This window comes from Tachysurus vachellii, chromosome 7, assembly GCF_030014155.1.
Source record: "Tachysurus vachellii isolate PV-2020 chromosome 7, HZAU_Pvac_v1, whole genome shotgun sequence".
In the NCBI taxonomy this organism is placed as follows: Eukaryota; Metazoa; Chordata; class Actinopteri; order Siluriformes; family Bagridae; genus Tachysurus; species Tachysurus vachellii.
Genome location: NC_083466.1, coordinates 4322625 through 4380107, shown reverse-complemented (window position 1 = coordinate 4380107; position 57483 = coordinate 4322625). Strand labels below are relative to the sequence as shown.

The 57483-nt window shown below is 35.8% G+C and overlaps 1 long non-coding RNA gene and 3 gene segments (V, D, J or C); 2 read left to right on the top strand and 2 right to left on the bottom strand.

Annotated features, from left to right (window-relative positions):
* The first annotated feature begins 7312 nt into the window (after positions 1-7312).
* On the top strand, positions 7313-7851 carry LOC132847872 (T cell receptor alpha variable 12-2-like). The segment is given in 2 exon segments: positions 7313-7365; positions 7508-7851. Coding segments are annotated over 2 exon segments (384 nt in total).
* A 3493-nt stretch (positions 7852-11344) lies between these two features.
* On the top strand, positions 11345-11884 carry LOC132848093 (T cell receptor alpha variable 12-3-like). The segment is given in 2 exon segments: positions 11345-11389; positions 11532-11884. Coding segments are annotated over 2 exon segments (393 nt in total).
* Positions 11885-22756: 10872 nt separating this feature from the next.
* On the bottom strand, positions 22757-31163 carry LOC132847871 (uncharacterized). Its single transcript, XR_009648669.1, has 3 exons — positions 31065-31163; positions 25207-25243; positions 22757-23251 (listed from the first exon to the last, which is right to left on the bottom strand). It is a non-coding gene; the product is annotated as an uncharacterized LOC132847871 (long non-coding RNA).
* Positions 31164-46457: 15294 nt separating this feature from the next.
* Positions 46458-54373, bottom strand: LOC132848320 (T-cell receptor alpha chain constant-like). The segment is given in 5 exon segments: positions 46458-46950; positions 48346-48467; positions 48580-48627; positions 48773-48982; positions 54352-54373. Coding segments are annotated over 4 exon segments (372 nt in total).
* Between the last annotated feature and the right edge of the window lie 3110 nt (positions 54374-57483).

Below are 57483 nucleotides of genomic sequence, written 5' to 3'. Positions count from 1 at the left end.
CTGGTGGAGCATAAGAACACTTTTTCTCTTAAACACAAAGTTTTTTTAAGATTGTATAATATGTTTATATTATTAATTTACATTTAAAAAATTTTAGATTTTTTATTTTACTTCACATTACATCAGAATTGTGAGAAAACATCCACAATAAAATATAAAGACGTATGAAACACCGTTGGCTATGGGATTTTTTAAATTAACATTTGTTCTTCTTCTTATTATTATTATATGTTGCCTACATTTACTCAAATAATAGCAATGTAAAATATAAAGGAAATCACAGTTCAAGTTAGGCATAACATAAGTGACATTAACTAAGCCTGCGCAAATTTGCGTAAATTTCCTGGACCTCACACCTACTAGCGCCTCTACAGCTCCATTGTTCTCCTGCTTTTGTTGTGCAAACACACCCATCACCTACAGCAGAGGTATTCAACTAAAATTTAAAGAGGTCCAGTAAGAGAAAATCTCTTGAAGCAAAGGTCCGGAAGATCATAATGTCTAACTAGTTAGTGTGATATATATTTATGTAGCCTAGTAGTTGTATCAACATCTGCAAGCAATCAATACCTGACTGTCAAATCAAATAAACCTTTCAAAAAAATTCAAAAACCTTTTGACAATATTTATTGTCATGTAACATAGAACTGAACATATGTATGATTGTAGATATGTATAACGTTCTCTCATTAAATAAATAAAAGTAGGGCTACATTTCAAAATAAGTTAAAATAAATAAAATGTGAAAATTGTGTATGTGTAAATAAAGTGCTTAACTTTCCTTTTTATATCTCGGTGAGAGAACTGAGCTCTAGCTTGGCTTGGGTTAGGGTTAAACCTGGGCTTGAATGGAGTCTCATAATGGCGTTTCACATTGCCACTTTTAATAAGTGCCACGGTTTCTGTACATATGAGACACACTGGTTTAGTGTGAAGTGGGAAGTGTGAACAGAAATGAGTCTGTCTATTCTGGATTAAATGCTCTATTTTCGCTGTCCACTTTTCTTTTTTTTTGGAGAGCGGCATTTGTTCTTTATTCTCCCTTTCTCCGTCTCACTCGTCTGTTTCTCTCCCTTTCTCCGTCTCACTCGTCTGTTTCTCTTCCTTTCTCCGTCTCACTCGTCTGTTTCTCTCCCTTTGTTTTCTACATGTATCGTTATCTTTCATGTGTAACTTTACTCCAATTCTCTCTCATCTGTCTTGCACTGTTGAGTCGCAGTGTTTACTTCAGGAATGCACGGACTTGAACGGCTGAGTGGTATCACGAGGGATGGCTTAACTCGCATGCAATTGGTCTGTGCGTTTCCACTATCACTACCGTAAAGATCGCAAAAGCTGCTCCGGTAAAATAGAAGTGCCCAGTCAAGTTTTAAAGCATAACCTTTTGTTTTGGCTGTATGTCCGGGTCCGGATTGGGCAGCTTCTGGGTCCAGACCCGGACAGCGGTCCGCCTGTTAGTGACCTATGACCTACAGTATGAGGCCTGGCACAATTGCATTTGTTCACTCAGAGTAGCTCAGATCCAAGGCAGGCCAAACCTCTGTGTGTGACATAGTGTTAATTTCGTCAGACGAGACGAGACGAAATATGTTCGTCAACAACCTTTTTTTTTCATGACTAAGACGAGACGATGACAAGACTGCACCACTGTCCAAAAACGCTGACTAAGACTAAATTAACATGCATTATTGTTGACATGCATTTGTTACGACCAGGTCTAGGTCAGATCGTAACATACAGGTAAAAATTAGAACTCAGCATGAAAAGAGAAAGGGAACAAAAATACACCTGGCACGACAGTTTCACTTCTTGGATTTATTCCGTCTTCTCTTAGGTGGTTACGGCTTCAGAAGTCGGAAAGGCCAAAATAATAAATAAAACTCCCTCTAACTCAACAAGTAGTACTCAGTTAACCTAATCCAAAGAAAAGAAAAGAAAATACATGTTCTTCCCTCGCTCCCTATCTCGCCAAAAAACAATAATAAACCGTATAACAAAACTGGCACCGACTTCCTACTAACCACCGAACAAGGTGTATTTACTATATCTACATATACCAATATTTACAAAAACTACATAGAAACACATACAACAGGACACACACAACGAGGCAGAAAACACAAAATGTCTAAGCCAACCCAAAATTTCGACATACAACACAGCATCCAAAACCGGCTTTTTCTCTCTCTCCGTTTCACTCTCGCTGACGTGGTTTAAATGTCCAGCTGCAATTCCCATCCAGCCAATAGCACGACGACGAGGTGGGGCATTGTGTGTCATGTGATGATCGTCCAATGACGTACAGGTGGATATATGACGTAATTGGAGGAGCTGAAAGGAAAATAGACACCGAAAAGCACCTACAGTAGCCACCAGTGACGATCACAAAATAATAAGCAACATAAAAGTGAACGTCAGGTTCAACTTCAATTATGGCCTCGTGATAACGAATCAGCCACCACATTCTCAGAACCTCTCTTATGCCGAATTTACAAGTTAAAACTTTGCAGGACTAAAGGCCAGCGCATAAGCTGTTGGTTGTTGTTTGACATACGACTTAAAAACACTAGGGGATTGTGGTCTGTAAAAACCATAACGGGATCAGGGCATGAACCAATGTAGACTTCAAAGTGTTGAAGAGCAAGCAAAAGGGCAAGGGCTTCCTTCTCGATAGTACTATAGTTTAGTTGGTAGCGGTTGAACTTGCGTGAGAAGAAACTCACAGGATGACCTATTCCATGAATGTCCTCTTGAATTAGGACAGCACCAGCACCAGTACCACTTGCATCCACTTCAAGTTTAAAAGGTTTCTTGAAATCAGGTGCTGCAAGAACAGGAGCACTACATAAAAGTAACTTTACAGATTCAAACGCAGCTTTACAGCTAGAAGACCACACAAAAGGAACTGAACCACGGAGGAGATTTGTAAGTGGCAATACAACATCGGAGAAGTTTCTACAAAAACTCCTATAATACCCTGCCATCCCCAAAAATCGCCTAAGCTCCCGTTTAGTCTTGGGGGCAGGAAAAGTGGCAACCGACTCAACCTTAGCCTCCACAGGGCGAACAACACCTTGCCCCACCTGTTTACCCAGGTAGGTCACCGTAGCTTGACCAAATTCACATTTTGCCAGGTTGAGCGTAAGGGAGGCAGCTTGAAGTTTAGCAAACACTTTGCTTAAGGTGCCAACATGGCTGCCCCATGTGTCTGAAAAAACAACCACATCATCAAGGTAGACCTCACAGTTGTCTACATTACCTAGGACCTGAGACATAAGATGCTGAAATGTAGCAGGAGCATTTTTTAGACCAAAAGCCATAACCGTATATTGGAGGAACCGATCTGGTATACTAAAAGCAGAAATCTCTTCACGTGGGGTGAATGGAACCTGCCAATATCCCTTCAGAAGATCCAACTTCGTTACAAACGTAGCACTACCTATCCGATCAACACAATCCTCCAACCTGGGTAGGGGAAAAGCATCTGCTTTAGTTAGAGCATTAACCTTTCTATAATCAGTGCAAAACCGAAAGCTTCGATCAAGTTTGGGAACTAGTATGCAGGGTGAACACCAGGGACTACAGCTAGGTACAGCAAGACCATTTTCAATCAAATAATCGGTTTCTGCTTTCATCATGGCATGCTTCATGGGATTAACCCTGTACGCATGTTAACAGGGGCATTATCACCAACATCAATGTCATGTTTAAGAACGGTAGTACGTGAAGGAATGTCAGCGAAAAGTGAGGGAAATTGTTGAATAAGACTAATCAAGTCTCTTTGGGCCAGTGGTGACAAATGAGCAAGTTTGACCTGCATATTACACAACCATTCTGAATTTTTCAAATGAGCACCTGGAAAACAAGCACTACCTAGGAAGAGCCCATCCATTTCTGGAGAATAATCAGATGGTGGCACTCCCATAGAGACAAGAGCTACTGAAATTTCTTCTGGACTTGAAGAACCAACAACAGGGGTAGATTGAGAAACGTATGGCTTAAGCATATTAACATGGCAAACACGAGACTTCCTTCTCCGATCAGGAGTCTTTACAACATAGTCGGTGTCACTCAACTTAGACTCAATAACATAGGGCCCAGAAAACCTAGCATGGAGAGCTGAGCCTGGTAAAGGCAATAAAACCAAAACCTCATCCCCTACTTGGAATGTACGCTCCACTGCTTCCTTATCAAATCGTATCTTCATACGGGACTGTGTGTAGTGTTTGGCTAATTCACAAGCTGCATGAAGACACTCACGAAGGGCACTAACATATTCCACAACGCTCTTGACTGGAGATTTCCTAGAGCTCTGAGACAAGAACTCTTCCTGTAACACCTTTAAAGGACCACGGACAGTATGACCAAAGACTAATTCAGCTGGGCTGAACCCAAGTGACTCTTGCACTGCATCACGAATTGCAAATAACAATAAGGGAATCCCTTCATCCCAGTCCTTTCCCTGACTGTAACAGTAGGTCCGAAGCATAGACTTTAAGGTCTGATGGAACCTTTCTAAGGCACCTTGGGATTTAGGATGGTATGCACTAGATACCTGGTGGTGAATTTGCAGTTGTGTCATAACCTTTCTAAAAAGCATGGACATAAAATTTGAACCTTGGTTTGACTGGATATATTTTGGTGACCCAAAGGTGGTAAAAAACTTAACAAGGCTCTTAATGATGGCTCTAGACTTTATGCTACGCAAAGGTATGGCTTCAGGGTACCTAGTAGCAACACACATCATGGTTAGCAGGTAGGTATGACCAGACTTGGTTCTAGGAAGGGGTCCCACACCGTCTATTAAAATTCTTTCAAAAGGCTCACCCATTACAGGTATAGGTTGAAGAGGTGCATAGGGAATAACCTGATTAGGTTTACCCACTACTTGACAAACATGACACGAACGGCAATAACTGATGACATCAGACTTCATAGCAAGCCAAAAGAAATGCTTTAACACACGGTTATAAGTCTTTCTCACCCCTAAGTGGCCAGAGAGATCATGGTCATGGGCGACACTTAAAACTTGGGCTCTATATGGCTTTGGAACCACCACTTGAAAGACTGACCTCCAATCATGTTCTGAGTTGGGAGGTGTCCATTTACGCATTAACACATCCTCATCCAAGAAATAAGCTGTTGAATAGTTAGCCAAGTTCCACAACCATTGCCTTTTCCACAACCACATCAATACAGTGAGAGAGTGAAGGGTCTGCTTTCTGGGCTGCCACAAGTTGTGCACGTCCAACACCGAGTTTATCACATTCCTCCTTCAGTACCGAAATTTTAACTTTAATGTCTGGGTCAGTCTCAGAACTGGGGATCAGATCACCCTCGGGGATGCTTTCACACAGAGGATTTGTACCACACAAAAATGAGTCTGAAAGATCATCAGCATCTTTCATTTTCCTGGCCTGGGCACGCGTCACCACACACGAAGTAAAAACAGAGGGAAATTCACGTGACAGCTCATCACTGTCATTCAAAGTTGGGTTGTCAGTTACCACAGGCCAACAAAAAACCTTCCCACCTGCTAAATCGTTGCCCAAAATAAACGAAACCCCCTTAACTGGCAACTGCGATCGAACTGCAACTTTAACAAATCCAGCCACGACATCGGATCGAAGATAAATATTATGCAAAGGTGCTTTCACTACTCCAAGTTCAATACCTTGAACCAGAACATCTGTAAAAAAAAAAAAACACGCTAATGCGTAACACATTATTGTATATATGCCTGTAATTGGATGAGGAAGTAAAGTGTACATGTGTAAGTAAAGCAAAGTCGATAAGAGGTTACGTGTGTCCAAGTCTTTATGTTAATAAAGACACAACAGTTCTCACATGAATGGTGTAAGGATTGAACTTGATGAAAACTTTGCTTGTCTCAATTATAACACATTAGATAACATCACCTGGATATAATGGACTCAAAGCTAGAAATGATTTTAACACTGTGTACTGCTTTAGAATCATCATTCAGAAGAATATTTGTTCCTTTAATGGATAACTTGAAATAAATGTACATGAATTAGACATTTTTTCATTAAGTAAAATCTTTTGTTTTAAAATCTATTTAAGGTGATTTAAGTATGTCATGTAGTTTTATCCTTAAAAAAAATAGAATAGCCACAAATTATAACTATATCGGTGGCAATTAGAAGAAAAATTTAAAGATAATAAAAGGTCATCTTTTTCTCCACCAGGGGGCAACATAAAGTCATAAAGTCTGACAACGACTGTGATAAATTCTCTATGTAAGTATGTCTACGGTGGCCGAGAAATGCAAAACACTAACAAATCCAAAAACAAAACAACAAATCCGAATACACATTAACAAATCCGAAAACACAACGACAATTCAGACAACCAACGGAAAAGGTAGGTATAGTTTGTGATTGGAACACGTGCCGATCATTGGACAAGACAAGTCTAACTCAAGGTATACATGAAATTCAACAGTCTGCTGCAGGGAAAAGGTGGAAAGGGTGTGTAAAAGTGTACAAAATGTATTGTCCTTCCTGTGGATTAATTCTGTTATTTTCTTATATTTAAATGGAGAACTTTACACGTTACACATAAGATTCCATACCTGTATATCTTGAATGACAGGTGTTTTGTCCGATGATCGGCAAGTTTACATTCACAAAAGATACCAAACTTTTCCGGGTTGTCTGACTTCTTGTTGTGTTTTGGGATTTGTTCATTTGTATTGGGATTTGTTAGTGTATTCGGATTTGTTAGTGTATTCGGATTTGTTAATGTGTTTTGCACTTCTCGGCCACCGTATGTGTCACTTATTTAAAAGAACCAATTTACAGATTTAAAAACAGAATTGAATACTGTTTTCTTTTTAATGTTTTTGTGCCTAGTAATAATATTTATTAAAAAATTTAAAAAAAAATTTATTTGTTTGTTTGTTTGTTTGTTTGTTTATTTAAATTATTGATGTAGATTCAAGATTATCTAAATTTCAGTGCATGAGTTTGTGAGGATGACTAATTATGCAAGACACATTCTATATATTTTGGAATGAAACTGGATTTTGGTTATATCACTTCACACGTATGTTGTATATCTATCTTTATATACAGAGTGTGATTTCCACATGAATTTGCATTTTAGAAGAGTTGTTAATGTGGCAATAAACTGTCTTATTATTTAAGACAATATATATTTGTAAGAACTTATATATATATATATATATAACAGGAGGTGTCATGAGATGCTGTGGGGTGGAGCTTCCTGAACCTTTATGATGTTCACATAATAGAGTACAGAGAGACCTTTTCATTTGGCAACACCATTCATCACCATTCATCATGTTCACTGTTATAATGATGTGCCTGTGGCTTTCACTAAGTGAGTTCATATTTAAATTCAGAAACTTGAAAGGTCATGGTAAATAGTAGTGAGTGAAAAAATAAGAATGTGAGTCTGAGTTATTTGTCTTTGTCTTAATCATGTAAAGACTAATAATATTATGTTCTCTTCTCTATGACAGGTGACTCCATGGCAGATCAAATAAAGCCACTTTCCCCTCATAAAGTTGTAGATGAAGGTGATGTTACTCTGTCCTGCAGCTACAAAGACTTCAGTGGTGTTGTACAGAATCTGTTCTGGTACAGACAATATCCTAAATCTAATCCTGAGCTTCTTCTTTACATCTATCCAAGTGGAGATAAAAGTAACCCTCTTCCACCACGTCTGGATGCTAAAGTTTATGATAAAGATAAAAAACAAGTGGATCTGATCATCTCCTCTGCTGCTGTATCAGACTCTGCTCTATACTACTGTGCTCTGGTGCCCACAGTGACAGGAAATCCAGCTGCACTGTACAAAAACTAACACACTGTTTTGTTACTATAGGAATCACCAGAGGTCTGTAAATTTCATTCCTTTAACACTGGAGAACAGGAGCCCTGTAATTTTTGCTCTCTCTCTAACTCATTACAATATGTCATATAACTGCTGCTGTTATATTAGGTGTTTATTCCTGTATTTTTGCACATGTACTGTAGAATATACAATATGTACATTGGTCAGTGCTTTTGAGTATTGTCTAGTAGTTTTTGTATTGATTTGTATTGTTTGTTTGTCTTTTCTCCTGCACTGTTTGCACCAGGTTGCACAAATGAAATTTATGTGGCTAGGACTAACTTACTTTAAGTCCTTATCTTTGTGTTGTTCTATGTAGAACCATGGTCCTGGAAAAACGTTTTCTCATTTTACTTTGTACTGGTTCAGATATATATGGTTTTCATGACAATAAAAGCTTCTCGACTGGACCCGACCTAAGCGGATTTAACCATAGTTACTAGTATTAATATTATCAATGTCTATGAATGTTATCAAAGTACTGAAACAATGTGTCTAATGTTAATGATCCTGAATATGGTTCAGTACACAACATATAGAGTGTTGTGTTTCTCTAGATGCTGTCATCTGCCCCTGTAAACAAGACACCCACCATACCCTCAGCAGGTAGTATTGGGGGTGACTTGAAGGCCAGACATTTTTTTTTCTCGATTGTGCTGTACTTAATCAGATTTTTGGGGTTTGCTAGGAGAACCTTTGCTGGGGCTTAAAACAACTCAAAAGGATGTTTGACAAACTGGTGTAACCCAAAGGATGTGGAAATAAATGTTTTTCTTCAGATATTGAAGTCAAAATCCTATGGTGGCTTGTGGGACTTTTCATGCTGCAAATATCAGGGTCATGAGCCACTTTGTTAACAGAAACATGTAGGTAATGTCTGGTTCCTTGGATAGGATAAGGAGTTACTCTCCAGTCTCTTTACCCTCTGGGGAATGATTTAATACATAACACAACAGCTCGGTAAACTGCACCATAACAGCCCTTCACTTTTGCTGTTGTCATTCTCTTGTGTGTTTGTTTGGTGTCCTTGATATACATTGCTGAATATATATGCTGTAGTGCACTGGCAAAAGAAGTTGTGGAGGAAGACTCAGGAGACAAACAAAAATAAGAAAATGAATCATAACTGTTGTTCTGTCAAGAAATCTTGCTCTGTATTTATATATGTGTCTGTGTGTACATGTGTGTGTGCTCAGTTACTCATTCTCTCTCTCTCTCTCTCTCTCTCTCTCTCAGATGGTAGATTTTAAAGCACAAAGAAACACAACTAACTGAACTTCACATAAGGCACAGATAAGAAACATCACACGTTACTTGCTGGTTCAATAACCGATGCTCGACCACAGCCACGCTGTCACTGTAATGTTCTCACTTGAATGGTGTAAGGATTGAACTTGAGATAAACTATATTTCTCTCAATTATTTTATTACTGAGACAATAATTATATCATTAGATGTAAAAGTAGTAAAATATGTTAGATTTGAAGAACTAAAGCAGTTTTGGAAGCAAAATATTATCCTGCTCCTTATTTGCTATAGATGTAATAACTTAATAGGTTTATGTTTGATTACTTTGTGTCTGGCTCTATTTCAGTGTATTACTAATTTGTTTGCATTAGTGTTAATTTCGTCAGACGAGACGAAATATGTTCGTCAACAACTTTTTTTTTTCATGACTAAGACGAGACGATGACAAGACAGCACCACTGTCCAAAAACGCTGACTAAGACTAAATTAACATGCATTATTGTTGACGAAAAAAGACGAGACGAAAATGTTTTGTATAAAATAAAAATTAAGATAAAATCTCTTTTCATTTTCGTCTGCAATTGTCTCTGCTTTTTCATCAGCTGTTACGCCTTTAAAATATTCAGAATGCGTTCGCTGTTTAGTGTGTGCGTAGAAAGAATTCGTCCACACGCCGCTCAAAAAAAAAAAAAAAAACCCTGAGCGCAAGTCCACCCCTGGTCTAGGTAGGCCTCTATTGCAGCCTCTTTTATTGCACATGACAGCTTATGTCCCGATGACCGGTCTTTGCATTACGATTAAAAGCAGTATCAATAAAGTAAAAAATGTGATGTGCAGTCAAGTTCGAGTGAAACACTTTTTTTACTGAAATGTTTATCAGTAATAATCTCAGTAATAATGTGTTATTTAAAAAAAAAAAAAAGACTACAATTTTTTGACTAAAACTAGACTAAAATTAAAAGACTTTTAGTCGACTAAAACTTGACTAAGATACCTTGAGTTTTCTTTTGACTAAAACTAGACTAAAATGACGAGACTTTTAGTCGACTAAAACTTGACTAACAAAAAAAGATATGTGAATGACTAAATATGACTAAAACTAACAAGGACATTTGGCACAAGCCTAAGACTAAGACTAAATTAAAAATAGGTGACGAAATTAACACTAGTTTGCATCCTGTTCTCCTTTACCTTATAATCCAGCACAATATTGATTTAAATCTCATCCCTAATAAAGGTTTGGCCATAAGAAGAAGAGGAGATTTCATATCCTTCTGAGAGGACTCGATTTTAAACATTCAGGTAAATTAACTGGGAATAATTGTACACAATTTTGTTTTAAAAAATTTTAGTTTCACATTTTATTTGGCAACAAACTATAAATATAATTTCATAAATAAAAATAATATTTGGAGGAAATAGTGATATACAAAGTGATAAAGTGATATTCTCTTTTTTCCACTAGGGGGCAACATAGGCATAAAGTCAGACAACCACTGTGATAATTTCTCTCTCAAATCAAATCAAATTTTATTTGTCACATACGACATACAACGAGAGTACGACATGCAGTGAAACCATGCAACCATGACCCTTATTAGGTTAGGTTAGATTATAGTTTATAGTTAGGGATTAAACAACAGAATTTTAATGTTTTTCCCCCTATGTAATCATTTTATTTAGTAACTTATTTATTTTTTTATTTATAGGTATATTCATAAAGTAGATTAAAGATTATATAAATTTCAGTCCAAAATCAAAGAGTTTGAGAGGTTGACAAATTTTGTAAGACACATTCTTTATATTTTGGAATGAAAATGTGGATTTTTTTTCCCCAAATGATTTTTTATTACTGTTATATTACTTAATCTGTATGTTTTTTTCTATATGTATATTCAGATGATGATTTCCACATGAATTTTTGATTTCCACATGAAGTCCATTTCAATTAAAAAAGTGAAGCAGGTACAAAATTATTTATGACACAATCTCTGTATATATTCAAGAAACGAAATGGTGATTTTGTAATGATTTAAAAGAAAATTTATATCACTTGTTTTGTAGGTGACTAGGTGAACTGCAGCAAGTCAAGAAACTGTCAGAAGAACAGGAGGTGTCATGTGATGCTGTGGGGTGGCGCTTCATGAACCTTTATGATGTTCACATAATAGAGTACAGAGAGACCTTTTCATTTGGCAACACCATTCATCACCATTCATCATGTTCACTGTTATACTGATGTTCCTGTGGCTTTCACTAAGTGAGTTCACATTTAAATTCAGAAACATTAGTGGTAATGGTAAATAGTAATGAGTGAAAATATCAGAATGTGAGTCTGAGTTCTTTAACTTTGTCTTGATCATGTAAAGTCTAATTATATTATATTCTCTTCTCTTTGACAGGTGACTCCATGGCAGATCCAATAAAGCCACTTTTTACTCATAAAGAGCTACATGAAGGCGATGATGTTACTCTGTACTGCAGCTACAGTGGTGCAGTAAGAAACTTGTTCTGGTACAGACAATATCCAAAATCTAACCCTGAGTTCCTTCTTTACATCTTTCCAAGTGGAGGTAAAAGTAACCCTCTTCCACCACGTCTGGATGCTAAAGTTGATGATAAAGATAAAAAACAAGTGGATCTGATCATCTCCTCTGCTGCTGTATCAGACTCTGCTCTATACTACTGTGCTCTGCAGTCCACAGTGACAGGAAATCCAGCTGCACTGTACAAAAACACATTTCTGTTATACTGAAGGTAAATTCATTCATTATCCCAGAAGATCAGCAACAGTTCTAATAAAACTGCCACAAAACAAACTCATGTACTGATTATTGTATAATATAAAATTTGTTGTCAACAATAAATTGATCAAAATGATCAGAGAAAACTGTTAAATTAAATGGTTTCAATGGACACTTAATATATACAGAATATACAACACATTATCAGGTTATGGTAGACTTTTAAAGCACAAAGAAACACAAATAACTGAACTTGGAAGTAGTAAAATATGTCAGATTTAAGTTGAAGTTTTGGAAGCAAAATATCATCCTGCTCCTTATATTCTATAGATGTAATATATTATAATAGGTTTTTGCTTGATTGCTTTGTGTGTGGTTCCATTTCAGCCTATTGGTATTTTGTTTGCTTCCTGTTCTCCTTTACCTTGATTAATTCATTAGCTAGTACATTATTATTACATATTGCATCACTAATAAAGGTTTGGCCATCAGAAAGAGAGGAGATTTTACCTCCTGAGAGGAGTTGAATTAAACATTCAGGGAAATTAACTGGAAATAACTGTACATGAATTATTTTTTCATCAGGTAAAATCTTCAGATTCACGTATTTAAGGTGATTTAAGTACAACATGTAGTTTTATCCTTAAAGGTGGAGTGCACTATGTTTGAAAGCCAATGCTGACATTTGAAATCACCTAAACAAACACGCCCCAACCCAATTGGGTGTCACCCCTGTTTTAATGGCTCCGCCCCACACATACATACGTAACCCAGGCAACTATTATGGCGGAACCTGCTGGGGCAGCTGGCCGAGGGGATATTCATTCATTCATTCTCTACCGCTTATCCGAACTACCTCGGGTCACGGGGAGTCTGTGCCTATCTCAGGCATCATCGGGCATCAAGGCAGGATACACCCTGGACGGAGTGCCAACCCATCGCAGGGCACACACATACTCTCATTCACTCACGCAATCACACACTATGGACAATTTTCCAGAGATGCCAATCAACCTACCATGCATGTCTTTGTCCCAAGGGAGGAAACCGGAGTACCCAGAGGGAACCCCCGAGGCACGGGGAGAACATGCAAACTCCACACACACAAGGCGGAGGCGGGAATCGAACCCCCAACCCTGGAGGTGTGAGGCGAATGTGCTAACCACTAAGCCACCGTGCCTGCCGAGGGGATATTTTTATCAATAAATGAACTCAGTGAGTAATACTATGGTAATACAGGTCAAATGTGTATTTGTAGTACTGTGTGTTGTACCGTGAAAGTTTTAGAACCCAAGACAAAGGTAACGGCAGGTATCCGCCATGTCAGTGTTTCAATCGATTTCGGCTAACATCAGACATGCGCACTGAACACTCTCTCCGCCGCATATTGACAAGACACGCCCCTTTCTGCTCATGATATGATATGATGTGATATGATATGATATAATACTTTATTGTCAGAACATGTCTGAAATTTTTCTTGCATCACAGTATATTTTCTATGTTTGCAGCAATCATCTCTTACACAACATCACTTAATTCACAAACTCACTCTTACTACATCCCACTACACAACACAGTATATTTACAATACTCTTGATTTACGATTAAGTGTCTTATTTAGCTCAAGGATCTATCAATTTCAATTTGTTGAATCTTGGGATTCTGTACCTCCGAGTTGATGGTAATAGTTCAAACTCATTATGCAGAACATGATTGGGATCAGATATTATATTATTAGCCAGTCTTAACAAATTATTATAAGAAGTTGAGTCATATAGCTTCTCTAGAGGCATGCCAACAATCTTTGAGCAGATTTTTAATTGACTAAACAATTAATTAGTGGTAATATTTTGGTTTTGGTTTGGTTTTTATACCAAATAGAGTTGCAATATTGCAGTACACTCATTATTGCAGACGTAAAGAACAAAAGAAGAATCTTTTTGCTTACGCCGAAAGACCTAAGACGACAAAGAAAATACATTCTCTGCTTTGTTCTTTTGCAGAGAACATCGATGTGATTTTTCCATGTTAACATGTCATCAATCGTTACACCTAAATACTTATATATTTTAACTTGTCTGATTTTACTATTATGAATAAAAACAGGCATTATATGAGTATCATATGTAGACCCAAATATAATCTCTTCTGTTTTACTTATGTTAATGACTAGAGTTGGGTATCAAAAGAAATCTTCCGGTTCCGATTCCAGTTCCAGTTCTGCCTTACGATTCCCGGTTCTGATTCCGATTCCATAATAAAAGAAATGTGAAAAATAAAAATTTTTCTTTTTAAGAAAAATAACTGAAACAATTCCATTTGTGTTTATTAATCACTCTTTAAATATTTTAAACAGAGCATTTCAATTCATATCAATTTAAATTTAAATAAATCCAACATCAAATTTAACATCCAGAATTACAACTTAGCAAAACAGTTAGCAAAACATTTTTCTGAAGAAAAATGAACGTCTGCTTTCTCTGGGAGAAGACGAGACCTTTCCTGGCTTATTGTATCTTCAGCTGTGGAGAAAACCCTCTCAGAGGGGGTAGATTTGCTTCATTGTTGTAGCTTTGGAAATGAATCCACACTCATGTTAAAAAACAGAACCTTTTCTGAATAAGAACCGGTTCTCGGTTCCCAACCCTATTAATGACAAGATCATTATTCTCACACCATTCAAGCAAATTAGTCATACCCTGTTGATGAAATCCAGGACTGTCCTGATCATTCAACACAGATATTAACACAGTGTCATCAGAATACTTTAAAATATACTGATTTAACTTGTCAGTTCGACAGTTATCTGTATACAAGGTGAAAAGTATGGCAGAGCTGACGCGACCTAGGAGTACTCCGACATTTGTTGTGATAGCAGATGACGGAGACACAGCGTATGGACACCGCCCGTGGAAGAAGCCCGCGACCATAAAAACGTGAACGTCATGTCAACTCATTGTTGGGTTGTTGGTTGGCGAGTTGTTGGAAAGTTGTTGGAAAGTTGTTGGATAATTATATGCTGTGAGATTTGCTGTTGCGATCTATGTTTTTTTGTGTACAATACTGTTCTACGTATGGGGCTGGAAGAGGTAAGAAGGAGCGCGCTCATACATTGTACACCACGTAGTATACTTCCATGTCTAGAGACCTCAGGTAAGGGGCGGTGTCTCCCCCTGTATTCTAGTTAGTGAGGGAAGTATAGCGTAGTTAGGATTTTGGTTTCACTTTTGTTTGTAGATGAGCGTGACTAATATAAAACAGTGTTAGGTAAGCGGGTTTTGACTTTCTGTTTGTTTCTTTTCTTTGGCGCCGCTGATTTTCCAGTCCCGGCTGTTGCAGCAGTACAAACCATTTGTATATAATTGTGTATATATTATTGTAAATATAATTACCACTTTGTACAGTAAAGACAAACTCACCACAAGCACTGTGTCCGCATACGTCATTACTGTGGTCGGCAATTCATAGTAATTATCACTCTGTACCAGTTAGTCTTGTCCGTCCATTCACATCCACATTGGTCATCACTAGTGACTCTGAGAACTCCCTAGACATAACTCGGGGTCGTAACATTTTGACACCAATATGTCAACCTTTATGGTATTGAACGCAGAGGAGAAATCTAAAAACAGCATTCTTATAGTTGTATTGGATTGATCTAAATGTTTAGAGACGATATGCACCAAAGAAGCAACTGCATCTTCAGTACTGCAACCTTTCTTATAGGCAAACTGCCAAGGATCAAGTTTATCTTTTACCATCTGAACTAAGTGCAGAAATATCAATCTTTTAAGACATTTCACAATTACTGAAGTAAGGACTATTGGTATAATATTTTTGTATTCTCTTGGACATGGAATTTTAGGTAATGGTTTTATATATGCGGTCTTCCATAACACAGGCACAGTATGTGTGTCAACTGAAGCTTGATATACTGAGTGCCACACCGGAGCCAGTTCATATGCAAAATTCTTTGAAAGACCTGCACTACATCCATCTGGACCGATTTTTTCGTGTTTATAGACTGAAACATTTCCTAACACCCTCAACCTCTATAGCAATTCTATTCAATGATAATGGAACCATAGGATCTGTTATTTCATTGTATTTAACATGTTTATCTGTTGATTCAAATCTTGTAAAAAAAAAAAAAAAAAAAGGTGTTTAATTCATTCCCAAAGCAAAATTCATTATCAATTCCAATCGGTTTATCAGGAGGTGCAAATCCAGTCATTGTTTTCATGATGCCCCAAACCTTTTTAGTATTATTGGACTTAAAGGCTTCCTCTAGGCACTTCTTGTGAACTTCTTTTGTTTCCTTTAATCTGATTCTTAACTCTCTTTCTGTTTGTTTAAGTGCCCTAATATCTTTATTCCTAAATGCTACTTTTCTCAGATTTATAACTTCTTTAATATCTTTGGTCACATATGGTTTGTTATTTGGATTAACTTTAATCTCCTTTGTAGGTATGACCAACTCTACACAGAAATTGATATTGTCAATTTAACATTGTAGTTCTTTCATCAAGTGAACCTTCCTGAAAAATGTCCTAATTTGTCTAGTCAAAACAGGCTTTCAGTTGTTGTATTCTTTCGTTTGACCACATTCTTTCGTTTGACCACAATGAATTTCTTGTCTGGTTTGCTTTTTTTAAGTTAGTCCTATACACAGGAATCAAATGTACTACATTATGGTCGGAATATGGTTTCGAATTGGAGGCATACTCTTTGACACATAAGAGTCCTTGACATTCACATAACACTTATCAAGAATAATATTATTTCTTGTTTGAGTCTTTACAAACTGATCGAATCCTGGCAACAAAGTCTCCAGTTTGCACTGGTTTAAATCACCCAGCACAATCACGGGAGCATCTGAGTGGTTGAGCTGTAGTTCATGAACATAGTTCGAAATCAGGCTGGCTGCCTGAGATCGTTTACCACTGGGCGGAACATAGACTACAAACAGCAAAATGCAACCGAATTCTCTAGGCAGATAAAATGGTCTTAAAGTCATGCCAAGAATTTACACATTGGGATCGCACATCTCGTATCTTACTAAATAAGCTTGACACCATCCATCCATCCATCCATCTTCTACCGCTTATCCGGGGCCGGGTCGCGGGGGCAGCAGTCTGAGCAGGGACACCCAGACTTCCCTCTCCCCAGACACTTCCCCCAGCTCCTCCGGGGGAATACCGAGGCGTTCCCAGGCCAGCCGAGAGACATAGTCCCTCCAGCGTGTCCTAGGTCTTCCCCGGGGCCTCCTCCTGGTTGGACATGCCCGGAACACCTCCCCAGGGAGGCGTCCAGGAGGCATCCGGAACAGATGCCCGAGCCACCTCAGCTGACTCCTCTCGATGTGGAGGAGCAGCGGCTCTACTCTGAGCTCCTCCCGAGTGACCGAGCTCCTCACCCTATCTCTAAGGGAGCGCCCAGCCACCCTGCGGAGGAAACTCATTTCGGCCGCCTGTATCCGGGATCTTGTCCTTTCGGTCATGACCCAAAGCTCATGACCATAGGTAAGGGTAGGAACGTAGATCGACTGGTAAATAGAGAGCTTCGCCTTGCGGCTCAGCTCTTTCTTCACCACAACAGATCGGTATATCGACCGCATCACTGCAGAAGATACACCGATCCGCCTGTCGATCTCCCGCTCCATCCTTCCCTCACTCGTGAACAAGACCCCAAGATACTTAAACTCCTCCACTTGAGGCAGGAGCTTTCCACCAACCCGAAGGGGACAAGCCACCCTTTTCCGGCTGAGAACCATGGCCTCGGACTTGGAGGTGCTGATTCTCATCCCTGCCGCTTCACACTCGGCTGCAAACCGTCCCAGTGCACGCTGAAGGTCCTGATTTGAAGAAGCCAACAGGACAACATCATCTGCAAAAAGCAGAGACGAAATCCCGTGGTCCCCAAACCGGACTCCCTCCGGCCCCTGACTGCGCCTAGAAATCCTGTCCATATAAATAATGAACAGGACCGGTGACAAAGGGCAGCCCTGCCGGAGTCCAACATGCACCGGGAACAAGTCTGACTTACTGCCGGCAATGCGAACCAAACTCCTGCTCCGGTCATATAGGGACCGAACAGCCCTTAGCAGAGGGCCCCGGACCCCATACTCCCAGAGCACCCCCCACAGATCACCATGAGGGACACAGTCGAATGCCTTCTCCAGATCCACAAAGCACATGTGGACTGGTTGGGCAAACTCCCATGAACCCTCCAGCAACCTGGTGAGGGTATAGAGATGGTCCAGTGTTCCACGACCGGGACGAAACCCACATTGTTCCTCCTGAATCCGAGGTTCGACTATCGGCCGAATTCTCCTCTCCAGTACCCTGGCATAGACTTTTCCGGGGAGGCTGAGGAGTGTGATCCCCCTGTAGTTGGAACACACCCTCCGGTCCCCCTTCTTAAACAGAGGGACCACCACCCCAGTCTGCCAGTCCAGAGGCACTGTCCCCAGCCGCCACGCGATGTTGCAGAGGCGTGTCAACCAAGACAGCCCCACAACATCCAGAGACTTGAGGTACTCAGGGCGGATCTCATCCACCCCCGGTGCCTTGCCACTGAGGAGCTTCTCAACCACCTCAGTGACCTCAGCTTGGGGGATCGATGAGTCCTCAACTGAGCCCTCTGCCTCTGCTTCCTCAGTGGAAGACATGTCGGTGGGGTTGAGGAGATCCTCGAAGTACTCCTTCCACCGTCCGAGAATGTCCCCAGTCGAAGTCAGCAGATTCCCACTCTCACTGTAAACAGTGTGAGCAGGGCACTGCTTCCCCTTCCTCTGAGGCGCCGGACGGTTTGCCAGAATTTCTTCGAGGCCAACCTATAGTCCTTCTCCATGGCCTCACCGAACTCTTCCCAGACCCGAGTTTTTGCCTCTGCAACCACCCGGGCTGAAGCTCGCTTGGCCCTCCGGTACCTATCAGCTGCCTCCGGAGTCCCCCGAGCCAACCAGGCTCGATAGGACTCCTTCTTCAGCTTGACGGCATCCCTTACTTCCGGTGTCCACCACCGGGTTCGGGGATTGCCGCCACGACAGGCACCAGAGACCTTACAGCCACAGCTCCGCGCGGCCGCGTCGACAATGGAGGTGGAGAACATGGTCCACTCAGACTCAACGTCTCCAACCTCCCTCGGGATCTGGTTGAAGCTCTGCCGGAGGTGGGAGTTGAAGATCTCTCTGACCGGAGACTCTGCCAAACGTTCCCAGCAAACCCTCACAGTACGTTTGGGTCTGCCAAGTCTGTCCAACTTCCTCCCCGGCCATCGGATCCAACTCACCACCAGGTGGTGATCAGTTGGCAGCTCTGCCCCTCTCTTTACCCGAGTGTCCAAGACATACGGCCGGAGGTCAGATGAAACAACCACAAAGTCGATCATCAACCTCCGACCTAGGGTGTCCTGATGCCATGTGTACTGATGGACACCCTTATGCTTGAACATGGTGTTCATTATGGACAAACTGTGACTAGCACAGAAGTCCAATAACAGAACACCACTCGGGTTCAGGTCGGGGGGGCCGTTCCTCCCAATCACGCCCCTCCAGGTGTCACTGTCGCTGCCCACGTGAGCGTTGAAGTCCCCCAGTACAATGACGGAGTCCCCGGTCGGAGCACTTTCCAGCACCCCTCCCAGAGACTCCAAGAAGGTCGGGTACTCTACACTGCCATTTGGCCCGTAAGCACAAATAACAGTGAGAGACCTCTCCCCGACCCGAAGGCGTAGGGAAACGACCCTCTCGTTCACCGGGGTGAACTCCAACACATGGCTGCTGAGCTGGGGGGCTATGAGCAAGCCCACACCAGCCCGCCGCCTCTCACCGCGGGCAACTCCAGAGTAGTAGAGAGCCCAGCCTCTCTCAAGGAGTTGGGTTCCAGAGCCCAAGCCGTGCGTGGAGGTGAGCCCAACTATATCTAGTCGGTATCTCTCGACCTCCCGCACCAGCTCAGGCTCCTTCCCCCCCAGCGAGGTGACATTCCATGTCCCTAGAGCCAGATTCCGTGTCCGGGGATTGGGTCGCCGAGGCTCCCGCCTTGGGTAGCTTGACACCATTTTTTGCTTATATATATACAGATGCCGCCTCCTGTACCCTAAACTTTGTGTCTGTCAGCTCTTACCAATGTAAATCCAGGGACATCAAAAAGCGAGTCAGGCATTGAAGACTGCAAACAGCTTTCCGTAAAGCAGAGCAAAGATGCCTCACGAAATTCATTACAGTACCTTGTCTGTGATCGTATCATATCCACTTTGTTGTTTAGAGAACACATATTGCTGAAGACGATAGACGGCAGAAGTGGCCGATTAAATCTCCTTCGCAATCGACTCCGAATGCCACCTATTTGTCCTCTTTTCTTTCGTTTTGTCCTCACCAACTCGTGAGGAATATCTTCAAACAAATCTCCGAGTTGGCCTGCTCTCATCTCGTGAGTCATCGTAAAGTTTAGCTCCAGCAAAGTTTCCCGGGTGTATGGGCGTGCAGACGGCACTGTGACACCGCATGTTGTCAAAATTCCACGTGCAGTTGGAGATTGCGTTGCCAAACATACAGTAATCCAAAGAGGCCTGTCGTCCCCAGAATCCAAATCAAGAGTACATTTCTTCCAACCATCATCCTTTCACTTTTGCAGGGCAACAACCAAACACTTAACAAACACGAATAAACATTAAACAATGAAATAAGCCGCAAACATATATACAGTACTGAGTTGCAGTGCTCCACTGAGCAGCGCACCAGAAGTGTTTGTATATAGGCTACACGTTTGTTTTGTTAGTCGGCCCGAAGCATTTTTCAAACATCGTGCAGCCCACCTTTAACAAAAATGGACAAAAAAAGGTAATAGTCTGTTTTTTTTTGTTATTTTATTTTACCTTTATTTTACCAGGAAGTCTCATTGAGATCAAAAATCACTTTTACAAGAAAGACCTGGCCAAGGAAACAGCCATACATAAACAACATATTAAAATGCTACATACAAGGTAACAGCCATACATAAACACAACATAGTAAAAACATACATACATAAAATCATGCAAAAATCATTCAAATACAAGGACCTCTCAAGAAAAACAACTACATGTCTTTCTTTTCTCCACTAGGGGGCAACAAAGTCATAAAGTCTGACAACTACTGTGATCATTTCTCTCTGTAACCATGTCCATTATTTAAAAGAACTAAGTTAGTGATTTAACAACAGAATTTTTTTTTCCCACTAGTAATAATTTAATTTATTAATTAATTTATTTTTGTAGATTCATGATGTAGATTCAAGATTATATAAATATTTTGGAATGAAAATGTGAATTTTGGTTATATCACTGTATATTGTATATCTATATGTTGTATATCTATCTGTATATTCAGAGTATGATTTCCACATGAATTTATGCATTTTAGAAGAGTGCATACTTTTTGAGCTTTTGAGTATTGTCTTGTAGTGTGTTGTATTGATTTGTATTGTTTGTTTGCACTGTCTCTTGTTTTGCACTGTTTGCACCAGGTTGCAGAGCTGGACTTTATGTGGCTAGGACTAACTTACTTTAAGTTCTTAGCTTTGTGTTTTTGTATGTAGAACCATGGTCCTGGAGAAACTTTGTCTCATTTCACTTTGTACTGTTTCAGCTATATAGATGGTTGAAATGACAATAAGATTTTCTTGACTTGACTTGAATTGAAAAATTGAACTAAGCGGCTTTAACCATAGCATTATTAATAGTAGCTATTAACTATGAAAGTACTAAAACAATGTGTTTAATGTTAAAGGTCCAGAATATGGTTCGGTACACAACATAAAGAGTGTTGTGTTTCTGTAGATTCTGTCATCTGCCCCTTTTAAAGAAGACACCCACCATACCCTCAGCAAGTAGTATTGGAGGGTGACTTGTGCATGATGTCCTTGTGCAGTGCAACTGCCTGATGAGGTCCATTCCAGTTATTTAGATTGGTGTTAAACATTGATAATGGTAATTGGTGCAAATATGCTTTTAGAGTGGACATGTGTGACATGTTACATACCATCTGCCCTTAACTGAATCAGGATTTGGTGGACTGTGGTCTGGTTGCAAAATACAGCAATAAACTAAAAATGTGCAATTCTCACTCTGTGAACTTGTCATTGTCAAAAAATAGCCAGTTTAGGGATTCCACAAGAAGGTGAAAGATTATGGATTATTTGTTTTTTAATGGTAAATTTTATATTATGTGTTATTTTCCCAAAATATATGTATAAATACATACACACACACAAATACATACTTTAAAAGTGCAACTGAGATGAATGCTTCTTTAAAGTTCTTTTTCAGTTTAGTGCAAAAATATGGACAAAAATATTCATTCATCTGGTGGAGGAGAGTTTCCTCCTGGACCTGCCAAAGCTGTCAGAGCAAACAGCTAGGCAATTGGACAGAGAGCTGATGCAGGAGAAGCTTTATTGTGCTCTCCAGGACATAGATAATGGACAGGCACCAGGTATGGATGGTCTCCTCTTTTAGATTTACAATGTTTTAATAGGGCAGGATGTCCTACAGGACAGTGTGAGGAGAGGTAGACTCCCACAGAGCTGTAGGAAGTCCGTTATGACCCTGCTGACAAGAAATGGAGACCTGACAGACCTGAAAAACTGGCACCTAGTGTCACTACTGTGCACTGACTTTGAAGTGCTATCAAAAGCATTAGCCTTGAGCATTGAGACTGACTGAGGTAATGAATCAGCTCATTCATCCAAACCAGACATACTGTGTGCCTGACAGGTTAATATTTGACAATGTGTATCCAATTCCTGACATTTAGGACTCAATGTCTCCACATTGGGCTTAATGTCTGGTCTGAATTTTTTACATCAAAAAAAGGCAATTGACCAAGTTGAGCATGAATATTTGTGTAAGGTGCGGGAAACCTTCATGTTCAGTTTTATAGCCATAATCAATATGTTGTACAGTGAAATTCAGACTGTACTGAAGGTTAACAGTGGTTTATGTGCCCCTTGAACCTCTTTTATGTAAACTGAGATGTCATCTTTTTTAGTTTTGATTTTCCACATGATAATGTTCCAATATGTCTCTTAGCATATGCAGATGACTTAGTCATTATGATAAACACAATTAAAGATGTGAATGTTTTAATTAAGGATTTAATCTTTGTCCTGCTCAACAACCGGTGACGGGAGTCTTTCCACCAATTATTCCCACTTATCCACGCATGCTGGAGCAGCTCCAGGAAAGCCTCCGGATCTTTCATTTTTATGCGCATCATGGATAGCGTGATAGCAGAGGACATAGCTGAAGAGGTGCTGCATTAGGCTTTGGAGTGCCCACCGACTCCTGAACTGCTCTAGCATCTTTGGCTTCAATCCCAGGTTTCAGGAGCACTGAGGTGCCAAAGGAAAAATGTAGTTTTGGCTATTAATTTTTTTTTCCATGAATGTATGAAAATTTGTCAGATAAAATGTAAGTCTCTGTTGTACCACTAGGGGGGCAGAATACAGCAATAAACTAAAAAATGTGCAACTCTTGCTCTGTGAACTTGTTATTGTCAAAAATAGCCAGTTTAGGGATTCCACAACAAGGTGAAAGATTATATATAATTACATTTTTTTAATGGTAATAATATTATAATATCGGTTATTTTCCCAAAATATAAGTCCATTTTATTTAAATAAATAAATAGTTCAAGAAGGTGATAAATTATTTAAGACAAATTCTTTGTTTATGTTATAGAACCAAGATAATGATTTTGTTTTAAATGTTATTATGGAAATATCACTTATTTTGTAGTTGACTAGGTGAACTGCAGCAAGTCATGAAACTGTCAGCAGCACAGGAAATGCCAGATGCTGTGAGGTGGAGCTTCATGAAACTTTATAATGTTCACATATTAGTACAGAGCAACCGTTTTATTTAGCAACACCATTCATCATGTTCACTCTTATACTGATATGCCTGTGGCTTTCATTTTGTGAGTTAACATTGTCTTTTTAAATTCATAAACATAGTGGTGATAATGGTAAATAGTAGTGAGTGATTAGTCTGGTAAAAAAAACATTCTGAGTTATGTAACCTTGTCTTGATTGTGTCATTGCTAATAATATTTTGTTCTCTTCTCTATGACAGGTGACTCCATAGCAAATCCAATAGAGCCGCTTTTTCCTCATAAAGATGTAGATGAAGGAGAATATGTTACTCTGTCCTGCAGCTACAAAGACTTCACTGATACTGTAAACACCCTACAGTGGTATAGACAATATCCAAAATCTAAACCTGAGTTCCTTCTTTATATTTACTTAAGTGGAACTGTAAGTCCCAAGCGTCCACCAAGAATGTCTGCTAAAGTTCATGGAGATAAACAATTGAATCTGATCATCTCCTCTGCTGCTGTATCAGACTCTGCTCTATACTACTGTGCTCTGGAGCCCACAGTGACAGGAAATCCAGCTGCACTGTACAAAAACTAACACACAGTTTTTTTTATACTAAAGGAAGTTCCAAATCTCTCTCTCTCTCTCTCTCTTTTCTCTCTCTGCTGACAAGAAATGGAGACCTGTCAGACCTGAAAAACACAGACCTAGTGTGACTACTGTGCACTGAATGCAAAGTGCTATCAAAAGCATTAGCCTTTAGCATTGAAACTGACTGAGGTAATTGAGCAGCTCATTCACCCAAAGCAGACATACAGTACTGTGAGTCTGACAGTTCTATATTTGACAATGTGTATCTAATTCCTGACATTTGGGACTCAATGTCTCCACACTATTGGGCCTAAAGTCTAGTCTGAATTTTTTAGATCAGAAAAAGGCAATTGACAGAGTTGAGCATGAATATTTGTGTAAGGTGCTGGAAACCTGCATGTTCAGGTTTTATAGACATGATTAATGTGTTGTACAGTGATATTCAGACTGTACTGAAGGTTAACAGTTGTTTATGTGCCCCTTGAACATCTTTTATGTAAACTGAAATGTCATCTTTTTAGTTTTTATATTCCACATGCTAATGCTCTAATATGTCTCTTAGCATGTGCAGTTTCAGTCATTATGATAAACACAGAAAGATGTTTATGTTTTAATTTATATTTAAACTCAATTTAAATTTTTTAACTAGGGAAAAATTGAAGCCATTTAGTTGGGGAGTGGGGAGGTGGGCAATCTACACTACCAGGAGGCTTAGTCTGAAAAAGATGACGTTTTAAATACATGGCTGTCTACCTTGGGAACACTACGTTTTTAAATAAATATTGGGAAGGCACTGAGCATGTGGAGGGCAGACCACAGAATTGGCTTGTCACCAGGATGTCCTACAGGGGACGAATGCTGGTCATTAACAACCTCACCGTGTCATCCCTCTGGCACAAGCTGGCATGCATGGATCTGCAAAGCAAAGCAAAATTGGCATTAAGAGATGGTTGTTGACTTCAGAAGAGCACAGAGCAACTACTCTTCACTAAACATCGACATATCCTCTGTAGAGATTGTAAAGAGCACCGAATTCCTTTGTGTTCATCTCGCGGAGAACCTCACCTGGTCAATTAACACCAGCTCCATCACCAAGAAAGCCCTGCAGCATCTCTACTTCCTATGAAGGCTGAGGAAAGCCCATTTCCCTCCCCCTCTCCTGACAATCTTTTACAGAGGGACCATTGAGAGCATTTTGAGCAGCTGTCTGCTTTGGGAATTGCACCATCTTGGATTGCAAGTCCATACAGTGGATAGTGAGATCAGCTGAGAAGATCATTGGAGTCTCTCTTCCCTCTATCATAGACATTTACACCACACGCTGCATCCTCAAAGTTAACAGCATTGTGGATGACCCCACACACCTCTCACACACACTCTTCACCCTCCTGCCATTTGGAAAACGATACCAAAGCATTCAGGCCCTCAGGACCGGACTGTGTAACAGTTTAATTCCACAAGCCAGTAGACTCCTCAACAACTGAACTGAACTGTACCGAGCATAACACACTCACTCAACTGTGTGGACTGCACTGTGTTGCACCAAATACACACTCAACCAATGTACATTTATGTCTACAGCACCATCCATATTAACCCTGTAAAGACCCCTGTTGCAGAATAACAACATTACCTTTAACAATTTTTAAAAAGAGGCTGCGAATGTTTTTTTTTCTCAAGACCACATTTACATAGTTAATGGGTTCTATTGTTTGTCCTCATAATGCTATTGGATAGAAGTGTTTATAGGTCCAGTCATCTGGCCATGAACTCACTCTACCTGCAAACTTCACGTTGCACGTAAAGTGTAAAAAATGTGAAAAATCTTTAATTTTAAAACAATAAAACAATATATGAGTGGTAAAAAAAAACTCACTCTACCTGCAAACTTCACGTTGAGCTCATCTCTATTTTTTTGCATCACTGGATTTGTCAAGATTCAAGTAAGTAAAATTCCTCACATATTTTTTTCTGTGTTTATTACAATGTCTAGAACACATACATATTTAGTTATTTTGGAAAACATTAATCAACTTTGATTCAGAGCTTGTTAAGTCCATGTTGTAATTGTACAACGTTGGGCCAGAGTGGTAGTCAAAATAGCCTGTGCACCTTACACATTACATAAGGACACTGCAGTTCTCACATCATCACAAATTGAAATTTAAACTGTTAGATGATTCATTATAACTAATTTCTAAATGTGCTTTTCTCTTAAATTTGTACTTAGTTTAGATTGGACCATAATTACACACAAGAATATATTTTATGTGGTATTTGAAACTCCATCATATAGAGCAGTATCTGAAACTCCCTGTATCTTTGTAGTTTTTTGTTATTTAACGTCTAAACGGTCCTGAGATTTTTTATGAGTGTTGCCCAAGTAGCAGTTTATAGCATTAGGAGATAGAAAAGCAGGCTCTGAATGTTCTGGATGTTTTGGGGTGATGCCTGTTGCATTGTTCAGGGACAGATGTAAATGGTCTTGAATATGAACCTGTGATATGGGGGATGCATGTGTTCCTTTTAGTATGATAATTAGATAGCATAATAGGCCATCAAGAGAGTATTGTTTGAATGAAGTGGTGGAATTTTGATTAGCATTTGCATTGACCTGATAATACTTTGATGGACAATACTTAGTTAGTCTATTCTTTCAGTTTATCTACTACGATATAAGACCCATATGTATTATTCACTAATTTATTTATTTATTTATTTTTAGGAAGTGCAATATTCGTCTGTGCCTTTTAGAAGAAAAGAACTGTTTTGTGGACTATCACTGCAATTAATCACAGACTTCAAACCACACTGAAAGTGACAGAAGAAAATGTTTTTCAAATATACAAGGTTTTCAACATTTATATTAATAAATGCATATTCATAAAAAATATGATTGTTGTGTGATTATTACTCATGATATATACTGTTATGGGGCAAAGTAAGCAATCAACCCTGCAAATGTGAATGCTTAAATGCTCTGTATATCTGTTCAGACAAAGTGAGTACAAATGCAGAAATTCTGCTCCTAGCCGAGCCCAACATTGCAATATAACAACTTTTCCCTAAAATGTAAAATATGTGAAAAATCTTTAATTTCTACATCAGAGGCCTCCTAAAACAATATATGAGTGGTAAAAAAAAATGTTTCTTATTTTTTTCAATATTTGGGTTTTACAGGGTTAAACTGTTTACATGCTATCTTTGCACATGCTGTCTTGAACATTCAGTCAGTTACTGTTTTGCACAACTCATTACAATATCTCATGTAACTGTTGCTATTATATTAAGTGTCCATTCCTGTATTTTTAGAATGTAGAATATACAGTAGGTACTTTGATCGGTGCTGCTTTTGTGTATTGTCTTGTAGAGTTTTGAGTTGTTTGTTTGCACTTTTTTCTTTAGTCCGTGTTGTTCCATGTAGCTCTGTTTTTGTTCTATATAGCACCGTGGTCCTGGAGAAACGTCATCTCATTTCACTTTATACTGCTTTAGCTATATATGGTTGAAATGGCAAAAAAATCTCCTTGATTTCACTTGACTTTCTGACAAACCTGTTATCGAACATCCAGGGCCTGCTGGTGGTCTTCTTTTGGGACAGTATTCACTGGATTCCACAGAGCATCCTCCATCTGCCCATCAGGACCTAGAGACTTACTATGGAGAGCACACAGTTGGAGGTCTAAGGCGTCCAGTCCAGGACTTTGTTTTTAATTTCTGGATTACTTTTTAAATAATGGATAACCTTTTGGATAATTCTGGATAACTTTAAAAAAAAAAAAAAAAAAAAAAGCTGTGGAACATTACACTGGCTGCTGAGATTCTGATGTATGGTGGGAGGTGTTCTGATGTACACCACTGGAGATCCATACTTACATCAAAGGAGCATTTTTGGCTGATTGACGACCATCAGACAAACAAAACTGGTCCTGCAGAAGATGGACCTTTTCCATTTTCTTCAACACGTTATTGAAGTATTTGTCCCTATTGGCAAACCAGATGTGATGGAGTCAAGGAAAAACTCCCTGTGACCATGAGGAAGAAGCCTTGAGAGGAACCAGAACCAGAACCAGAAGCAGAAGCCTTTAAAGGAACCCATCCTCATCTGTGATAATTTATATCTCTCAGTAGAAAACTCTATGTGTACTATATGGTCAAAAAGGTTAAACTATAGAATTAGATTGAACATGAGGTGAATCCTGTTGAACTAATATAACATATAATAGCTTTGCTTGGTGTAATGATTGGCCGGAAAAGGGATGTGCTGGATCAATAATTGGGTTTGGATAACATCAAATCCAAAACAGTAGACAAATAGAGAAGTCAAGGGGAAGGCAGGAGGTAAATAAACAAACAAATAAAAAGCTATTAACGATGCAATTAATCCAAAAGACCGTAGTCAGAAAAAACAGGGAAGGTCGGTACACAATGTCAAAGCAAACAGAATAAATCCAACAAACCGGAGAGACAATACTTTGTGTCGATGGTAGATAGCTCATGGATTATTTAGCTAAAAAAAAAAAAACAGAAGAGTCATTCCAACTCAGAAATGTTGAATACTCAGGAGATGGCTCTTTCATGTAATAGTAGGGAATTTTGAAACCTACTACGAGATTGTTACACATGGTTTCTAAGTGGTACTATCCACAGAATTCCCATTTACTGTATCTTCAGGCTGTCCACGGGGTGATGAAGTTCCACCCAGAAGCAGAGCATCAGTATGGCAATAATCAATCAATCAATCAATCAATCAATCAAAAAAGTGAGTATAGGAAAGCTGTTCTGGAGCCAAAAGTTAATCCTTAAGCGATTTTGTAAGCTATATTGTTATTAGCTTATGCTTGATCACTAACGAAATGTGCGATTTTGTATTATGTGTTTTGGAACATTTTAGTCTTAGTAATTGTATACTAAGACAAGACCTTTAGGAAACGGAATAGTTTCTTTACACGATGCTGCCATCTGGTGTAGAATTAAAACCTTTACACGTTTTCTCAATTGTTTTGATGACCATTATCCATTTTTTTCCTAACTCAACGGTAAAAAAAAAATCCCAAACATACCCACTCAAAGCCCAAACCATTCACTATTCCAAACATTTTTTAACACAACATTTTTAGATTCATTTCTCAATACTATGTTACCATTTCCATATAATGATAATAATAATAATAAGAAGAAGAAGAAGAAGAAGAAGAAGAAGAAGAAATCGTTTTCTAAAAAAATCTAAATTCTTTCCTTGTATATCATTATATAATTGCTATAATAATAATAATTTTTAAATTTATTATAAAAAATTATTATAAAAAATAATAAAATGTATTTTATATTTATTTAAAAAAAATTTTTTTATTAATATTATCATTATTATTATCATTATTATTATATTTTTATTTATTTATTAAAAAAAATTTTTCATGACACAGATAGTCAATAAAGCATTTTATTACAAGGCATACTGTGTATGGTTGCTGTCTGTTACTTATTTTTATTTTACACTGTTTTTGATTTGTTTAGATTTTCTTAGATCATACTGTGTCTCTCGTTTTTTTTGTTCTGCTGCTGCGTCAACTTGTATTTCTCCCACATGGGATTAATAAAGGTTCATTCATCTCATCTCACCTCAGTGTTTATATATATTTACTTTAATATAATTTACTAGAAATTTGAATAAGAATAAATGCAGTTAGGATTTTTGAGATTGTGTATGTAATGGTGAGTGATAAAAGAATTCATGAACATTTTAATGATTTTCTTGTTCAGTGCATTTCTTGTCAAAGCAATGAAAGTGCGATACTTCTTTTGTGCTAACTGTGTGAAGAGGGAACTCTCTCTCGCACTGATTTTCTACCGCTTATCCGAACTACCTCGGGTCACGGGGAGCCTGTGCCTATCTCAGGCGTCATCGGGCATCAAGGCAGGATACACCCTGGACGGAGTGCCAACCCATCACAGGGCACACACGCACACACTCTCATTCACTCACGCACTCACACACTACGGACAATTTTCCAGAGATGCCAATCAACCTACCATGCATGTCTTTGGACCGGGGGAGGAAACCGGAGTACCCGGAGGAAACCCCCGAGGCACAGGGAGAACATGCAAACTCCACACACACAAGGCGGAGGCGGGAATCGAACCCCCAACCCTAGAGGTGTGAGCCGAACGTACTAACCACTAAGCCACCGTGCAAGAGGGAACTCAATACTAATAAATATACAGTATATTTTATCTAATTGAAATATAAAATCTGTAGAGAGGTTATGATATGGATGGGAATAAAGACTTCATATTTCTTCAAGAAAATAGATTTTAGTTTAGCTGATTTGTTAAAAATAATGTAAAGTGTTTAGTAAATTTGTTTCAAATTAAAATTGCTTATTATGAATTGGAAATTTCCAGTAAAACATAGTTTGAACAATAGATGGCGTCATTTGCTTACGTTTTGAGACAGAAACTGATTCCCCTTAAACCCCCTGGTGGATTTGTATTGCAAAAACGTCTTATTATACATAGACATTGTATATAACATTTAATTTCTTTATTATTGATTATATATTTAATTATATATCATGAGTTCTTGTGAATATTCATAACCATGTTTAATAATAAAGATCCATTAATCACTAACATGGAGTGAGGTTTTTTTTATTACAGATTATTTACACTAAATGAACCTCAAAGTAAAAGTAATGCAATTTTTAAAAGTCAATACTCATTGCAAGTTACTTACTGGTGCAGGCATGGTGCATAATTAACACCACACTTTGCATGTGCAACCATTCTGTATGCAAAAGCCGCATGCATCAGTTTTCCTGTCCTCATTCTGTCACTATACACACACACGTGTTCGCACAAACACACACACACGCACACACGCACGCACAATGCACAAAACACACAATAGATGGCAACATTTGTTTACTTTTTGACACTGTTGATTCTTATTAATCCCCCTGGTGGATTTGTATTGCAAAAACAATCTTATTACATATTTGCCATTTTATATTAACATTTAAAAGAGCTCTTATGAATATACATAACCACGAGGTACAGTATGTGATTCTTTACTATGAACCTCTTTATTTATTCTTGCAAGATGAACAGTAATGAGTATTATCAAGATTAACAAATCTCGTGAACAAGTGTAAATTAAATTAAAAAGCATTTTAATTTGATTCTGTGATAAACAAACGTTTAATGCATTTATCCTGCCAGCTTTTACTGATGATGACCATGACTAAAGTTGTGTGTGTAAAATAATTATAATAAACAAATATTCAAAAAAAAGTTTAATAATAAAGAACCATAAATCATTAACATGTAATAATTAATTATTCTTTTTTATTATTATTATTACAGTTTATTTACACTAAATGAATCTCAAAAGTAAAAGTAATGCAATTTTTAAAAGTCATAATTCATTGCAAGTTACTTACTGGTGCAGGCATGGTACATAATTAGCACCAGACTTTGCATGTGCAACCATTCTGTATGCAAAAGATGCATGCATCAGTTTTCCTGTCCTCATTTCTGTCACTACATACACACACATACACACACACACACACACATCCTGCCTTGTTTACCTCTGAGCAGAGAAAAACAACCGCAGACGTTTCTGACGTAGGCAGGAAGTCAGCAGTCATTTCTGATTCGGTGTGCACCCACTTCCTTAGGAAAATAATTCAGTGTGACAAAACCATCGGCACATCTCACCCCACTTACCTACTTTTAAAATGACACCAAGATGAAAGCCCATATGCTTTAAATATCTATATCTTTATTCATCAGTCTTCTGAACAAAATAATACATTTCAACAAAATACAGAATTATACCTATGACATACTTATGGTTCAGAGTGATATGATATAAATTGTTATAATTGAACTACAATGGACATTATTTTTGTTAATCTAGAACCGGATGATTTTCACTGACAAATGCAACTGACCTGTTAGGAACAAGATATACTGTAATTACACAGCATACATAGTTATATTGAATATGGTAAAAAAATAAATAAATAAATAAATAAATATTTGTATATTACATTATATTATGGAAAGCAAACGTTCACACACCTTTTTCAATTTCCATTCTTATTAACACTTGTAATATCGAGTCTTATACAATATATCTAGAACTTCTTTAACGTACATTTTGCTTTTAGATGTTTGTTTTCTGTCTTCTGTGTTTGAGTGACGAAAATGAGCCAGTTTTACAATTCAAAACATTTGATTTATTAATTTTCTGAAAATTGTTGTGTTACAGAAAAAACATACCATCTGATTCAATTTTAAAAATTGCTCTTTCGATTTATTGTTTGAATTTAGAAATATTTTGATTTAATTGTTTTTAAATGCAAAAAGTCTTTCCATGTTTACAAGGTTTTTGTTATTGTTATTAACATTATTATTTTTCTCATCTAAAACCGATAATGCAAGAGATGTGGACAGTAAATTGAAGTCCCTCCCTGTTAACTGAATCAGAGCAAATTATTTTTTTCTGCTTATTTCTCAAGTTCACCCACTCACTAGTTATCTCCAGCAACTTAAGCCAATTTGCATGATATGTACAGTAAAAGCTACTTTTGAGGAATTTCTCCAGGTATATTGTCCCATAATCACAAAACTGGTGTCCACCATCTCAGGAAAAGCAGACCAACAGTAACTTTCAAAAGCATTAGCAAACCATAGGCCACCACATGCTAATAGCTTCTAATGGCACATACTGTATAGAAGGTGGATTTTCAAAGATGACCTGATTACTTGGAGGATGGTTATAATCAGCCAATCAGGATACGGCAGAATTTTTAATAGGTAAGCATTGAGCTACTTCATCTGAATTGGCCACTGGGTGAAGTAATGTGTAATAAAATTATTTTACCCCCATGTTTTATTCATTTACACCATTAAAATTGGATGTTCATGTTATTTAGTTCTGCAGACTCAAATGAATGATGGTTTGCAGAAAAGAAACTGTCCTATGTACACAAGAATGGTGTTTCATTGCAAAGATTGAACCTCAATAATGATCAAAAACATCTTTTAACAATATGTCCACCGCATTCAATCATTACATGGCAGAAGTTTAAGTGTTCATAAGAAAATAATAAAATTGAGTAATCAATTATTACCAAACTTTAACTGTATGTCATTTTAATGATCCGCAGGTAGCTGATGTAATCTCACTCAAATTAGTTAATATTTATGTTTATACAGTGGTGTGAAAAAGTCTTGGCCCCCTTCCTCATTTTTTTTTTTTTTTTTGCACGTTTGTAACTATTACTCAAAGATAACACAAGTAAACACAACATGCAGTTTTTAAATGAAGGTTTTTATTATTAAGGGAAAACAAAATCCCTTGAAAAAAACAAAATCCCTGTTTGAAAACAGGGCCCCTGTTAAAGCATAAAACATAACTTTTCTGTAGTTTTTCACACCTGGGTTAAATTTCTCTAGCCACAACGAGGCCTGATAACTGCTACACCTGTTCACAATCAAGAAATCACTTAAATAAGACCTGACTGACAAAGTGACCAAAAGTTCCTCAAAAGCTACACATCATGCTGAGATCCAAAGAAATTCAGGAACAAATGAGAAAGAAAGTACCTGAGATCTAGGAGTCTGGAAAAGGTTATAAAGCCATTTATAAAGCTTTGGGACTCCAGCGAACCACAGTGAAAGCGTTCTCCACAAATGGCAAAGACATGAAACAGTGGTGAACCTTCCCAGGATTGGCCAGCCGACCAAAATTACCCCAAGAGTACAGCGGCGACTTATGCAACATATCACAAAAGAATCCACAAAAACATCCAAAGAACTGCAGGCCTCACTTGCCTCAGTTGAGGTCAGTGTTCATGACTCCACCATAAGAAAGAGACTGGGCAAAAATGAGTTCCAAAAGAACATTAAGGCACGTCTCAGATTTGTGAGAAAACATCTTGAAAGTACTTTGTGAGAAAGGACATTTGGGAAAGTACTCTGTTGACTGACGAGACAAAAGTTGAACTTTTTGGAAGGTGTGTGTCCCATTACACCAGGAAAAGAATATCATACCAACAGTAAAATATGGTGGTGGTAGTGTGATGGTCTGGGGCTGTTTTGCTGCTTCAGGGCCTGGAAGACTTGCTGTGATAAATGGAACCATGAATTTTGCTGTCTACCAAAAAATCCTGAAGGACAATTTGTGGCTATCTGTTTGTGATCTCAAGCTGAAGTGAATTTGGGTTCTGCAGCAGAACAATGATCTAAAGCACACTAGCAAGTCCACCTCTGAATGGCTGAAGAAAAACAAAATGAAGACTTTGGAGTGGCCTAGTCAAATTCTTGACCTGAATCCTACTGAGATGCTGTGGCATGACCTTAAAAAGTTGGTTCATGCTCGAAAACCCTCCAATGTGTCTGAATTATAACAATTCTGCAAAGATGAGTGGAACAAAATTCCTCCACAGCGTTGTAACCAACTCATTGCAAGTTATCACAAATGCTTGATTGCAGTTCTTACTGCTAAGGGTGGCCCAACCAGTTATTAGGTTTAGGGGGCAAAGACTTTTTTTACACAGGGCCATGTAGGTTTGGATTTTGTTTTCCCTTAATAATAGACTTTTATTTAAATACTGCATGTTGTGTTCACTTGTGTTGTCTTTGACTAATATTTAAATTTGTTTGATGATCAAAAACATATAAGTGTGACAAACATGCAAATAAAAAAAAAAACAGGAAGGGGGCCAACACATTTCCACACCACTGTACATGTAAAAATACCAAGCATATTGATATTTTACCAATTTAGTAACCACATTAAAATGTGTGATGTTTTATAATATGCAAAAACTACAGTAGCATTCATCCCAGGATTTGTAATTTCCACACACGACATTTAAGATTTCTATGAAATGCAATAAACACTGCAAACCATCTGCTAAACCTGGGCTGTGGTCATCCGTAACAGGTGGGGTCAAGTTCAAATGACTGTTTTTCAGACATTGTAAACCTCATCAAGATAAAATTTCGTATACATCATCTCTGTGCTAACTGGTGAGTGGTTATCTGCTGTTGACTGGGTTATGTCCAAAACCATGTCTGCCATTAGCCAATCAGTTTGCAGCTCGGAAGTTACACAGAACTTGCCACTAGGGGTGTTATGGGTAAAGGGTGCTTGTCCTCCCACAGATTGTTAAAATTTCTATATTTATGTTTCTTCTTCTTCTTCTTCTTCTTCTTCTTCTTCTTGATATCAGGTCAATCTGTTTAAAGTATATCCTCCATGAACATATAACTTAGTAAACCCATCACTGAGTTACATAACCTGATTTTCAGAAAAATGTCTAACAAAAAAAATACATATCAGATTTTTTTGGAAAACATCATCAAAGATGGCAATTTGGTGTTACGAGAAATAAATGATATCTGAAAAGCAGTCTCTCTTGATATTAGTCATGGAATAAAATGGGCAACTTTAGCAATCATTCATAGACCTAAGCCAGCTTGTACTGCGGAAAAAAAGTGTTCTGGTAGTTTAAAAGTCTTCAGAGTTTAATTTGAGACTTAAAACATCAAGCTTCATGGCATAAAGTTTACAGTGACAGTCTATTTTTGAGTTTATTATCAATGATATAGCAGCATTTTTCTATATATGGCCATATAAGTCAGAAATATGTATTTTTTGCATATTTTACAGGAATAGCCTGCAATTATGTGCAATGCCTTAAAATACAGAGAATTACAATCATTTGAAAAAGGAACTGTTCTTTTTATCAGTTTTCTCTCTCTCTCTCTCTCTCTCTCTCAAACACACACACACACACACACACACACACTATAGCATATAATATAATCTATAATAAATAAAATACAGTCAATTTATTCATTTATTCATATTATTTTTTTTTTACTTTTCTAACACAGTGCTCTTCCCCTGAATAGTTGTAAGAGCAATCAAATCATTTTATGTATTAATTTGATTTATTTTTTATGGTATGATGCAATACTTTCTTTTTAGTGATGGCCAGTTCGTGAACGAATCGTTCTTTTGAACCAGTTCTTTTTAGTGAACTGGATGAACCGGTTCACCAAATCGGACTTATTCGTTCAAAACAGTTTGCGTCTTGAGTCAGCGCTGATCCACAAGTTACTAAAGTTACTCACTTTCGGTCATGCCTGACAGTTGGTCCGACTCTAAATAAACTAATATCTCGGAGTACAGTATATGTAACTCCTGGGCACTGAACTGAGACATGTTGTGCTGAGAGAACTGTGAGCTCGAGCTGTTGATACTGCGCATGCGTGAATTACTGAACCGATACAGCGAATCATCAGTACAGAACTGAGAACTGCTTGTTTCGGACGCGTCCGAGAACCGATGAACTGATACAGCGAATCATCAGTACACTGAACTGAGAACTGGTTCTTTTGGACGCGTCCGAGAACCGATGAGCTGTTGATACTGCGCATGCTTGAATCACTGAACTGATACAGCGAATCATCAGTACACTGAACTGAGAACTGTTTCTTTCGGACGCGTCCGAGAACCGATGAACTGATACAGCAAATCATCAGTACACTGAACTGAGAACTGTTTCTTTCGGACGCGTCCGAGAACCGATGAGCTGTTGATACTGCGCATGCTTGAATCACTGAACTGATACAGCGAATCATCAGTACACTGAACTGAGAACTGGTTCTTTCGGACGCGTCCGACATACTGAGAACCGATTAGCTGTTGATACTGCGCATGTGTGAACCTTCAGAGCAAATTATACATATTGGGATATGTATAGTAACTAGTCATAGGCTATTAAACATTTTTATATAAAAAAAATCATACAACTGTTCACTCAATATGTGTCAGTTAATTTTACTATTGACTGTTGTGCAGGTTAGTCTGTATTTTTATATACCGCTTTTTGTAAATTGATGATTAGTTTAATAACTTTATATCTTTAAGACACGTAAAACATCCACGTTTGCACATCAATGCCTGTACTCGGTGTTTTAGTTGTAAAACTTAAATGTAAGAAACATATTCAACTAAAGTTATGATTACAAAGAACTTTTCGAATGTGTTAAATTGATTGTATTAATATCTGCCGGCAGCGGGATGATGGAATTTGCGTCATTACGTCATTGTGAATGACGTCATTACGTCAGGATGTAAAAGAACTGGTGAACTGGATTTTTGAACTGGTTCATTAAATCGAACTGTCCGAAAGAACCGGTTTGCGGAAAAGAACCGAACTTCCCATCACTATTTCTTTCTCTTGATTGCTACTTTTGCAATTCTTGTGCAAGATTGTTAACTATGTTGTACAATTTCATGTTTCACCTTTAAAGGTTTTAGGTGGAAATGAAATTTGGAACTACCGTATTTATAGAAGCAGTTATTCCTGCAGATACAAATAGCACAAATATTCCATCATTCTTGACTCTTGAGGAATGTACTGTATAAACCTAAATGTCTGTATATATTAATTGCATAAATATATGTGTGTTAGAACGTTGTCTTAAAATAAGAGTAATTAAATGTGTTCAAGTAAAAAGGACATCATATACGTACGTGTGCTGGCGAAAGAAAACTTACCAAAGGTTGGTACAAAGATTTGTACAAATCATTTTATAATGTTATATATCACATATAAAACATTTGCTTAAAAATAACTACGGTTACAAAAAAGCCAGCAGGAAGTGTGTGAGATTTTACTGGAATGGAAAACATGTGTTATGGATGTGGCCTGTGGGCTCGAAGCAGGTGTAGATGACAAGAACAACATGCCGAAAGCTCTGCAGCTGGCTGAACTAGAGAGCACAGTTTCCGTTTCAGACACAGCTCTGGTTTTTATACGGTGGAAAACAATGCACACTTCCCGGATATTGTGGGTGGAATCATCTGTAGCAACTTTTTTTTCTTTCTTCTGTATTGAAAAGACATAAAAAAAACAAAAAAATATGAAACTGAGAAAAGACCCTGAGATTAAATTATTATTTAACTGTTTTTCAAAAATAATTTAAAAAACGCAGCCATTGTACACTTAAAACTCTAATTTGAGAAACTCGAAAAACTAATTTTAAAATTCATGAGGCATAAACTAAACAAAAAGAAAAAATATCTCACAGTGACATTTCCTGGTGATAAATGATTTGTCTTTTGCTACTGTATGTGTTTTAACATAAAAGCTCACAGACTTAAAGACCTAACAACGGAAATGACTAAATGAAATAAATAATCACTACTCAAATGTGTGTAAATGTCATATTTATGCATCTAAATTGTCAGAACGTTGTTTGTGGAACCTGATCTGATCGTCAAGCAGTGACTGAGAGCAAGCGTAAACAGTATTTTAAAGTATTTTAACAATATTCAAAACAACTTTGAGCTTTAAATTTATGTCTGCGGAACAACTATTAACTTATGGTCAATAAAATCTTTATCATTTGACTCAAAGCAGTTGAACTTTAAAGGTAAATTCTTTAATGCAAACAGTTCCCCCAAGTGATCTGTGCAAACTTGAGTCACCTAGATTTACACAGAAAAGGCGTATCTTCACAAGTGATAATATCTTGTATAGTCAAATGATTCAATTTCATCTTGATCACTAATTATTTTTTCTCATGAACTCTGCATAAGAACATGTTCTTGTCCGGAAAAAGCACAGAAAACGCAGCATCGTAGATGATCGCATTTGCTTTTACTTAAAATATCATCTCGTGATTGACAACTTCTACATATGCGTCCAACAATTAAGAATGAGTCTGTGATGTCTGCATCTTTATCCTCGAAGACAATATAGCGACCCCGAACATGCAGTCAGTTTTAATTCATGTTGAGGTCACGAAAAAATTAAGTCGTAATAACGAGAAAACAACTTTTGTTATGTCGCGATCATGAGCAAATTAAATTGTGATAACAAGAAAAAATATAATAATTCATGGCCTCTTAGGACTTCTGTACTTTAAAATTTCAATATAAGATTACCAAAACATAGTCAGACATTTTGATCAATTTGACAATTTTAAGAAGAGTTAGGAAGAGCAAAAACCTCTAAAATAGCTTTAATAATCTAATATGTGCTTAATAGTAAACTTATAAAAGAACATAGGAAGTAAATCTGATTATTTCCATTTACTAAGATGTCAGTTTTTGCAGTGTATAGTGTGCCATACAGTATGCTGACATTTTTGCTTTATAATATTCCCTCATCTCTGTTTTATCTGGAAACCCTTTTTACTTTCATTTGAACAGTTATCTATTGGTAACTTGATCAATCAGTGATTGCTTTTTCTTTCCTTTTTTTTATGGCAAACTGATCAAAATTAGCAAGTTTACAAAATTATTGAAATGTAATCGAATTTAGGAAATGGAGTTACAGAGGTCGGTGAAGGAACATCTGCACATCTGCACATCTGCTTTCATCTGCACATCTGCACACCTGCTTGGCCTCATGTAAATAGAGATTTCATTGTGCCAGATACATTATGGATCTATTTCAATTGATAATAGAGGCATAGATCAGGCATTAGTACTTAGAATTGTTTTTTATACTTACAATAATAACCTGTTAGCAAACCGCATGTTAAGCAATAAAAATGCTTGACTGTATAAAATATAAATTGATTTGTGCTTATATGACTTACAGCAAGGAGGCTGGAATTCATATAAAACTGTGTTTGATGCCATTCACCATCAAGAAACAAGGTTGGTATCAAAACGTGTAAATCTGATGAAAATCCAGTATGGATTTACGATCAAATACATAAACAGACTAATAATGACTAAAAAAGTTTCATTATAAAAAGCACAGACACTACCATGAAACACCTTTTAACTAATTTAACGCAGTTGTAGTACAGTGATTTTTTTTTTTCTAAATATTTACCCACATTAAATATGCTGATTGTTTAGTTATAAAAGGATGTGTACAGTTATGCAGCCAAATTATTCAAGTTCAGATTTGTCTCTTAAAGCTAGCTTTACACTGGATATTTGACCCTATTTTGCTGTCACAGGCTTGGTGGCACATTGTAACTGATTTTTTTGTAGTTATTGGAGTTAAGATAATTGGTCAAAGGACATATAATGTGTATGTCATAAAGGTGGCCAATGTGGTGTGACTAAAGACAGCCGATGACAGAATTTGCTTGAAACTCCAACACTCACTGAAAATCAGCTGAAAACAGTTCAATTCACCAAAACATCAACTACCAACATCAATGTGCTGACATTTTAGACCCAATTCACTAATGCCCCTTTTCCACCGAGGCAGTTTGAGTGCTGGTTCGGAGCCAGAGCCTAATTTAGAACCAGTTCTTTCTTTTTCGACACCCAAAGCACCGGCTCTGAACCAGGAAAAGTGGTTCTTAAGTAGCACCAAGACGTTGCTGGTCTAGACTTAAGAACCGCTTGTGGGCAGAGCTACTGTTAGCGCATTTGATAATGTACCTTAAGTATACTAATGTTTAATGCACTTTTACTTTACCGCAATATGATACATTATCAGCACACATGATAGTAGGTAGCTACATGCTAAGGCTAACTTTTTTCTGTGTTAATGATAAAATAATGTTATGTACTTTCTCGATAACAACCTCCGTTTATACAGATTACATGGAGCTGCACTTACACGTTGGATTCGCCGCGTTTGGGTGTTAATGTAGGTTCACAAAGCCATGAGCATTAACAGTAAAGAAACATCTGCCATTCTTGATGTGTTTGTGTTTGCCGCTGCTGCGCTAACGTTGTTGTGTAACGTGACACGTATACAGTGACGTCAGACTCGGCTCTGTGATGCTCTCTAGCCGATGGATAGGCAAACCGGTTCTTAGAAGGTTCGCCAGTGGAACCAACTTTGAACCAGCACCAGCACTAGCTCTGAACCAGCACCCGGTTCTTTTTGGTGGAAAAGGGGCATAAAATAACCAAATTCTACTTAACTGGGATAAAATTTAAATTGGGGGAACATAAAATGTAACAAAACTGATCTCAATATTATTCCTGTGTCAGGAAGGTAATGGAGTCTGTTACAGAAAATGCCTTAACAAAAGACAAAGAGACTAGCAAAAGAGGTCTTACTTACTTTGTTTAGTAAAAAAACAAAGACTTAACACTCCACTGAACACCATTTTTGAAAGTGCATTATTAAAAGAATGGAAAAATATTGCTACTTGAGTAGGCTATCCATCAAAAGTCAGTGAATGGTAAAGAAGGGCATTAGTTAGAGAAGCAACCCATGGGCCAACGGTATCTACGAAGGACCTGGAAAGATTCATAGCTCAGATGGGAGAAGCTGTTTATAGTCTGTAGTCATCCTGAAAAATTTTTTTTGCACGTTTATTCATTTCTATATATAATTTTGTATATATCGCAAATTGTGTCTCACGCATTCTCAAATCTTTGTAAAAATGTAGAGTACAGAAAACAATGATTGACATTGGCCAGCTTACTGTCATTGTAATTTCACAAGTATTCGCATTTGCACAAAATATCAGAAGTCGACGACTAATTGACTTGTTACTGCTCTTACTCAACAAAGCCCATAGGTCTGGGAAAGATCATTTAAATGTTCTGCGAGGCAGAGGTAAAGAACTGCAATGGAATTCTTTGGCTGCAATATTGTACAATGTCATGGCCTACTGTACGTTTGAAATAGTATTTCATCTCTTGTTACAGAGCTACTTCCTCAATCCTGATATTCTACCCCTAATTGGAAATGACATTATTTAGGCTTACATCATTTCCTGTCCAGCGTCCCCTAAATGAGAATGAGGTTTCCTTCTGAGTCTGGTTCCTCTCAAGGTTTCTTCCTCATATCATGTCAGGGAGTTTTTCCTTGCCGACATCACCTCCGGCTTGCTCATTAGGGATAGGGATAGATATAAAATATTTTAAATTCATATTTTTAAATGAAATTAAATTTGTATGTATTTCAATGTTGAAATTTAAACTTGTAATAATTCATTTATCTTTATTCTTATTTTGATTCTTCTTATTATTATATTCATTTCTTTTTTTCTCTTCTCTTTCTGTACTTCTGTAATCCTTCTGTGAGACAATGTGAATAGTTAAAAGCACTATACAAATAAATTGAATTGAAGTAAATTGTAATTTAAATGCCAATTAAATGCCATTTGCACACATAACAGGTTGTCACCAACCACTTTTGGTTCAAACTGGAAGTGGATTGACAAGTTCAAACTGGCAACCTGTGCCAGTTTGCTTTTGCTTTTTCATTAAAACATCGTCTCGTGTGATTGACAACTTCTACATATGAGTCCGACAATTAAGAATGAGGCTGTGATGTCTGTATCTTTATCCTCGAAGACAATATAGCGACCCCGAACGTGCAGTCAGTTTTAATTCATGTTGAGGTCACGAAAAAATTAAGTCGTAATAACGAGAAAACAACTTTTGTTATGTCGCGATCATGAGCAAATTAAATTGTGATAACAAGAAAAAAATATAATAATTCATGACCTCTTAGTACTTCTGTACTTTAAAATTTGAATATAAGGTTAACAAAACATAGTCAGACATTTTGATCAATTTGATAATTTTAAGAAGAGTTAGGAAGAGCAAAAACCTCTAAAATAGCTTTAATAATCTAATATTTGCTTAATAGTAAACTTATAAAAGAACATAGGAAGTAAATCTGATTATTTCCACTTACTAAGATGTCAGTTTTTGCAGTGTATAGTGTGCCATACAGTATGCTGACATTTTTGCTTTATAATATTCCCTCATCTGAATATTTGTCAGCATTTGAATATTTGTCATATCTGAATATTTGAATCATTTGAACAGTTATCTATTGGTAACTTGATCAATCAGTGATTGCTTTTTCTTTCCTTTTTTTTATGGCAAACTGATCAAAATTAGCAAGTTTACAAAATTATTGAAATGTAATCGAATTTAGGAAATGGAGTTACAGAGGTCGGTGAAGGAACATCTGCACATCTGCTTTCATCTGCACATCTGCACACCTGCTTGGCCTCATGTAAATAGAGATTTCATTGTGCCAGATACATTATGGATCTATTTCAATTGATAATAGAGGCATAAATCAGGCATTAGTATTTAGAATTGTTCTTTATACTTACAATAATACCCTGCAAGCAAATCGCATGTTAAGCAACTAAAAATGCTTGAATGTATAAAGTCTAAATTGATTTGTGCATGCTTATATGACTTTTCTAAAAATGTAGAGTACAGAAAACAATGATTGACATTGGCCAGATTACTATCATTGTAATTTCACAAGTATTTGCATTTGAACAAAATATCAGAAGTCGACGACTAACTGATGAGTAACTGCTCTTACTCAACGAAGCCCATAGGTCTGGGAAAGATTATTTAAGTGTTCTGTGAGGCAGAGGTAAAGAACTGCATTGGAATTCTTTGTCTGCAATATTGTACAATGTCATGGCCTACGTTTGAGATAGTATTTCATCTCTTGTTACAGAGCTACCTCATCAATTCTGATATTCTACCCCTAATTGGAAATTACATTATTTAGACTTACATCATTTCCTGTCCAGTGTCACCCAAATGAGAATGAGGTTCCATGAGTCTGGTTCCTCTCAAGGTTTCTTCCTCATATCTTGTCAGGGAGTTTTTCCTTGCCGCCATCGCCTCCGGCTTGCTCATTAGGGATAGGGATAGATATAGACTAGATATAGAATCATTTTAATTTTTAAATGATTTAATTTGTATGTATTTAAATTTTGAATTTTTTCTCTTCTCTTTCTGTACTTCTGTAAAGCTTCTGTGAGACAATGTGAATTGTTAAAAGCACTATAGAAATGAATTGAATTTAATTGAAATTTAAATGCCAATTAAATGGTCCTGATGTTGCACACATAACAGGTTGTCACCAACCACATTTGGTTCGAACTAGAAGTGGATTGACAAGTTCAAACTGGCAACTTGTGCCAAGTAATGGGGGAAACTTTCAGAGTTAGTAAAACAACAGTCCATTTGCTGCATGCACAGCTATGAAAGAACAACTGATCCACCTTAATATCAGACTGATGAATGTAGCTGAAGCCAATGAAACATCCCTACTCTTCCCTTGACATGTGGCTACTACGACTACATTAAACTGGTGGAGGGAATTTAGAGAGAGCTGTTCCCAATTAGGAAGGAAACGTCCAGCTTAACTGTCCCAAACAGGGACATCTATTCATATTCTGCACTGCTTATCCTACACAGGGTCACAGGGTGTCTGGATCCTGTCCCAGGGGACTCAAGGTACAAAGTGGGGGGACACATACTTACACACCTATTTGACAATTTGGAGATGCCAATCAGCTTAAGACATGTCTTTCGACTGGGAGAGGAAAACACAGTAGCCAGAGAAAACGATGAGGGAGAAAATGGTGGATGTGGGAATCAAATCCTAACTAAGCACTAAGCAAGGTACTATGCCCCCCTACGTCTACATACATACCTCACATGATAAATTCATGTTACTGTAGCATTACACACTGTAGATATGAACATGACTAAACTTTAATACTAAAACAAGACATTTCACTTGCGTCATCAGTTTTATTTGCTCTAAAAATGATCTTATGTAGATTTTCAAGAAACTCTTAATGAGTCACTTCCATTCTGAATCACCATTAACAAGTTTGTAACTTCGTGTGGGTGATAACAGGAACTTGTTTTGCAGATTTTCCAAAACATTTATAATAAATTGTTAAATGCTTAACATAACGGTGATGGTTGTTAAGAGCTTACAAACTTATTTGTCTTGCTGGGACATATTTTATTCCTTAAATAACAAAGATCTGCCTACAAGGTTGATATTACTGTGCTTTCTAAATACATTTGTATAGTAAAATTATACACAAAGTTGCATTCTATAGCAAGAATGAAGAGATTTTGATCATTGTAAAGGGAACAATTGCGAGGGAACGTAAGTGAGAACAAGTATGCTAACAGTAACTACAAGTCAGGCAGCTTCACAGAATTGCTGTCACTGGTTATTTCCTCTCTCTGGTTTTTGTATCAGTATTAACAATCAAATCCAATCTATGTGTTGATTCAGGGCTTGTTTTGCTGCCTCCTTTAGATAGATTGAGCTTGAAATTTAATTGTATTCTGCCTCAGGTGTAGGTATTTGATTAGTGTATTACAAAACGAATAAAATAAAATGGTTTTCTAAACATTCTTGAACATCAACACCTATGCATGCAATACATATTAGATCTTCTTTTTACCACCCAAGTTGTTTGTCTCATAACCCTGCACTTGCTGCTGCAAGTGCTGCAAGATCACACATTTAGTTGTGAGCAAGAAAACCACAGAATGCATTAACCATGTGAAGAGGTACACTGCAAGGCGTAAAAGTGTTTGATTAAAAAATAACCGTGCCATTTCTAAAGCTTACATAACTCTAATTTATATACAGCATCCTGTATGTTTGTAAAGTATATATACAATTGTGGCTCAGCACCGCACACTAATAATGAAAGTCTGAGCGAGTTTTTTTCCAATAACGTTGTTCAGAGAAGAAACAAGCTTTATATATATTACGCATTTGTTTGGTATCTGTGTGCTCTCACACGATTGAATGCTACTAATTCTTAAGTGGACATGGAAGTATATGTGTTAGGATCATATCAGCGGTATTTCATAAATATATCACATAATAAAACTGATTCATCCATTTATCTTGCTCATGGTTAGTGTCATGGTGAAGCCAGAGGTTATTCTGTGAAATACTAGGCTAGTCAATTGCACTGCACCATGTACACAGATACACGCATTCAAACAGTCTCACAGGTTGGAGCAATTTAGAGTAGCCAATTAAAAATAAATGAATAAATAAATAAGTTAGGAAGTAAACATATCATGAAAACAGCCTGATTTTTCAGTACTTCCTGTTAAATCTATTTCTATGTATATTTATATATACTGTAAATATATTTGCTTTGTTGTAATCTTATAATAGGATTGATTCGAAATTAAACATATGCAAGTTATTTCCATTTGCTAAGATTTGCTAATTTTTTAGCACAGCATGTCACTACAATCTGACTGATATTCACACCCCATGCATGAGTTTTTAAGAAAAGAAAATTAAGAATTGTTGAATTTTAAAAAAAGAAGACACCTTGTGACGTATTTCATATAATTATTGTTTATTTTGATGTGCAAAAGTATAGTATACAGTATACATGTACATGTATCTTAGCATATTCCGTTAATGTTTTGTTTATTTTCAAAGAAATATCTATGCAGAAACAGCCAACACTGGACTATAAATGATACATAACAAAAGAATAAAAAGTCTGGATTAGTAACAATGAATAGAAATGATAATAACAGAAAAAACAAACAAATAACTGCGGTCAGACTTAACAAGCGGTCATATAGCTAGATTTTAGTAGTACATTGTGAAAAGGTCTATTGTTCAAAGCGTAAATTTAAAAACAAATGTACATAAAATCGAATTGAGTTGAATAGAAATGATTGATGTTGCTATTACTTAAATGAACAAATAAGAACTATATTACATTGCATTTCAACAACCACATTGTCATGTCATGCAAAACATTCCACTTTCTTCATGTAGACAGCACAAAACTCCAGGTCTTCTAATTTGGGATTATATCACCTAAAAAAAATTTAAAAAAAGATTTTACTAATTAAATCAAAAATATATATTATACAAGCATCTGATTAGCTGTGTTTTCATCTTGATTTCTAAAAACAATTTAATAATATTTAGTGATCTGACTGATTTTCTGAGCAACAGAAAAAAGAAACCAATAAATTATAAGAAATAAACTCTAAGAAAGACCTCAATACAAACAACATAATATTTTGTCTGAAAATTTTTGATGGTTGAAAAATAGCAGCATTTTTTATGGGCTATGTTCAGTTTTATTCTAAGCATTCTAAAGATTTTGTACTGAAACTGCACAAAACAGCTTAAGTACTGTAGATGTAACAGGACCTTTATGGGGTAGCATTTGAGGAAAACAATCTTATTAGTGTTTTTTTTTTTTTTATTTTAACTTTTTGGTGTACTAAGCATTAAGTATTAAGTCTAGTGCCATTGTCTTGACATTGATATTACCATTAAAATTCAGGTTTCGGGCTGTAAAAATGGCAACATTAAAAATATAAATATGAATTAACTAATGTGAAGTATAATCTTTTTAAAACTTCTTTTTTTAATAAATGTATTAATGTGATCTGTAAACATAGGAGATGACTGCATATCCTTCTATCTGCAAGCATGTGTATACAATTAACAAAAACACTATTTTTTTATAAATTGTAAAATTTTAAAATGTGAATTAAAAAAAAAACCCTGACTTTAATTTTGTATTTTGTAGCCACATTAATTCGGAGCCAAAAATAAATACATTTACAATGATTAATGTGACTGTTAGAGGTCTGTGTCAGTTAGTATCAGTGCGAGCCATCTTCTCATTCATATATAATCATGTCTTTTTATTGTCATGTTTTATTCTTTAAAATTTAATTTCTTACTTTTATGTTACTCCATATTACATTTCACAAAAAATAAATAAATAAACAAACTCTATTTCCTTCCTCATTCCACATATTCTATACCTGATATTGTTTCAAGGATTAAAAGAAAGTGCCTTTGAAACACTATTGAAAACCAGTATTATCAAAATCTCTAAAAACCGAGCACCATAAAATCCATACAATGGATGTAAGTAATTTACATAACCGACGCTGCAAACTTGTAACTTTCACGAGACAAATACTGGTGTAACATTTGGACTTAAGCCACTAATTCTGAATATAGCCCAGATTGTAAGCTACAAAAGAATCTGCATTTAGATAGAAACTATTCATTATTATTGAACTGTGCATGATATTTGAATTCTTTAACAAAACTGGAAATATTCTTAGGCTTCAGATGGGTATTTAATTCTTTGTTGTTGGGCTACATATTTACCCCATTAAATATGCTACTTCCTTTAATCTGTGGCTTGATAACAAACAAGACAAAAGTATTCACCATGCTTACCAATTTCAAAAAGCACTAGTTCAGCCAGACTTTCACTGTCATCAGAATATTAAACGCAATGGTCTTGAAGAAGAGAATCCTCAGCCAAAAGATAGTCAATGCCAAAAAGTTGGTCTTGGCATCTACAGACAAAAAAAGTCAAGATATTTAAATTGTATTGTACTCTTAAAAGCCACAATTATTGACTGCATTATATACGTAAGTATGAACAAATCACAGCAGAACTTCAATTACCTGATTGGAAAGTGATAGAATCTTCAGTCTTGATACCGCATGTACTATCTATATATGATAAAAAATAAAAAAAATATAAACATTTAGAACAATAAGAATATGTGCAATGATAATTATCTTGCAATAAAAAGTAAGCAGACCAAAATATTTATATGGTAATATAATGGTGTATGTGTGGTCTATAATGTCTCACTTGTTTCAATACAATTGTTGACATCATTCAGCATAAGTCTGCTGTAATATCCCTCGCCATCAAACAGGACTGCTCCTGCTTTGTGAACTCCAGAAAGTGGCCAGGTTTCCTCTGTGTCATTGTGAACTGTAAAGCGAGTGGCCAGGCAAGATTCTTCATCTGTGGCATTCTTTGGCCTAACCTTGTAATACTCTGGCTCCTTTTGTTCCTCTGTAAACACACAAGAAAATGCACATAGGACATACTGTTAATAAAATGATTCAAGCTTATATTCTAAAAGCTCATAATTAAATTTTATAGAGATGGTCTATCAACATATTTTCAACCATTCCCCATATATAACAAGGTCAGTTGTGTTAGAATGTTAAAAGAAACACTAAGCATTGCTCTCATTTAAACCATGTCTACAGTACCTTTTGTGTAGTTTGTGCTTTTATTAGTTTATAAGTTTGCTTAGTGTTTTCCTTCTTGTTAAGGCAAAGTACACCTGTGTCTGTATATCAGTGACATGCTGTATAAATGTATAGTCTGGGCTAGAAGGAAATGAGCCCCAGCTTCTACTTTGTACTATTTCTTAGGACTGTTATGATGCAGTTCTTGGTTGCAATAAAATCAAAAATAAATATGGCTGTCAAAAAATGCCAACTGTAATTACTGTAGGTTGAAGCAACTTTGTAGATTAGTAGAGTCTATATATGGTGTGCAGTAAATTAGATAGTAAACTGTATCCACCACTTGAGACAGGTTATTGCACTGACCTCAGTACACACATATATTGATCTCATAACTAAAACTCAAGCTACATTTTTCAGGTTAATTGTGTCTTAGCCAAAGATTTTCTTAATCGTTCAACCAAGCAATGATAATTGTATTAATACTTGTTATCACAATTGGATTATCGTACCATATTTCATATGCTTAATAAAGTATGTGTAACCCTAATTTTAAATACTGCTAATTTTTCAACCTAAAATATATGCCACATTGATGGTTTATACAGAAAAATGTTGTTTCTGACACACAAATATGGAATTTGTAAAACATGTAAATGAAAATAATAAAATTCTTGCTGGATTAGTACTATGTGATGTATAATGTGGATTGCATAACTTTTACATAAATGCTATAAAACTGAGGAAAATATCAACTGAATTGCAAAACTTAGAAAAACATTCTGCAGATTATTAAAACTACTTTCATGGTTGTATTGTTAGTTTTGTCTCATTATCCTAATGTTTGTATTAACACAGTTTAAGGTGTGGTTAAAATTTTTTCAGTCAGCCATACTATATTGTGCCATTGTTTCTAGAAGGTCTGGAAAACTAGAAAATACCGAACCAGACTAAATAAGATTTTTAGGTGCAATGCAGGGTAACATGCACATAGACTTGTTATAACGCATTACGTATTAATGTACATAACTAGCTTATTCACATGCCATGTTTTATTAAATTATTTTAGCTAACACAACCAAAAAATTAGCCTGGTGGACTAGATAATGGATTAATGACTCATCCATCCGTGTAGGTGTAAAAAAAAAGTTTTTGAAGACAGTAGATAAATTCTACTTACTTTTTTCAACTGTCAGTATTACACCAGATCCGAATATTATCTTATTGTAATCATTCACACTGTATGCAAATTAAGTACAGAAACCTTCAAAGGAAAGCGTTTCCTTTATAGATTTTCAAAATCATAAAAATATTTCATCAAAAATAGCATTTTTCTCACTAAAGACAGGTTAAAACCTCAAGTTAGTAAACTTGTTTGCATGTTGAACTTCAAACTAATAAAAAAAACTAATATCTAATTCACATTTGTAGTGAGATGCATTTAAATAGTTTCTTTAGTTGCAAAAGTATAAGGTTTTTTTGTTCTTTTGTTAGCTATTATAATTCAACTGTTTTTCATTGTATCATACTACCACTATGTTTTCTTTTCTGACTTTCTTTCTGACTACGATGTTTCCAAAAATTATTTTTTTATTACATTTTCTCAAAGTAAACTAAATTCAAAGTTTAACGCAAGTGGAAATCAAGCATATATTTAAACTGTGCTATAAATGTGCTCATTCCATGTGGCTTAAATGGTTAAAAATATTGGGCTTACATTTGTAGTTACAGTATATGACATTTGTTATGTTCTAATATGAAAGCCACCAATAAATATGAAAACAAATCATCTTAGGAAATTAGGAAATTCAACATAATGTATTGAACAATTTATGCAATTTCTATTTGTTTTTTTGTTTTTGTTGTTGTTAACTATATGTTTTGATATTAACTTACTCTTTTCAACTGTGAGTTTAATCCCTTGTCCATAAATGAGTTTCCAGTCTGATTTCACATAATGATTTAAGGCTTTACAATTACATTATCATATCATTTCACAAACATGATGCATGCTAGACGAATATCAGAAACCCATAGTAGCAATCAACTTTTATCAAACTTAAAAATAATTTTTTAATGACTAATGTACAGAATGAAAATTGCAGCTACTTTACTTTATTTTAGCTTAATATTATGTGTACATACAGCAGTACATTTTATTACTTGTATAATGTGTTTGCAGTTTTGATCTGATTACTTTTTAAAGTTTGTTTCAATCTTATTCTTATTTTATTACATTATCATAGAATAGAATATTTTGTCATTTGTTGTAGGCCAATCTACAAATAATAGCTGATGCATGTTTGCAATCATGTAAGCTAACGGTCAGCTAATATCACACAAATTGCAAATATTAGAACTTACTTGAATGAACAGCTACTTGAATTCTATGTCCAAAAATGATCTTATACCCAGTATTCGCACAGACATTCAATGCATAACAAAAACATGAACATTTTACCATACTACATTATTTATACAAAACTCACTTTATTGTGATTTATTGTCATTCTAAAGCTGGACATATTTTTATTTTTAAAAGGTTGATATTCTCAAGCTTATATAGATAAACTTATATCTTCTGATACTTTTTATAAAAATAAGCTAATAGACATTGTTTTACACCTACATATTTCACTTGAAATAATATCTGTACCTTACTTACTTGCATGGATAACTAGTTTTGTCCCTGATGCAAATATCATGTTCCCATAACCAGTATTCACACAGTCAAAGGTCACAGAACAAAAAACTTATTGATTTCTTTCATACTAAACAAATGTTAGGAAAAGGTTTTTTTTTCTCAGTTCTGTGCATTTATGTGTAATGCTTGCTCGGTGTTTCAGAATAAAACTAGATTAGTAAAGATATTGATAAATATAACAAAACAAAAAATTCTAAAAATTATTCAAAATGTTTTTGTTATTAGAATCTGTAAATACTCACTAGCAGTAACTGTAAATTTGGTTCCAATTCCAAATATCACTTTCCAGCTACCAGAAGTCACACTTTGATCATGCTTTAGCCTAAAATTGTGACATTTATACTCTATTTAGCAAATGAATTAGCATATGTGCTAACTGACTTATTAAAAAAAAAGTTTGTAACAATTATGTCCATGAGAAGAGCTGCCAATTATTTAAACTTTAAAATTAAGGAAATAGCTATTTAATCAGGTTAGGTTTTAATTGAAAAGTAATAAGTGCGTGTGATCTTTTACTCCAATTAATGCAGGTCAATTAATATTTTTATTGTAAAAGAATCTTTGTGAATCACTGTTTTAATATACATAAAGTTTAATGTATTTAATGTAATGGTTTAAGCAATAAATCCACATCTATAGTCTATTATCAAAACTATGAAAAACTTACTTGAATGGATAATTAGTTTTGTCCCTGAAGCAAATATGATTTTCCCATAGCCGTCATTCACACAGCATGACACCGTTCAACATTAACGCTCCAGTGGATTAACAGTCCATGATAATCAAGAACCATCTTTGTTGTACAAATTGTTGTACAATTTTTTACCAATTTAAGGAGAAATTTTCCAAATTGTTTTGCTATTTAATTAAGAAAATAGTTACATTCACAGCTTATTAGTAAATCTTCAATGTAAGAATAGCTTAGTTGTGTTTAACTGTATGTAAATCATGTACATTAATATATAGCTATTATTTTGAATTAATTTTTGTGAATACATTTTTAATATCGTCAACATTATTTGTTTGTAGAATAAAACTAGATATGCAATCCTTTTGATAAATATAACAAAATAAATATTTTATGATCTGAATTAAACAAACAATACTAAGTACTACTTACTACAGTAACTAATACTACAAATAACAGCTAATTCGGTTCTAGTTCCATCTGTGGCTTTCCAGCTTCCAAATGCCACGCCATAGTTACCCTACCACACTTTTACAACAATTGTTTAGAATTTGTTTTTTAACTTACTTAACTTAACTGTGAGCCAAGTTCCTTTGCCAAGTATCATTTTATAGCTGTCAGTCACACTACCACTAAACTCATCTCACAAACTCATTTTGCATCAGTACATTTTATTCATAGTTTCTTGTTTTGTAAACACAAAGATTTCTATATCTGTTCTTAGAATCTTCCTTCCATTTGATATTTTTTATCTAATGATGCAAGGATTTTAAAGTTCTTTTAGTATATTTTATAAGCTGGATAAAATATGAGTTAGATTTGATACTGTGACTATTATAAATAGCACTAGATAGTGCATATTTTTCTGACATCTATTAATAAACATACAATTTCATGTAGCACTTGTAGCTTTGGTTATTGTAAAACAATTTGACACTAACTGCACTGTGCATGTTAATGTTATCATAGGATTGTAGTTGATACGATACAATGTAAAGTGTTGAACAAGCTGAATGATACACTTACTAGACTGAACAATCAATGTTGTTCTACTTCCAAAGATGATCTTGTTATTTCCATAATTCACACACTAACAAAGACCTCAACAAAAATGTACAAAAATCCAGTGGAGTTTCGGTCTAAAATATCGGTTTTCCTTGCATGTTTACCATATAGACTAGGTTTAAAACTTACAAACATGGAAAAACATTGTTCCTAGTTTTTGAATGAATTAATATTTACTCACTAGCTGTGACTTTCAATTTGGTTCCAGTTCCAAATATGATTTTCTGGCTTCCAAAAGTCACACACTAGTAGTGTCTTAGACAATAATTTCCAAATCTATTCAACATACAAATTAGCTTAATCACTTCACATCTGGAAATAATTGTTACAAGAATACTATGCCTAAAGGATACTTAAGATAATAAGTACATGATACCTTAATATATTTAACTTGTTTAACATTTGATGTGTAACTGACTGTTTACGTACATGCATATACAATGTTTTTACACCAAAACCTATAAAAAACAACAAATATCTACAAAATTCTTTCTAATTTCTGATTTTTTCTTGTGTAATCCATTTTATACTTAATTTATGCTAAGCATTTTTAGTATATAATATTATTATTTCAGTTTAGCATTTGTACTAGCACAATTAATGTCATATGTGTAGTATATTATTATAAAGTTCCATTACTGTTGTGAAATGGTATTAATGTTAAAGATATAATATTAAGTCAACCTGTAAATATAATGCCTTAAATGAATCAAGAAAGACGTTAACTTACGTGCCATCACTAATAATTTTGTTGGCTTTCCAAATATAATATTGTTATATCCTTCAGTCACACATTATGAAACCACAAACCAAAAAGTGCCTAGCTAAACAAGCAATAATCAATAAAAAACGTAAAAAAAAATAAAAAATAAATGAAAAAAAGGTTTTTCACTTTCTTATATAGTCATTTTAGTCATACATATTCTGTCAATGTGAAATAGTGATAGGTTAAATTTAAATATTTAAAGGTACCTTAACTGCATACAACAGAATGAAAGAGTAATAATTACTATTGTTGGCTGCATAGTCAATTATAATGCATAAAATATTTAATGCACTTACGTAATTCAATTATTAACTTGATTCCAGTAGCAAATAATAGTTTTCCAACTGAACCAGTAGTCACACATTATCAAACTACCCAACAAAAAGTACTATAAGAACACAAGATAAATTTTTTTTCATACCTCACGTTTAACTGTAAGTCAATTAGCATTACATAAAATACATTCTACGTCAATTATGAAAGAAAACATATTACATTTATACACTAATATCAAAAATATAATGAATGAATTGCTAAATACTGGATATCTGATTAAGGTCTTTCCAAAAATAGTATACCTAAATATTATTTATACAGCTCTATTGAGTTTATGTAACTAATGTATATACAAATATAGATTTTTTTTTGTACTCCACGGACTCATCCATCCGTGTAGGTGTAAAAAAAAAGTTTTTGAAGACTGATAAATTCTACTTACTTTTTTCAACTGTCAGTATTACAGCAGATCCGAATATTATCCTACTGTAATCATTCACACTGTATGCAAATTAAGTACAGAAACCTTCAAAGGAAAGGGTTTCCTTTATATATTTTCAAAATCGTAAAAATATTTCATCAAAAATAGCGTTTTTCTCAATAAAGACAGATTAAAACCTCAAGTTAGTAAACTTGTTTGCATGCTGAACTTCAAACTAATAAAAAAAAACTAATATCTAATTCACATTTGTAGTGAGATGCATTTAAATAGTTTCTTTAGTTGAAGTTTATTATTGCAAAAGTATAAGGTTTTTTGTTCTTTTGTTAGCTATTATAATTCAATTGTTTTTCATTGTATCATACTACCACTATGTTTTCTTTTCTGACTTAGTTACGATGTTTCCAAAAAATTTTTTTATTACATTTTCTCAAAGTTAACTAAATTCAAAGTTTAAGCAAGTGGAAATCAAGCATATATTTAAACTGTGCTATAAATGTGCTCATTCCATGTGGCTTAAATGGTTAAAAATATTGGGCTTACATTTGTAGCTATTGTAGTTATATGATATTTGTTATGTTCTAATATGAAAACCACCAATAAATATGAAAACAAATCATCTTAGGAAATTTGGAAATTCAACATAATGCATTGAACAATTTATGCAATTTCTATGTGGTTTTTTTTTGTTTTTGTTGTTGTTGTTAACTATATGTTTTGATATTAACTTACTCTTTTCAACTGTGAGTTTAATCCCTTGTCCATAAATGAGTTTCCAGTCTGATTTCACATAATGATTTAAGGCTTTACAATTACATTATCATATCAGAAACCTACATATCATATCAGAAACCTATAGTAGCAATCAACTTTTTTCAAACTTAAAAATAATTTTTAATGACTAATGTACAGAATGAAAATTGCAGCTACTTTACTTTATCCTAGCTTAATATTATGTGTACATACAGCAGTACATTTTATTACTTGTATAATATGTGTTTGCAGTTTTGATCTGATTACTTTTTAAAGTTTGTTTCAATCTTATTCTTATTTTATTACATTATCATAGAATAGAAGATTTTGTCATTTGTTGTAGGCCAATCTACAAATAATAGCTGATGCATGTTTGCAATCATGCAAGCTAACGGTCAGCTAATATCACACAAATTGCAAATATTAGAACTTACTTGAATGAACAGCTACTTGAATTCTATGTCCAAAAATGATCTTATACCCAGTATTCGCACAGACATTCAATGCATAACAAAAACATGAACATTTTACCATACTACATTATTTATACAAAACTCACTTTATTGTGATTTATTGTCATTCTAAAGCTGGACATATTTTTATTTTTAAAAGTTTGATATTCTCAAGCTTATATAGATAAACTTATATCTTCTGATACTTTTTATAAAAATAAGCTAATAGACATTGTTTTACACCTACATATTTCACTTGAAATAATATCTGTACCTTACTTACTTGCATGGATAACTAGTTTTGTCCCTGATGCAAATATCATGTTCCCATAACCAGTATTCACACAGTCAAAGGTCACAGAACAAAAAACTTATTGATTTCTTTCATACTAAACAAATGTTAGGAAAAGGTTTTTTTTTTCTCAGTTCTGTGCATTTATGTGTAATGCTTGCTCGGTGTTTCAGAATAAAACTAGATTAGTAAAGATATTGATAAATATAACAAAACAAAAAATTCTAAAAAATTATTCAAAATGTTTTTGTTATTAGAATCTGTAAATACTCACTAGCAGTAACTGTAAATTTGGTTCCAATTCCAAATATCACTTTCCAGCTACCAGAAGTCACACTTTGATCATGCTTTAGCCTAAAATTGTGACATTTATACTCTATTTAGCAAATGAATTAGCATATGCGCTAACTGACTTATTAAAAAAAAAAGTTTGTAACAATTATGTCCATGAGAAGAGCTGCCAATTATTTAAACTTTAAAATTAAGGAAATAACTATTTAATCAGGTTAGGTTTTAATCGAAAAGTAAGAAGTGCGTGTGATCTTTTACTCCAATTAATGCAGGTCAATTAATATTTTTATTGTAAAAGAATCTTTGTGAATCACTGTTTTAATATACATAAAGTTTAATTTATTTAATGTAATGGTTTAAGCAATAAATCCACATCTATAGTCTATTATCAAAACTATGAAAAACTTACTTGAATGGATAATTAGTTTTGTCCCTGAAGCAAATATGATTTTCCCATAGCCGTCATTCACACAGCATGACACCGTTCAACATTAACGCTCCAGTGGATTAACAGTCCATGATAATCAAGAACCATCTTTGTTGTACAAATTGTTGTACAATTTTTTACCAATTTAAGGAGAAATTTTCCAAAT